We start from the raw sequence: 72,089 nt of genomic DNA on the forward strand, positions 1-72,089 counted from the left end.
TTATTTCGAGTTCGAGCAATCACTCACTCGACCATTAAGCCTACGGGCTACTTTGACTATTACGCCTACGGGCTACATTGCATCGAGTTCGAATCATTCACTCGATTGCCAAGCCTACGAGCTACCTTTATTTCGAGTTCGAGGAATCACTCACGCGACCATTAAGCCTACGGGCTACTTTGACTATTACGCCTACGGGCTACATTGCATCGAGTTCGAATCATTCACTCGATTGCCAAGCCTACGGGCTACCTTTATTTCGAGTTCGAGCAATCACTCACTCGACCATTAAGCCTACGGGCTACTTTGACTATTACGCCTACGGGCTACATTGCATCGAGTTCGAATCATTCACTCGATTGCCAAGCCTACGAGCTACCTTTATTTCGAGTTCGAGCAACCACTCACTCGACCATTAAGCCTACGGGCTACTTTGACTATTACGCCTACGGGCTACATTGCATCGAGTTCGAATTATTCACTCGATTGCCAAGCCTACGGGATGCCTTTATTTTTAGTTCGAGCAATCACTCACTCGACCATTAAGCCTACGGGCTACTTTGACTATTACGCCTACGGGCTACATTGCATCGAGTTCGAATCATTCACTCGATTGCCAAGCCTACGGGATGCCTTTATTTTTAGTTCGAGCAATCACTCACTCGACCATTAAGCCTACGGGCTACTTGACTATTACGCCTACGGGCTACATTGCATCGAGTTCGAATCATTCACTCGATTGCCAAGCCTACGGGCTACCTTTATTTCGAGTTCGAGCAATCACTCACTCGACCATTAAGCCTACGAGCTACTTTAACTATTACGCCTACGGGCTACATTGCATCGAGTTTGAATCATTTGCTCGATTGCCAAGCCTACGGGCCACCTTTATTTCGAGTTCGAGTAATCACTCACTCGACCATTAAGCCTACGGGTTACTTTAACTATTACGCCTACGGGCCACATTGCATCGAGTTCCAATCATTCGCTCGACTGCCAAGCCTATGGGCTACCTTTATTTCGAGTTCGAGCAATCACTCACTCGATCATTAAGCCTACGGGCTACTTTGACTATTACGCCTACGGGCTACATTGCATCGAGTTCGAATCATTCGCTTGACTGCCAAGCCTACGGGCTACCTTTATTTCGAGTTCGAGCAATGCCTCACTCGACCATTAAGCCTACGAGCTACTTTGACAGTTACTCCTACGTGCTACATTGCATCAAGTTCGAATCATTCACTCGACTGCTAAGCCTACGGGCTACCTTTATTTTGAGTTCGAGCCATCACTCGCTCGACTATTACGCCTACGGACTATATTATTTCGAGCAAAACTACTCATTTCTTCGAATTAAAACAAACACTTGACTATTTAAGCTGAAGGACGCTCGAGCTCGATAAAGCAAAGGGGACTACCCACGAGGCCCGAAGGCAACAGAGATTTAAATTCAAACTGTCTATTTAGTTTGAAAGGCCATTTCTCTTCAAAAAAAAAAAGAAAAAGAAAGATTTGTATTTACAAATTTTTTGTACAGAAGCGGCGAAAACGCCATCAGAAGTTATCCGATTCAAAGCATGTTGGGCCTCATTAAAAAGATAGGAAGCCCCTCCGCATTCATCACTGATTGATCTTCTCCGGTCACCAAAGACCGAAGGTAACTGGCAATTCCCACTGGGGAAGAAAAAATTCGGGTATCCTCGATAAAGTCGGGGACTATAAAGACGCATAAGATGATCGAGCATTACATACGTCATGGTCGGGATCGATAAAATCATCAGTGTATATCTGATCGAGCTGCTGGGAAATCATCAGATAAAAACATCAGTGTATATCTGATCGAGCTACTGGGAAATCATATCGTTTCTCGCCACATCCTTTTCCGAGAAACGAGGGGACTATCTGTATATGGTCGAAATAGATTTCGACCTTCCTACATTCGATCGAGTTCGAGTGTTAAGAAGTCGGAATGAGATTTTGGGAGTGAGCTGTGAGGTCGGTACTAACGAACCTCGAGCCCGAAGGTCGCTCGAGGAGGCGGCTCGATAATCCTATCGAGCCCGTGACCGAATCGATCCGCAAGGCACTGCTTCGAGGTCGGATATGCGCGACGCCCATCTCGAAGGTCGAACTTGATCCAAGACCGAAGGGCCCGACCCAGTAACGAGTTCGAGCTAGTATCGAGCTCACAGACAAGAGCCGTTGCAACCACACCAAGAAAGAGAATCTTGGCGGGAATCAAGGAAGAGACAAGTCATCATGGGTCTTTCACTATATGTTTTATTTTATTATTTTTGGTAATGACCCACTTCTATAAAAGGAAAATCCTTGTAAGCTAGAGAGGCTGAACATAAAAAGATCACTTCTTATATTGATAGTAATCCCCTTGTGCTTGTTTTACTTATTCTTTCTTTTTACTTATTATTTTCGTTCTTACAGTCAACAATACACATATTTCCATTTCTCTACGCGATTTATATCAAATTGTATCGCATATCCTTAGAACCATCCATAAATCTAACGTTATCCGATTTTTCGGTAAATAGGATTTAACTTCAAACTCCACTAAACAAATGAACTAAAAATATTCAAATTATAACTCCTGCAATCTAAGAATTAATTCTAAGCCTTTCCCCTAAACAGTTCCACGAATATTACACACTTACAAATTAACTTTTGACTTAAAAATATAAAAGTTTCACAAACTTAAACAATTGTACTTCTCAACAGAAAAATTACAATTCAATAAACCTAGTACACTTGAACTACGACTGGACGCAAGTTACACATATAATTGTAAAGGACCAACTTTTCCAGCCTTATTCTTCATATACTCTCAGACGAACAAAAGTTGAACTTTTTAAGAAACGAATTGCTTGCATTGCCATTTGTTGAATGCACGATCTTTCTTTGTGTTTTCTGCAAGAGATAAGAAAATAATATACACTCCTTCGTCCGTAACCCAACAAGTTTAGTAACTAAATATTTCGGAGTCCTAAATTAGGAAGGACTGCTAAGCCGTATGAACTTTTTCCCAATAATTACTGCACTGTCAGCTCACTGACGATCTTATCAAAATCAAAAGAAAAGATATGCCGATTATTTTTCATAAAATAACTCGCACCGAAATCTTTATCTTTTTACCATAATAAGTTATTGCACATTAGTTCAAAGGAGTCAGTCACTCAAACTTGAGTACCTGATTCTTTGCAGACATATGTTACTCAGTTTATACTTAACAAATTCTCCCTTTTGAATGATAACAAACAATGTGCTTATAAAATAGGTTATATCATGATTTTTTTGATTGTTTCATGTACATACGAACACAAGATACACAACTTTAAGTAGACTAGAACAGAACCTTATACATCATAAGCACCCCTCATCATCTTCCCCTTTTAGCATCGTCGAAAAGCTATACAACTTAGAGGCATAATTAAATAGCACAAGTAATGCGAAACTCATGGCTACATTATAATCACAATGAAAACATAATATTCATCAAATGTTGATCTAAGAATATTATCCATCTCAGAAGCATAGTGATTTAAAAAAAAAGAGCAACTATTTTAAGGCAATGCCAATTAAGCCAGAAAGACCGAAATCAAACAAAACAGCATTATACCATAAAATTATTTCAATCACACTGTAGCCAACCAACTAACAATAAAGAGAAAAGCAACAAGATCTAATACTAAAGACCAGCACCTACACTGAAACTTAAGAATAAGACATGCACAACCATGAGGACCAAGTTCAAAGATGAGAGGTGAAAGGGCTGAAGGCTGCAATCTTAGTGTGTTGGATTCACTATCCCTCATCAACTCCTCTCTGAGAGACTCATTCTCTTCTCTCAGCTTCTGATTCTCTTTAGTCAGTACCTCTACGTACCCTCTTTATTGCATCAACAACTTTACTACTTGTTGGTTTTGTAACAGCCTCCGAACCTCCTCTAGATTACAATTTAGTTTATCCCTACTGCTTGAGCCAGCACATCATTGTGATCGTCACACCTAAGGTCGGGGAAGGCCACATTGAACTTGTTGAGAAAACATGTTAGCATGAATCCATCATGTTTTGCCTTGTTAGTGTCGAAAACCCTTGCCATCACAAGTCCAGGTAGGTTGATGTGCTTTTCAACATCCAACAGCTCCACCTAATAAGCTAAGGGGGTGCCTCATATCTTTTTTCTAACATTTGCAGTATATAATTAAGTATTGGCAAGCTGGTATATCGTAACAACCTATGATAGGGAGTCATGTCTACTTTGATAACCTTCTGTAGAGCATCTAGTTCGAATATATCAGCGGTAGTTGTCACTCCATCATCAATGGACGAACACGTCTTCTTCACATAGTGATCAAACCCTTTGGCAGACACATCGGCAGCATCCCCAGTTCATTATCATCAAATTCCAACTCAAACCCATCTATTGGCTTTTCACAACCTTTCCGTCAAATTGACTCACAGATAGGAGGAAAGGGCTTAAGGAACAAGTGCCTCCAACCATATTTCTCTATCTTCTCAACTAAGTAAGCTATACCCTTCTCATTGGTGTTGGCCAAAACTTTAATTTGCCATTCAATATCTTCATAGCTCCAAACTCCTTGGATCTATCAGATCAACTTCCTCCCTCCACGCAATTTTTATTCTTTATTTTTCTTTTCTTTGTCGGTGCCTTCAACAACAACATTCTTTCTCACTTTGATGAAAATTTTCTTTTTTGTGGGCTTCTTCCTTTTCTTAGGTGTATCAGATTAGCATCCTCCTCATTCATAGCAATTTCTTTACCCTTTCTGCTCCTTTTAGCAGCATGTGCCAACTTCTCCTCTTCTTCCTTTCTCTTTCTCCTTGTAAAGAGAATTGAATAGAAAGAATTTAGGAAATTTTCTGTGTATATTCTCATTCATTGTACAATCTATTTATATATGTATGTGAGCTGAAATGATAATGTAAAAGGAATAAAGGGAATAAAATTTGTCTACCTCCTATTGGCTAAAACCTAACAATAAATAACAACCTGTACAGCTCACTAAATTCCATACATACTAGGAAATTCTAGAAGGTGTATTTACATAGATGGATTTCTTCTTAATCAGATGGTCATCATTTAATCTATCATCATAAAGATTAATAGTGAAATTTTTTCACGTGTCTTATTTAAAACTTGGACAAAAGAGGAGTCATGTGTATTCTAACCAAACTTGGGTCTTTCAATTTTAACCTCGAACATATCTCCTTTCTCTCTGTTTTCTTTCATACTTTGTACGCCATTATCAAGCTTCAAACTTTTACTGCCAATACCCTTGGAGGGGAGGAAAGTGACCCCCAACTTGCCGAGAATCGACCAGTGAGAAGGTCCGGAGAGAGGTTTTGTAAATAAATCGGCTAATTGAGATGAAGAAGGTACAAATGAGAGAGAAATTATCCCAGAAAAAAATTATTGTCACACAAAGTGGCAATCTAACTCAACGTGTTTCGTTCGCTCGTGAAAGACATGATTTTTAGTTATATGGATTGCTGCCTAATTGTCAGAGTGAACTGGAATAGGGAGTGTTGGTGGTGCTGACAGATATGATAAAACTCGAGTCAACCAAGTGAGTTCTGCAACCACCCTTCTCATAGACCGGTATTCCGCTTCAGCAGAAGATAGGGAGACTGAAGCTTGTTTCTTAGATTTTCAAGAAATGGGCGATCCTCCAAGAATTATAAAAAATCCACTGACGAACCAACGAGTGTCTATACAAGACCCCCAATCGGCATCGCAAAATGCAAGAAGAGTGAGTGAAGGATCAGATCGGAAGAAAAGTCCTTGACTTGGGTCCGATCGAAGATAACGAAGCACACGAAGTGCATCATTATAATGTGGAACTCGCGAAAGATGCATATATTGACTTAGAAGTTGAACGACATAGGAAAGATCTGGCCCCGTGTGTGTGTTAAGTAGTTAAGCTTACCAATGAGCCTCCTATATAAAGTTGGATCTGATAAAGGTTCCCCAGATTCTATACTGAGCTTGCAAGAAGGGTCTAAAGGCAAATGTACTGAAGGTAGATGGTCGCAATTGAACTCAGCAAGGAGTTCCAAGGTAAACTTTCGTTGATTAATGATGATACCATGCTGTTCTCGTAGAATCTCTAGGCCTAAAAAATAATGAAGCTCTCCAAGATCTTTGATTTTAAACTCTATGTGAAGAAACAATTTCAATTCCTCTAATTCTGTAGCATTGTTACCTGTAAGTAATATGTCATCCACGTAAACTGCCACAATAGAGACTGAATTCCCTGTTTTCTTAAAGAAAAATAAATAATCATTCAGAGATGAAGAGAATCCCTTAAAATTCAAGGCAGCCGTGAGCCTACCATACCACTGCCTTAATGCTTATCGTAGCCCATATAGAGATTTTTTAAGCTTGCAAACATGATTAGGACTTGGAGGATTCATTCCCGCAGGAAACTTCATAAATACCTCTTCTTGTAGATCCCCATGAAGAAACGCGTTATTAACATCCAATTATGAGATCTTCCAACCTTTCTTTACTGCCACAACTAGAATACATCTGATTGTAGTTATTTTGACCACAGATAAAAAAGTCTCATTAAAGTCTATACCTTCCCTTTGTGTGTCCCCACGAATGACTAATCTAGCCTTCAACCTCTCAATACTACCGTCTAAATTGTGCTTTATTTTGTATACCCACTTGCAAGGTAGAGCCTTCTTTCCTTGTGGCAACTCAACAACTTCCCAAGTCTGATTTTCAACCAATGCCTCAAATTCATACTCCATTGCCTTTTGCCAACCAGGGTATTGTGCAACTTGAGAGAAACTGATGGGTTTTGGGATGGTAGAAATAGAGTTGATAAGATATTTGTTGGAAGCAAAAAGGGTTGCAAAAGGATAGGTTGTTGCAGTAACAAGTTGAGCAAAACAAGCTGAGGTTAGATCTGTAAGATAAATAGTATTACACACATAATCATTTAGGTATACTGGTGTCTTATGTGTTCTTTCTGATTTCCTCAAAGGCAATTGAGCAAGATTAGGGAAAGGAATAGGAGAATGTTGAGTAAGAAGAGGTGAGAAAACTGGACTAGGACTTAGAACAAAAGATGGTGAACTGGAGTAAGTGGGAGAACCAGAAGGAGAAAAATGAGGATAAGGTGAAGTAGAAGAGGTAATAGGTGCAGAACACTCAGCTTGAGGTGAAGAATGTGAAAAAATAGGTAAAGTGGAGGAAGAGGATGAAATAGAGTGAAAAGTATAAATGAACTCATGAAACTTAACATTCACAGAAACAAAGGTTTTCTTAGTGTACAAATCCAGTAGTTTATATCCTTTCTGCCCGTAGGGATACCCCAAGTGAATACATGGTGTAGCTCTAGGTTCAAATTTTCCCCTGTTGTTAGAAAGTGTAGAAACATAACATAGACACCCAAATGATCTAAGCAAATCATAAGTAGGTTTCTTACCAAACAAAAGCTCATAAGGAGTTTTATGTTTAATTGTTCTAGAAGGAAATCTGTTAATTAAGAATGTAGCAGTAAACATACATTCCCCCCAATATGAAATAGGAACCTTAGATTGATGTAAAAAAGCCCTAGAAGTTTCCAAAAGATGCCTATGCTTTCGTTCCACAACTCCATTTTGTTGTGGGGTTGCTACACATGAGGTTTGATGAATAATGCCATGAGAGGCAAAAAATTCAGAGATCAGACTACCTCCTCCCAGCTCTAGGGAAACCTTCACTTGATGAAAGAGTTGAACAAGCTGAGAAATCTGCTCCTGAGATAGTTGTTAAGTTGATGTCTCCCCCTTAACTGTAGTGGTAGGATTGACTGTTGCATCCTCAGCTGAAAATGCTGCATTAGCTTTCACATTTCCCTGAAACCTTTTAGACTTGGTAAATTTAAAGTCAAAAGGAAAACCAATTATCCTATAGCATCTATCAACTGAGTGTCCAGGTTTCCTGTAATGATATCAAAATAAGTTGCTCTTATTTCCCTTAAACTACATGCTCCAGGTTTTTGATTTCCAGAGTTCTGACTTCCAACCAAGAAATAAGAAGAATCCCCTGGAAACTGGGGGTTAACATACACCTCTTTTTGTTTTTCATCCTGCATTAACAAAGAGTAAGCATGGTTCACACTAGGCAAAGGGGCAATCATTAGAATGTTGCTTCTAACAGCAGAATATGTCTCATTCAGTCCCATAAGGAATTGAATGAGCCTCTCATCCTAAAGAGATTTGAACACTTAACCTTACCCCCACAATTACAAGCACAAGAACAATTAAGAAAATCATTTAAAGCATCAAGCTCATCTCCTAATTTCATGATTTTTGTGTAATATCCTGCTACATCATTAGATCCCTGGACTAAATCACTTAGTTCTTTTTGCAGGTGATAGAGTTTGGCTCCATTTGGCTGCCCAAACCTATCCTCAAGGTCTATCCAAAGATCCTTAGCAGTTTTGGAGTAAATTACACTATCAGCAATTTCCTTCAAAAGAGAGTTAACTAACCACGATATGACTATATCATTGCAACAATTCCAAAGTTTGAAATCAGATGAAGTAGAGGCAGGTGACTCACAAATCCCATCAATGAACCCCACTTTATTTTTAGCCGAAAGAGCTATCAAGATGGACCTCCTTCATCCTCCATAGCCACATCCATCAAAGGGAGAGTTGACAAGATTCATTCCAGGTGAATCTGAGGGGTGAAGAAAATAAGGGAAACTGGAATCTTTCGAACCAGTACCCTTAGAAGGTGCATATGTGACATTAGAAGTAGAAACCATTGTGAGGAAGAAAGGAAAAAATGATGAAAACGGGCAAGGAAGATGAAGATCTTACTCTTGTTCTGATACCATAAAGAGAATTAAATAGAAAGAATTTAGGAAATTTTCTGTGTATATTCTCATTCACTGTACAATCTATTTATATATGTATGTGAGCTGAAATGATAATGTAAAAGGAATAAAGGGAATAAAATTTGTCTACCTCCTATTGGCTAAAACCTAACAATAAATAACAACATGTACAACTCACTAGATTCCATACGTACTAGAAAATTCAAGAAGGTGTATTTACATAGATGGATTTCTTCTTAATCAGATGGTCACCATTTAATCTATCATCATAAAGATTGATAGTGGAATTTCTTCCTCGTGTCTTATTTAAAACTTGGACAAAAGAGTAGTCATGCGTATTTTGACCAAACTTGGGTCTTTCAATTTTAGCCTCGAACATTTCTCCTTTCTCTCTATTTTCTTTCATACTTTGTACGCCATTATCAAGCTTCAAACTTTTTGTAAGGCCCCATAAAATGTTTCAAAGGAAAAAAAAATATATTTCATGGTGCCGGACTAGGCTTATATGTTTGAGGATTGTAGAAATTCTTCGCGGCGATCTTGCTCGCCGCGGCTCGGACTTTTTGGGTTGAATAATGCACTGGAAAGTAAAAGAAAAGTTTTGGCAGTGAAATGCATTTCTGCGGTCTATTATGCGACCACAGAATTACTCTGCGGGCCGCAGAAGTGAGGCGGGAGAGGGTCATTTGGATGCCATTCTTCGGTCGACTATGCGACCGCAGAATATGTCTGTGGGCTGCATAGTGACTGCAGACGCAGTCAGATTTTTAGCCGGTTTTGGAACCAATTATGTGACCGATTTGCGGTCCGCATATCGATTATGCTATCATAGACCTTGTTCCGGAGCTCTATTTTTGGGTTTTTAAAATCCGACCCTACTTCGTTAAATGCGCGCTTTGGGTCATTTTTTAGCTAAAATCTGACATTTTAGAGTGAGAGAGAGTGTCCTAGAGTGAGAAGGTGTTCCTCAATAACTGTTCTTCAATTCTTGCTCAAATTTTGAAAGATTCAGAAGGGAAACTCACTAGGTCTTCCTCCTAGAGGTAAGATTCTACAGTGTGTCCCTTAAATATGAATTTTGTCTAGAAATGGCTAATTAGCAAGATAATGTTTGGGTATGAGAGTTGTTTATTTTACATGCATGTATTATCAAAGGGTCTAGGAAGATTGTTGAGCTAAAAATGGTAAAGATTGGGTTGTGGGATGATGCAATCCTCTATAAAAGGACCTTAAAACCTTTATGCACACCTAGTGTTTGATAAAATGCTCAAATGAGCTAGAACCATGAGCATCTTCCTAATTTTGGTTCAATTTGTTACTACAATAGATTGAAGTTGCTAAGAATTCCGGAACATTTTAGAGTTTAAGGAAGCTCCATTGAGGTATGTTGGCTAAACTCTTCTCTTAGAATTGAATTCCACGACATTCATGTAAATTATGTAAGTCCTGAGGGGTTCATTATAAAATTGGCTATTCCGAGTAAGATTGGATTGAGAGTTATATGTTCAATAAGTATCCTAAATGCTTTATTCATGATGAGTTTGGGTAGAAGAAAATCTAATAGGCTTGTTTGACAGGGTTCACTCGGTTGAGCGCCGATTGCGCTCCTTAGTTTTGGGGCATGACAAACTTGGTATTAGAGCCTAAGGTTTTAAAGTGTCCTAGGATGTCTCGGAGCCGTGTCTAGTAGAGTCCTTCTTATCGGTGTGTTGTCGACACATCTATAATTAGGATGCTTCACGGGCATTTAGGAATAATACCCTTCTTTCATGATCTCGATCGTGCAATAAGGATAATGGTAAGATTGTTCCTCCTTTAACTCGTGCTTTACTTTAACTTTCAGTACATGGCACCTAAGAAGAAGGCAAGAACTGGCCAAAGAGCCAATGTCACCCCAGGAGTGACAATTGACCCTATAATTGATGATGCGGGTGAGCACATGAGGAGTGAGAATATTCCTCTAGTTACTACACTGCCTGACTCTACTACAACTGATCAGATCGCACCTGTCCCAAAACCTACTGAGGGTGCAACGATCCCTCTAATTGATATACAAGTTCCACCTCCAATTCCAGCTTCTGATTCTGGTGTTTTTGATGTTGATCTTAGGGGAGCCATACAGATGTTGGCTCAGATAGTGGCATCCCAGGCCCAGAGATCAAATGTTGCACCCACTTCTTCCAGTGAGCCAGGGGATTCTACTAGTTCCAGGGTGAACAGGTTCCTCCAGTTGGATCCTCCAGTGTTCACGTGTACTAACCCAGAGGAGGATCCCCAGGACTTTATTGATGAGATGCACAAGACTCTCCGAGTTATGCGTGCTACTGAGACAGAGGCAGTGGAATTGGCCTCCTACCACCTGAAAGAGGTGGCATATTCTTGGTTCGAACTATGGGAGGAGTCCCGTGAAGAAGGGAGCCCTCCGGCGAGGTGGGGTGAGTTTGTCGATGCCTTCATTGATCATTTCTTTCCTGCAGAGACTTAGGCAGCCTATGCTGCTGAGTTTGAGAACCTGAGGCAATGTAGCCTGAGTGTGTGGGATTACCACATGAGATTCGCGTACCTGTCCAAGTATGATATTTACATGTTGCCTACTATGGAGGCTAGAGTGCGCCGATTTGTACATGGCCTTAGTCCCTTGGTAATTAATGAGGCCGCTACAACAGCCTTGAATTCGGATATGAATTATGGAAAAATGGCGGCATTCGCTCAAGCAACAGAGACTCATAAATTGAGGAACAGAATGGAGCTAGAGGGTAGTAATAAGGCCCGGTCTGTGGGAAACTTTGGTGGTTCTTCTGGTGGCAGTAGGTCAGCCTTCAGAGGAGGGTCGTTAGGGTCATCACAGTCCTTTGCTCAGTCTTCGGCTAGTGCACCAGTGGAGCCATTTCAACAGCAACAGTGGAGCCGTTTCAGGTCCAATTAGGGCAATATGGGATCCTATCAGCAGGGTCATCATGGTGGTAGATTCCAGCAGTAGAGGAGGCCCCCATACCCTAGGTGTGGAAAGATGCACCTAGGAATATGCTACATGGACTTACCCATATGCTACGGATGCGGATTGAGAGGTCACATCCAGAGGGATTGTCATTCATCCCGCCAGGGTTCGGGAAGAGGCATGGCATAGCCAGCCAGTTCTGCAGCTACTACATCCGCAACACCTCCTCCATCTTGAGGCACTCCAACACCCACAGGGCGTGGTGCATCTAGGGGTGGAGCACAGAGTTCGGGAGGATCCGACCGTTTCTATGCTATGAGGGGTCGCCAGAATTTAGAGGCTTCTCCAGATGTTGTCACAAGTATATTGACTGTCCCATCTCATGATGTGTATGATCTTATTGATCCAGGTTCTACTTTGTCATATGTCACACCTTATGTTGCCATGGAATTTAGGATAGAATCGAAATAACTTCATAAGCCGTTCTCTCTATCTACTCCGGTTGGTGAATCTATTTTGGCCACGTGGGTCTATAGGGATTGTATTGTCACGTTGCATTGTCGGGACACCGCGGCCAATCTTATTGAATTGAGAATGATCGATTTTGATGTGATAATGGGGATGGACTGGCTTTATTCTTGTTTTGCCAAGCTTGATTGCCAAACCAGGACTGTTAGGTTCGAATTTCCAAGCGAGCCAGTTATTAAGTGGAAGGGTGATGATGTAGTGCCGAAGTGTAGGTTTATTTCTTAACTTAAGGCCACGAAAATGATCAACAAGGGGTGTATTTACCATTTGGTCTGAGTTACGGACACTGATGCTGAGGCACCAACACTTGAGTCTGTGCCTGTTGTGAATGAATTTTCGGGAGTCTTTCCGGAAGATCTCCCTGGGATCCCACCAGACATGGAGATTTATTTTGGGATTGATGTGATGCCAGACACGCATCCTATATCTATTCCGCCCTATAGAATGGCACCGACAGAATTGAAGGAACTAAAGGAGCAGCTGAAGGACTTGTTAGAAAAGGGTTTCATCCGGTCGAGTGTGTCGCCTTGGGGCGCACCGGTCCTTTTTGTAAGGAAGAAAGATGGGTCACTGAGAATGTGTATTGACTATCGGCAGCTTAAAAAGGTCACAATCAAGAATAAGTACCCACTGCCAAGGATAGATGAATTGTTTGAACAATTGCAAGGTGCTAGGTACTACTCTAAAATTGATTTACGATTCGGGTATCACCAATTGAAGATCAGGGAGCAGGATATTCCGAAAACAGCTTTTAGGACCCGGTATGGGCATTTTGAGTTTCTAGTGATGTCTTTTGGGCTAACAAATGCCCCGACTGCCTTCATGGATCTTATGAATCGAGTTTTTAAGCCATTCCTCGACTCTTTTGTGATAGTGTTTATCGACGATATTCTTGTATATTCACGAAGTCGAGAAGACCATGTCGATCATCTTAGGGTAGTTCTGTAAACCCTACATCAGCACCAGTTATATACAAAGTTTTCAAAGTGTGAATTTTGGCTTGAATCGGTCATATTCTTGGGTCATGTAGTCTCTAGTGAGGGAATTAAGGTTGATCCTCAGAAAATTTCGGCTGTGAAGAATTGGCCAAGACCTACAACTCCAATAGAGATTTATAGTTTCTTAGGCTTAGCTGGATATTACAGAAAGTTTGTGGAGGGGTTTTCTACTCTTACCTCTCCATTGACTAAATTGACGCAGAAGGCAATTAAGTTCCAATAGTCATATATTTGTGAAAAGAGTTTCCAGGAGTTGAAAGCAAGATTGACTACGACATCGGTGTTGACTCTACCAGAGGGTATAGATGGATTTTTGGTATATTGTGATGCTTCAAGAATCGGGCTTGGATGTGTATTAATGCAACATGACAAGGTTATAGCTTATGCTTCTAGGCAACTCAAGAATCATGAAAAGAACTATCCAACACATGATTTAGAACTTGCGGCAATGGTATTTGCATTGAAAATTTGGCATCATTGTTTATATGGGGTCCGTGTGGATATATTCACGGACCATAAGAGCCTTTAATATATTTTTAAGCAGTAGGAATTGAATCTGAGGCAGAGAAGATGGCATGAGTTACTCAAGGACTACGACATTGATATTCTATATCATCCGGGAAAGGCCAATGTTGTGGCAGATGCTCTTAGCCGGAAATCCATGGGTAGTTTGGCTCACTTGGAGGCATATCAAAGGCCATTGGCCAAAGAAGTTCATCGATTGGCTAGTTTGGGAGTTCGTCTTACGGACTCTAGTGAAGAAGGGATAATTGTGTAAAATATGGATGAATCATCGCTTGTTGTGGAAGTCAAAAAGAAGCAATACAATGATCCATTGTTGGTGCAATTGAAAGAGGAGATTCATAAACATAAAACCATGGCCTTTTCTCTTGGCATGGATGATGGTACACTAATGTACCGAGGGCGAATATGTGTTCCAAACGTGGATGGTCTCCGTGAAATAATTATGACTGGAGCTCACACTTCTAGGTATTCCGTGTACCCAGGTTCTACAAAAATGTATCATGATCTTAAGGAAGTCTATTGGTGGAATGATATGAAGAGGAATGTAGCGGAATTTGTGGCGAAGTGTACAAATTGTCAGCAAGTGAAGGCTGAACACCAACGGCCCGGTGGGTTGGCACAGAACATGGAAATTCCAATATGGAAGTGGGAAATGATTAACATGGACTTTGTGGTAGGATTACCTCGTACTCCTCGTAGGTTTGATTCGATTTGGGTGATTGTGGATCGACTCATGAAATTCGCACACTTCTTGCCAGTAAAGGCTATCGATACAACAGAACAATATGCTCAGTTGTATATCAAAGAAATAGTTAGGTTGCATGGCACCCCAGTTTCCATCATTTTCTGATCGGGGAGCACAATTCACTGCTAATTTTTGGAAAACATTTCATGTAACGACCTGGCCGGTCGTTTTGAGTATTATAACCCCGTTCCCCCATTTACTGCTCAATTTATGCTTTATAGTTATTTTATGACTTACCAGGTTAGCTGGTTCGGTCGGGTCCGGAAATAATTCGGAGTGAAATAAGACACTTAGTCTCATAATTGAAAATTTAAGTTTGAAAAGTTGACCGGATATGGACCTATGTGTAAACGACCTCGGATGCAAATTTTGATAATTCCAATAGCTCCGTATGTTAATTTTGGACTTAGGAGCGTGTCCGGAAAAGTTTTGGAGGTCCGTAGTGGAATTAGGCTTGAAATGCCGAAAGTTGAATTTTTGGGAAGTTTGACCGGGGGGTTGACTTTTTGACATTGGGGTCGGAATATGATTCTGAAAATTGGAATACCTCCGTTATGTCATTTATGACTTGTGTGCAAAATTTGAGGTCAATCGGACGTGATTTGACAGGTTTCGGAGTCATTTGTAGAAATTAGAAATTTCAAAGTTTATTATGTTTGAATTGGGGTGTAATTCATGGTTTTAGCACTGTTTGAGGTAATTTGAGGATTCGACTAAGTTCGTATGATATTTTAGGACCTTTTGATATATTAAGTTGAGGTCCCGAGGGCCTCGGGTGAGTTTCGAATGGTTAACAGATCAAAAATAAATTGAACTACAACAGCTGCTGCAATTTCCTTATGTTGGAAGTTCCTTCTGCCAGAATCGAGCACAGAATCAAGCCACGATCGAGCCTAGGGTCGAGGGCCACGATCGAAGGTAGGGTCTAGGATCAGGATCGAAGCCACGATCGACCCCAAGATTGAGGGCCACGATCGAAGGCAGTGTCGAGGACTAGGATCGAAGCCATGATCGAAGTCCAGGGTTGAGGGCCATGATCGAGGGCCAGGATCGAGGGTCAGAATCGAGGCACAAGATTGAGGCCTAGGATTGAGGCCCAGGAACGAGACCCAGGATCGAGGACCACGATCGAAGGCCAAGATCGAGGCAGAACCAAGGCTGTCTAGGCAGAATTATAAAGTAGGGACTTCGTCCCATTCGCCGTTTTTGACAAATTGGAGCTTGAGGAGAGGCGATATTTGATAGATTTTCAAGGAAAACTTGAGGTAAGTCCCTTGTGATCATTTATACTCCATAATATTGAATTATCACCGAATAATTCGACTAGATTACATGATTTTGAGGTGTAAATCGGAGATTAGAACTTAGAAATTTGGAAATAAGATTTGTAGATTTGAGGGTCGAGTTGAGGTCGAATTTTGGTAAAATTAGTATGGGTAGACTCGTGGTTGAATGGACTTTCGGATTTTATAACTTTTGTCGGGTTCCGAGACGTGGGCCGCACGGGCGATTTTTAAGCTAAAGTTTGGATTTTTATGAAAAATTATATTCTCATATGGAATTAATTCCAATAAATTTTATTGACTGAGATGAATTATTTGTGACTAGATTCGAGGCATTCGGAGGCCGATTTGCGAGGCAAAGGCATAGCAGAGTAAAGAATTTCACACTCTGAGGTAAGTAACAGTTTTAAATCTGGTCCTGAGGGTATGAAACCCCGGAATTTTGTATCATGTGATTATTTTGGAGGTGACACACATGCTAGGTGACGGGCGTGTAGGTGTGCACCGAGGGGATTATGACTTGATCCGTTCCGGGGAAACTGTAAAGCTGAATAACTTATTGATAGTTATGTGCTCTCTATGTGTTGTGGAAACTTGACTATAAGTCATGCTAGAAACCATGTTTAGGCTATATGTTGGTATTGTTGGGACCCACAGAGGTCGTGTACATGTGAATTATCTGCTTAAATTTTTGTTTTGTACTCAGTCACAACTACTTGATTATTTTATCTAAGTCTCTATTGTTTATTATTGATGTATCATATCATTGTTGTTTGGGCTGATTTTATGATTGTCGAGAGCCCTGGAGACTGGAGAGCTTTATGACTGAGTGAGGCCGAGGGCCTGATTGTGAGATATTATACCATAGCATGTGAGTTGTCCGTGCAACATGTGAGTTGGCCGTGTAATACGTGAGTTGTCCGTGCAGATCTTTATATTATACTATAGCACGTGAGTTGGCCGTGCAGCACGTGAGTTGGCCGTACAGATCCTTATATTATACTATAGCACGTGAGTTGGCCGTGCAACACGTGAGTTGGCCGTGCGGATCCAGATATTTATATTATGGCACGTGAGTTGTCCGCACATCACGTGAGTTATCAGTGCAGATTATAACACTTGGGCTGTAGGAGCCCCTCCGGAGTCTGTACACCCCAAGTGAGCGCGGGTACCAAATGAGTGTGAGTGCTGAGGGCTGAGAGCAGAGTGGATGAGTTATTGTGACGAGTGGAGTGATTGTTGGCCTGAGAGGCTGTACTTGCTTTTCATTTGTTGTTGCACTTAGTTACTATCTGTCATTGTTGTGAAATTCTCTGAAAGATTTTATATCCGGATTACATGAACTCGAACAGTATAAAATTAATTTGACTTAAACTACCGTATTTGAAAGCATGTCTATTATTTGCTGGAATTACTGAAAATGAACTGTAACTATGTAGCTCGTCATAATCTTCAGTTCCTTATTTATTATTGTTACTTGTTGAGTTGGTTGTACTCATACTACACCCTGCACTTCGTGTGCAGACCTAGGTGTTCCTGGACATAGCGGGTGTTGATTCTTCTGCACAGCTGATTTTCTAGAGATTCAGAGATAGCTGCCGTATTTTCATAGACCTTGTCTCTCCTTTCCTATCTTCTTATTTACTGTATTTGGTCTTAGACTATTATAGACCTTTTTCTTTTGACTTTTATCCATATTAGACGATCATGTACTCAGTGACACCAGGTTTTGGGGAGTGTTCGTATCAGTATTTGTGGGATTATGTACTGTATTTAAATATTATATTTTCAGACTTAAAAGAATTTGTGGTTCATTGAGATTTTTGGCTTACCTAATATTGAGATAGGCGCCATCACGACATATGAGATTTTGGGTCATGACAAGTTGGTATCAGAGCACTAGGTTACATAGGTCTCATGAGTCATGAGCAGGTTTAGTAGAGTCTTGCGGATCGGTACGGAGACGTCTGTACTTATCTTCGAGAAGTTGCAGAACCCTTAGGAAAACTTCACTTTCTTGTATTCCGTCGTGCGAATTTGTTGATTTTGGAAACTAAATTTCTGTTATTCTATTCTCTAACAGATGGTGAGGACACGTACTACCGGATCGGACGATCAACCACCAGTGCCACCAGTTAGGACCGCGAGAGGCCGGGGCCGTGGTAGAGGCCGGGGCCGAGGTAGAGGTCGAGGTGTAGCTCGTACTATAGTTGGACCAGCACCTGTGGTACCACCAGTCGCTCCAGCTCAGGAGCAGATTCCAGATATAGTTGAGCTGATAGGATCAGCTCAGGCACCAGCTGTGCCCATTGAAATTCCAGGCCTTCAGGAAACTTTGGCCCAAATATTGGCAGCTTGTACTGGTCTGGCTCTGGTGGTTTCGGCTCAGGCCGTAACTGCCACTTCTCAGGACGGGGGAGGTACTCATACCCCTATTGCTCGTACTCCAGACCAGGTAGTACAACGACTTCAGATACCAGGGGTACTACCAGCCCAGCCGGTTGTAGCTGTTCAGGCCCCGGTAGTTCCTGTTATGGTAGATGATGAGCAGAGGAGACTTGAGAGATTTGAGAGGCTTCGACCTCCACCATTTAGCGGTACTGAGTCAGAGGATGCTCAGGGTTTTCTGGATAGGTGCCAATGGATGCTTCGGACAACGGGTATTCTGGAGACCAGTGGGGTCTCATTTACTACTTTTCAGTTTTCTAGGGCTGCACTCAGATGGTGGGAGACTTACAAGAGGCATAGGACTGTTGGCGCAACACCCCTTACTTGGAAGCAGCTCTCCATGGTCTTTTTGGAGAAGTTTGTGCCTCAGTCCCGCAGAGAGGAGCTACACAGACAGTTTGAGAAGCTTCTCCAGGGTGATATGTCCGTGATGCAGTACGAGATGAGATTTTCTGAGTTGGCTCGTCACGCAGTATAATTGGTTCCCACTGATAGGGAGAGGATTAGGAGGTTCATTGATGGCCTCACATATCAGCTGCGGTTACTTATGACTAGGGAGAGGGTATCTGATGCTACTTTTGATAAGGTAGTGGACATTGCTCGGCAGATAGAGATGGTTCATAGCTAGGAACGTGGAGAGAGAGAGAGAGAGAGGCTAAGAGGCCTCATGGTCCCTATGATTACAATGGTGTTCCTTCAGGGGGTCAGTTTTACCGCGGTAGGGGTCGTTCTCACAGACACGCTCAGACAGGTCATCCAGTTCATCGTGGTGCATCATCTAGCCATAGTTATTATAGTGCTCACTCAGGCCAGTTTTCATTCAGTGCACTACCAGCACAGAGTTCTCATCATGCCTCATCCCCTCAGGCTTCTGCAGATAATTTCTCAGGTTATCAGTAGCAACAGTTCCGTCAGAGGAGGGGTTGTTTTGGAGTGCGGAGAATTTTTTCATTTCGAGAGAGAGTGTCTTAGGCTATTGAGTGGGGCTCCACAGCAGAGTCCTCGACTGACGACACCAGCATCAGCAGTTCCACCACCCACACAACCAGCTTGGGGGGTCAGGCAGCTAGGGGTCGCCTAAGAGGGGGAGGCCGATCAGGTGGCGGGCAGGCTCGATTCTATGCTTTTCCTGCCAGGCCAGATGCTGTTGCCTCAGATGCAGTGATCACATGTATTGTTTCAGTGTGCCACATGGAGGCTTCTATATTATTTGACCCTGATTCCACTTATTCATATATATCATCGTATTTTGCTCATTATCTAGATATGCCCTATGAGTCCTTAGTTTCACCTGTTTCTATATCTACACCAGTGTGCGATATTATTACTGTAGATCGTGTTTATCGGTCGTGTGTGGTAACTATTGGGGGACTGGAAACTAAAGTTGATCTCTTATTACTCGGTATGGTTGATTTTGATGTAATCCTTGGTATGGATTGGTTGTCTCTATGTCATGCTATTCTAGACTATCACGCTAAAACCGTGACGTTGACAATGCTGGGGTTGCGAAAGGTTGAATGGAGGGGTTCTCTAGAGTTTGTTCCTAGCAGGGTAATTTCTTATTTGAAGGCCCAACGTATGGTTGGAAAAGGATGTTTGTCATATTTGGACTTTGTGAGAGATGTTGATGCAGATACTCCTATTATTGATTCAGTACCGGTCGTACGAGACTTTACGGATGTATTTCCTGTAGACTTGCCGGGTATGCCACCCGACAGGGATATTGATTTCGGTATTGAATTGGTGCAGGGCACTCAACCCATTTCTATTCCTCCGTATTGTATGGCACCGGCTGAGTTAAAAGAATTGAAAGAGCAACTTCAGGAACTCCTTGAAAAGGGGTTTATTAGGCCTAGTGTGTGTCGCTCCCCAACCTCGGGGAGCGCGACCGGCGCTCAACCGAGTGAACCCGGTCGAGCAAGCCTAGTAAACCTTTCCTACCCAACTCATTCATGATCCAAAAAGGGAATGCGTCACCATTTGTAAAACAGGGGAGAGATCAGTTATATAAATATATAAACGTTGCTAGTTCATTTTTCATTATATGCATTATGCCATAGTTAAGTTTCCAAAATACAACTCGATCCAACGACTGCCCCAACATACATACATGACCCACAAAATGTCTACGGAGCCTCTAAGGATACAAAAGAGCAACATGACAATGCCAGCAACAAGGCCCCGGCTATACCTCAAAATGTGAAAACTTATACAAATAAGGATTACATGACCCCTGGGAGAAATGTGGCTCACCAAAACTGCTGTGAGGAGAGAAAGAGAGCACCATTATCTGCCATCGGCACTATCTGCGATGGAACCACCTACATCCATTCAAAGATATAGCGCCCCCAGCAAAAGGAATGTTAGTACTGTCGAATAGTACTAGTATGTAAGGCAAACACTAATCTTAGTAGAATGAACAGTGAAATAAAAAGAAGGCAGTCATAATAATCGATAAGTACTTCATAGAAATACAAAAAAAACACCAAGGATCACGTAGTTTTCAATTCAATCTTTCCATCTTTTTAGATTAATAATCTTTAGTGCCAAGCCACAACACACAATGCCACCGTGTTTTTACACGAAATCCGGTCTCGGCACGACCGGCTAAGCCATCTCAAGCGAGACATATCCATATCCACAATGTAATTCAATAATTCCAATACAAATGCCACCATGTGTACAACATGACATCCGATCTCGGCCCGATCGGCTAAGCCATCTCACTTTAGACATAACCTCTTTCAACTGTCCACTCAATTCACATTTCTTTCCCATCTTCATTACATGGCACAAACAACCTCATTTATTAAGTAGTTCTTGGCACTTGGGCACATTTTACAATTCAAGTCTTTCTCTTTTTATTTGTCCAGATAACATCATCATTCATGTCGATAAGTACCATCACATAAGGCATTTCACACATAAGGGAAGGAGCTTGGAAAATCATAATTACGTTCTCAAATAGCATGATGACATGGTAACCATCTAAAACAATGAGGGAACATGAATCTTTCAATCAAACACACTAAGGCAAACAATTCTAGTATAATCAAGTTGGAACTTACACCAATTATTCGGACACCAGGAGTTCGATTCTAAGAAGAAGAGAGTTAGCCATACATACCTCAATTGCGCTTCTTTAGATTCTACAATTATCTGGAACCCTTAGCAACCTCAATCTAGTTTTGCAATATACAAATTGAACCCATAATTAGGAAAAATATTCATAGTTCTAGTTCACTTTTTATTTTTCCCACACTCTTTATCACATGCATGCAAGATGAATCACTCTCATACCCATGAAGTATTACCCTAGTACCCCATTATAGCTATGTTTGAAATTAAGAGCTGGGGTGATGAAATCTTACATTTTTGGATGAAGAAATTGGGTGCTCTACTTGAGTATTTCCAAGCTTTGGGTGATGGTTGAAGATTTATTGATGAAAATTAGGCCCTTCCTCTTGAACCCTCTCTCTCTCACTCTAGAAGTATCAGAAAATGAGCTCAAAATAGACCTGAGGGTTGTTTTAACAGAATGGGGGTTGGGTTTTAAATTAAGAAAAATGGTGCCCCGACACAGGTCTGCGGTTGCATATGCGACCGCATAATGGTTATGGCCCTCAGGGGCCTAATCTTTTGGCTCAAGTATGCGACCAGTATGCGGTCCGCATACTTGTTCTGCAGTCGCATAATGCACCAAAGAACTCCCTCCACAGAAACCCAAGAGGAATTATGCGACCGATATGCGGTCGCATAATCAACCACAAAACTGACCTCAAATTGGCCAAACTTATTGCTTCACTCTGCGGCCATTATGCGGTCCGCAGAGTGATTATGCAGCTGCATAATGGGCCGCAGAAACGTGTTCTTCTACGAAATATTTTCCTCTCAGTCTGTAGGGTACTGTTCAATCCAAAAAGTCCAAACCGCTATAATAACACAGGAATCTAACTTGGCACCACCAAATCCCGAGTTTTTGGTTAAAATTTTTATGGGTCCTTACAGTGTGTCACCTTGGGGTACACCGATTCTGTTTGTGAAAAAGAAAGATGGTACTATGTGGATGTGCATTGATTATAGGCAGTTGAACAAAGTTACAATCAAGAATAAATATCCAGTGCCACATATTGATGACTTATTTGACCAGCTTCAGGGAGCGAGGGCGTTCTCCAAAATTGATTTGAGGTCTGGGTATCACCAGTTGAAAATTAGGGATTCGGATATTCTAAAGACGACATTCAAGACTCGTTATGGCCACTATGAATTTCTTGTGATGTCTTTTGAGCTAACCAATGCCCTAGCAATATTTATGCATTTGATGAATAGTGTGTTCTAGCCGTATCTTTATTTATTTGTCATGGTATTTATTGATGATATTCTGGTTTACTCACGTAGCGAGGAGGAGCATGCACAACACTTGGGGTATTGTATTACAAAGGCTGAGAGAGGAGAGACTTTATGCCAACTTCTCTAAGTGCGAGTTCTGGCTTAGTTCGATGGCATTCTTGGGACATATAGTGTCTAGTGAAGGAATTAAGGTGGATCCAAAGAAAATAGAGGTAGTTCAGAGTTGTCCCAGGCCATCTTTAGCTATTGAGATTCAGAGTTTTCTTGGCTTGGCCAGTTATTATCGTCATTTCGTGGAGGGATTCTCGTCTATTGCATCGCCTATAACTAAATTAACCCAGAAAGGTGCTCCGTTCAGGTGTTCGGATGAGTGTGAAGAGAGCTTTCGGAAGATCAAGACAGCTTTGACTACAACTCCAGTATTGGTGTTTCCTACAGGTTTAGAGTCTTATACTGTGTATTGTGATACGTCGCGTATTGGTCTCGGCACAGTGCTTATGCAAGACGGTAGGGTGATTGCCTATGCATCCAGAGAGTTAAAGGTACATGAGAAGAATTATCTAGTCCACGATCTTGAGTTAGCAGCTATTGTTCATGCCTTAAAAATCTGGCAGCATTACTTGTACGGTGTCCAGTGTGAGGTATATACCGATCATCGGAGTCTACAACATTTATTTAAACAGAAGGATCCTAATTTGCAGCAGCGGAGGTGGTTAGAGTTGCTTAAGGATTATGACATTACCGTTCTCTATTATCTCGAAAAGGCCAATGTGGTGGCTGATGCCTTAAGTCGTAAGGCGGAGCGTTTGGGAAGCTTAGCATACTTACCGGTAGCAGAGAGGCCTTTAGCATTGGATGTTCAGGCCTTGGCAAACTAGTTTCTTAAATTGGATGTTTCCGAGCCGAATCGAGTTTTGGCTTGTGTGGTTTCTCGGTCTTCTTTATATGATCGCATCAGAGAGCACCAGTATGATGATCCACATATGCTTGTCCTTAAGGACACGGTTCAGCACGGTGATGCCAAGGAAGTCACTATTGGAGATGACGGTGTACAGGCTATGTGTGCCTAATGTAGATGGTTTGCGTGAGTTGATTCTCTAGGAAGCTCACAGTTCGCGGTACTCCATTCATCCAGTTGCCGCGAAGATGTATCAGGATTTGAGGCAGCACTATTGGTAGAGGCGGATGAATAAAGATATAGTTGGGTTTGTAGCTCGGTGTCTAAATTGTCAACAGATTAAGTACGAACATCAGAGGCCGGGAGGATTGCTTCAGAGACTTAAAATTCCGGAGTGGAAATGGGAGCATATTACCATGGATTTGTAGTTGGGATTCCACGTACTTTGAGAAAGATTGATGCTGTTTGGGTGATAGTAGATCGGTTGACCAAATTTGCGCATTTTATTCCAGTTGGTACTAATTATTCTTTGGAGCGGTTGGCTGGGATTTATATTCGCGAGATTGTTCGCCTACACGGTGTGCTAGTGTCCATCATTTAATCGGGGCACGCAGTTTACATCACAATGTTGGAGAGCAGTGCAGCGAGAATTAGGCACACAGGTTCAGTTGAGTACAACATTTCACCCTCAGACGGACGGACAGTCCGAGCGCACTATTCAGATATTGGAGGATATGCTACGCGCTTGTGTCATTGATTTTGGGGGTTCTTGGGATCAATTTCTGCCACTCGCGGAGTTTGCTTACAATAACAGCTACCAGTCAAGTATTCAGATGGCTCCGTATGAAGCTTTATATGGGAGACGGTGTCAGTCTCTTGTGTGGTTTGAGTCAGGTGAGGTTAGAATATTGGGTACTGACTTGGTTCAGGATGCTTTAGAAAAGGTCAAAGTGATTCGGGAATAGCTTCGCACGGCACAGTCTAGACAAAAGAGTTATGCCGACAGGAAGGTCCGTGCTGTTACTTATATGGTTGGGGAGAAGGTTCTACTCAAGATCTCACCCATGAAGGGTGTGTTGAGGATCGGGAAGAAAGGCAAGTTGAGCCCTCGGTATATTGGGCCTTTTGAGATACTTAAGAAAATTGGAGAGGTGGCTTATGAACTTGCTTTGGCACCTAGTCTATCAGGTGTTCATCCAGTGTTCCATGTATCCATGCTCCGAAAGTATGTCGGAGATCCGTCTCATATTCTGGATTTCAGTACAGAACAGTTGGACGGTAATTTGACTTATGACGTGGAGCCGGTGGCTATTTTAGACCGGCAAGTTAGAAAGCTGAGGTCAAAGAGCATAGCATCAGTGAAGGTGCAGTGGAGAGGCCAGTCAGCCGGAAAAGCTACTTGGGAGATTGAGCAGGAGATGCAGAGCAAATACTAACACTTATTTGAGACTCCAGGTATTATTCTAAACCCGTTCGAGGAAGAACGTTTACTTAAGAGGGGGAGAATGTAACGACCTTTCCGGTCGTTTTGAGTATTATAACCCCATTCCCCCATTTACTACTCACTTTATGCTTTATATTTGTTTTATGACTTACCGGGTTAGTTGATTCGGGTCCGAAAATAATTCGGAGTGAAATGAGACACTTAGTCTCATAATTGAAAATTTAAGTTTAAAAAGATGACCGGATATGGACCTATGTCCCCAAATTCGAATTCTAATAATTCCAATAGCTCCGTATTGTGATTTTGGACTTAGGAGCGTGTCCGGAAAAGGTTTTGGAGGTCCGTAGTGGAATTAGGCTTGAAATGCCGAAAGTTGAATTTTTGGGAAGTCTGACCGGGGGTTGACTTTTTGATATCGGGGTCGGAATCCGATTATGAAAATTGAAATACCTCCGTTAAGTCATTTATGACTTGTGTGCAAAATTTGAGGTCAATCGTACGTGATTTGACAGGATCCAGAGTCATTTGTAGAAATTAGAAATTTCAAAGTTTATTAGGCTTGAATTGGGTGTAATTCATGGTTTTAGCATTGTTTGAGGTGATTTGAGGATTCGACTAAGTTCGTATGATGTTTTAGGACTTGTTGGTATATTTGGTTGAGGTCTCGAGGGCCTCGGGTGAGTTTTGGATGGTTAACGGATCAAAAACAAAAATTGAACTACAACAGCTGCTACAATTTCCTTCTGCTGGAAGTTCCTTCTGCCAGGAATCAAGCCCAGAAACGAGCCTAGAATCAAGCCATGATCAAGCCCAAGGTCGAGGGCCACGATCTAAGGCAGGGTCTAGGATCAGGATCGAAGCCACGATCGAGCCCAGGGTTGAGGGCCACGATCGAAGGCAGGGTCGAGGACCAGGATCGAAGCCATGATCGAGGGCCAGGATCGGGGGTCATGATCGAAGGCCAGGATCGAGGCACAGGATCAAGGCCCAGGATCGAGACCCAGGATCGAGGAACATGATCAAAGGCCAAGATCGAGACAGAACCGAGGTTGTCTGGGAAGAATTATAAAGCAGGGACTTTGTCCTATTCGCCATTTTTGACAAATTGGAGCTTGAGGAGAGGTGATTTTTGATAGATTTTCAAGGAAAACTTGAGGTAAGTCCCTTGTGATCATTTCTACTCCATAATATTGAATTATCATTGAATAATCTGACCAGATTACATGATTTTGAGGTATCAATCAGAGATTAGAACTTAGAAATTTGGAAATAAGATTTGTAGATTTGAGGGTCGAGTTGAGGTCGAATTTTGGTAAAATTAGTATGGGTAGACTCGTGGTTGAATGGGCTTTCGGATTTTGTAACTTTTGTCGGGTTCCGAGACGTGGGCCCCACAGGCAATTTTTGAGCTAAAATTCGAATTTTTATGGAATATTATATTTTCATATGTAATTAATTCCAATAAATTTTATTGACTGAAATGAATTATTTGTGACTAGATTCGAGGCATTCGAAGGCCGATTTGCGAGGCAAAGGCATAGCAGAGTAAAGAATTTCACGCTCTGAGGTAAGTAATAGTTTTAAATCTGGTCCTAAGGGTATGAAACCCCTGAATTTTGTATCATGTGATTATTTTGGAGGTGACACACATACCATAGCAGGTGAGTTGGCCGTGCAGTACGTGAGTTATATGTGCAGATCTTTATATTATACTATAGCACGTGAGTTGGCTGTGCAACACGTGAGTTGTCCGTGCGGATCTTTATATTATACTATAGCACATGAGTTGGCCGTGCAGATCCATATACTTATATTATGGCATGTGAGTTGTCTGTGCAGCACGTGAGTTGTCCGTGCAGATTATAGCGCTTGGGCTGTAGGATCCCCTCCGGAGTCTATACACCCCCAGTGAGCGCGGGTACCCATTGAGTGTGAGTGTTCAGGGCTGAGAGCCGAGTGGATGAGTTGTTGTGACGAGTGGAGTAATTATTGGCCTGAGAGGCTGTACTTGCTTTTCATTTGTTGTTGCACTTAGTTGATATCTGTCATTGTTGTGAAATTCTCTGAAAGATTTTATATCCGGATTACATGAACTTGAACAATATAAAATTGATTTGACTTAAACTTCCGGATTTGAAAGCATGTCTATTATTTGCTAGAATTACTGAAAATGAACTGTAATTGTGTAGCTCGTCATTATCTTCAGTTCCTTATTTATTATTTTTACTTGTTGAGTTGGTTGTACTCATACTACACCCTACACTTCGTGTGTAGACCCTGGTATTCCTGAACATAGCGAGTGTTGATTCTTCCGCACAACTGATTTTCTGGAGATTCAGAGGTAGCTGCCATATTTTAGCAGACCTTGTCTCTTCTTCCCTATCTCCTTGTTTACTGTATTTGGTCTTAGACTATTATATACCTTTTTATTTTGAATTGTATCCATATTAGATGCTCATATACCCAGTGACACCAGGTTTTGGGGAGTGTTCGTATCAGTATTTATGGGATTATGTATTGTATTTAAATATTATATTTTCAGACTTAAAAGAATTCATGGTTCATTGAGATTTTCGGCTTGCCTAATATTGAGATAGGCGCCATCACGACAAATGAGATTTTGGGTCGTGACATTTCAGCAAGGTTTGGACACTCAGGTGAATCTTAGTACAACCTTTCACCCGCAGACTGATGGGCAGGCAGAACGGACTATTCAGACTTCAAAGATAGCTGGCATGATCATTTACCACTCATAGAATTTGCATACAACAATAGCTATCATGCTAGCATTCGAATGGCACCGTTCGAGGTTTTATATGGTAGGAGATGTAAATCTCCCATTGGGTGGTTCAAAATTGGGGAAGCAGAGTTGATATGGCCAGACCTCGTGCATCAGGCTATGGAAAAAGTTAAAATCATTAAGGAGCGATTGAAGACTGCTCAGAGTCATCAAAAAATCCTATTCGGATGTTCGTTGTAGGGATTTAGAGTTCAAAGAAGGTGATTGGGTATTCGTGAAAGTTTCCCCCATGAAAGGCGTAACGTGATTCGGTAAGAAAGGGAAATTGAGTCTGAGGTATGTCGGACCGTACACAATCATTCATAGGATCGGTAAGGTGGCGTACAATCTTGAGCTACCACCTGAAATGTCATTAGTGCACCCGGTGTTTCATGTGTCTATGTTAAAGAAAGTAGTTGGAGACCCGACAATAATTGTTCCGGTTGAGTTTATTGAGGTTAATGAAAAATTGACTTATGAAGAGATTCCATTTTCTATTATTGATCGGAAAGTCCGAAAGTTGAGAAACAAAGAAATTGCATCTGTGAAAGTGCTATGGCGAAACCAACAGGTTGAAGAGGCTACTTGGGAAGTTGAGGAAGAAATGAAGAAAACATATCCTTATTTGTTTGAATAACCATGTATTTATGAGTTGTGCCTTATGAAAATGCTAAGAGATACTTTCTATGAATTATGTATGATTTGTACATTTGATGTTAAGGGTGTTCCATTCTGGTAATATAATTGCTTGTGAGGCCACAGTTGGTGTTGTTTTGTGTTATGTTAAGTTGTTGGATTATGTATATGTTTTAAGGATGTATTTTTGGGGCTCTCTGATAGGTGGATAGGCCTAGTTACAAGGGAAACTCTAGCGAAACTTTTGGAAATTTAGGGAGTTAGTCAAATTTGGGGCTGCTGGTGTGTGGTATGAAAACTGAGTTGCATAAGATGCTAATAACAGATTTTGACCCTCATTCGAGGACGAATGATCCTAAGTGGGGGGAGAATATAAGGCCCCGTAAGATTTCGCAAAGGAAAAATAATGTTTCGTGGTGCCGAACTGGGCTTACGTGTTTGAGGATTTTATGCATTACGCAGGCAGGATGGTTCTCCACGGCTCAGACTTTTTGAGTTGAAAAATGCACTAGAAAATAAAGGAAAGGTTTTGGCAGCGAAATGTATTTCTGCGGTCCATTATGCGATCACAGAATCACTCTGCGGGCCGCATAATGGCCGTAGAAGTGAGGCAGGAGAGGGTTATTTGGATGCCATTCTGCGGTTCATCATGCGACCGCAGAACAGGTATGCGGGCCGCATAGTGACCGCATACACAGTCAGATTTTTGGCCATTTTTGGGCACCAATTATGCGACCGATATGCGATCCGCATATCGATTATACGATCGCAGACCTTGTTCCGGATCTCCATTTTTGAATTTTTAAAACCCGACCCCACTTCGTTAAATACACGCTTTGGGCCATTTTTGAGCTGAAATCTGACACTTTAGAGTGAGAGAGAGTGCCCTAGAGTGAGAAGGTGTTCCTCAATAATTGTTCTTTGATTCTTGCTCAAATTTTGAAAGATTTAGAAGGCAAACTCACTAGGTCTTCATCCTAGAGATAAGATTCTACACCTTAACCCTCAATTTCGAATTTTATCTAGAAATGGGTAATTAGCAAGATAAGTTTTAGGCATGAGAGTTGTTTATTTTATATGCATGTGTTATCAAAGGGTGTAGGAAGATTGTTGATCTAAAAATGGTAAAGATTAGGTCGTGGGATGATGCAATCCTCCATAAAAGGACCTTGAAACCTTTATGCACACCTAGTATTTGATAAAATACTCAAATGAGCTAGAACCATGAGCATCTTCCTAATTTTGGTTCAATTTGTTATATTTCTACAATAGATTGAAGTTCCTAAGAATTTCGGAGTATTTTAGAGTTTAAGGAAGCTCCATTGAGGTATGTTGGCTAAACTATTCTCTTAGAATTGAATCCCACGACATGCATATAAATTATGTAAGTCCCGAGTGGTTCATTATAAAATTTGCTATTCCGAGTAAGATTGGGTTGAGAGTTATATGTTCAATAAGTATCCTAAATGCTTTATTCATGAATGAGTTTGGGTAGAAGAAAATCTAATAGGCTTGCTCGGTTGGGTTCACTCGGTTGAGCGCCGGTAGCGCTCCTTGGTTTTGCGGCGTGACACTTTTACTGCCAATACCTTGTTACATGAGTTCTTACTCAAGGAGAAACATGTTTGATGACAAGATGTTTCTAAGAAGTGCTCTTAGTAGATTTCACTTTTCCCGTTTTATTCTTTCCTTATATTTTGTATAACAGATTTCTCTCTTCTTTTCCTTCCCACTTCAGATAAAGTTAAGTGATCTTCATCACTCTCCAACTCCTCATTGTCAGGGAAAAGAATGATTTGATAACCTAGTTCTTTGATAACTTCCTCCTCCGACTATGTCACCTTCCCTGATTCAACATTCTCAAACGGGGCTATGGCGTCATCTCTTTGGTCAATAGAGCATCCAGACCCCTCTTCTTTCTCATCATTTTCTACTCAATCCTCCCCCTTATTATCCTCCTTTCAACTTCTTCTCCTCCCTTATCCTTACTTTCGAGCCAACTGAAAACAAATTCGCTAGTTTACCACCTTCTACATTCATATTAGTCGGATTTTTATCACCCTGAGTGTCTTCTTCCATCCCTATTCTTGTTCATCAGTATTTAATATTAGGTATATTTGTGTATATCTTAATGTTACTTACTCGTATTTTTATCATTTTTTAGCTGTATTTTATATTGAATATGCCCAACTTAATGACTAGAAAGTTTTAGATATTATTGACAGAGGAACATGAAGATCTTTTGTTGAACACATCCCTTATAAGATCTCGATAGAGTATATCTTTTGCTTTAGTATTCTTCTGAATCATCTTGAGGGTCTTAGCATTGTAATCTTTTTCTCATTTAGCACTTTATGTGTGTCGCGTCCCGTTTTCTCGCGAAAGCGGGTTTCGGCATGTGACAACACTTTTTAAATGGTATTAAAAGAGAAGAGTCGCCACCTAACGATTTTGGAGTGCGTTAGGGCACCTATTTTCAAAGAACTCTATTTTAACCAGTTTGTATCGCCAAAGATTGGGTAATGGCTCAAATTACCTCAAACAGAAGGGGTTAGGCACTCTTCGATGTCAACAACTTTGATTCCCGGTCGAATTTTAAGCTATATCGAATTATGGATAATTATTCTAAGTGAGTATGCAAGATAAGGGTATAAGGAATCTAAATAATTGATTAGCTGGTCGGGGTAAAGCAATTAATCAATGAAGTCATTCATAAGTAATTTAAAGGAGACAGTTGAGAAGAAGCGTAATTCATCCATTAATAAGCTAGTTGGTACAACTCTTTGAAGGTTACAAGACATAGCTTAGTCAAAGAAAGTATACAAGGAATAATTATACATGGGGGAGGGGGAGGAAGGGGGTCCTAAATTTTTTAGCCTAAAGGATCACCCCGTGCAACATAAATAATACTTCGCAACCCTTTAAAGTACAAGGGTTGCTCGTATTATTCAGTGAGTATAGACTATCATCTCTTACTACCCGATTACTATCTTTAAGTTGTTTACCTAAAGCGCACTAGTTCAATTCTAAGTCGCGTCCTATGTGTTCCTACCCGTCCCATGCCTATGGTCCAGTTGGCTTTGGACCACTATATAGGTGGTTCTAAACTCAATCTAGGTTGCTAAAACATGAGAAAACTAGACGTCACATAATTTAAACAAGTAGGATCATATAAGATGCAAGTAGCACAAAGGGGTCTCATGTTTACCTCCACACACAAGATCATATGCACGTAATTTTCCAAGTAGCAGAATGATCATATAAGATGTGCCCTAATCAACATTAGGGCGAGCAGTTGCTTTGCGAGTTGATTTAGCATAAGGCGTGGTTACTAAGTGAATAGGTGGACGATTAATTAAAAGTAAGCAGACCTAGAATGGGCAGTTAATAGACCTACTCCATGGTTTAAGTTCTATAGGCATGATTTCTAGATGATTAAACTTAGACGATTTAAAAAGAAACAGTTGAGTAATGCTAATTCTCATTGTATTTAATCCTACAATCATGATTTCTAGTAGATAACACAGTTAATGTAGGCATCATCGTAAACAGTTTCGAACATTCAATATGGTGCCCTATAGACATGATTTCTAAATGGTCAAACTTAGACAATTTTAGACGTGAATTTGTTGACAAGCACAAATTTGTTTCATTGATCCTATAGCCATAATTTCTAGACGAACTATACAGTTGAAAGATATATCAATGTAAACAGTCCCAATTACTCAAGCGAAATCCTATATGCATGCTGTCTATAGAAGTAAAACAGGCTAAGCAAGTAGCAAACAAATTTTTATTTGAATCTTATAGGTATATTTTCTAAACAAAGTACAAATTTCGTTCACTACAAGAAATCTGTCTTTTAGTTGCAATATTTAGTGAAAAATTTATTTATTGCTACAAATATCATATTTATTGTGGCGACTCTAAAAGTCGCTACAGAAGATAAATTTTTAGTAGCGACTTTCTTAGGCTGCAATAAATGTTTAGTAGCGACTTTCTTAGGCTGCCTCTAATATGTGCCACTAAATCCTGAATTTTTAGTTTCCGCTATTAACAAAAATTTGGCTCCAATGTTTTAGGAGCGACTTAAAAAATATTGCCCTTATAGGTCTTTTGGCGCGACTAGGTCACTACTATAATTTTTTAAAAATAATTCACTTAAAATTAATAAATAAAAAGAAGCAAGAAAGCAAATAAAAGACTAGTTTACAGAGAAGAAGCATACATACTTCTGCAACTTCATCCTCTCTCTCTCTCTCTCTCTCTCAACAAAAGGGGTTTTCTCCTACTCTTATTAAAAATTATCCATCCAATTCCCTCAAATCTCTTGAATCTATCCTTAAATCGCAAATGTAAATCGATACCCAAAGCCCTAATAAGAAATTATATTCGGAACCCGGAATTTTCGTAAATATTTGCCCAATAATATTTTGTGTAGTGCGAGTGAAAGTTATTTGAGCTTGTGTTGATATAGTAATCGATAAGAGTCTTCATTGCGTTCATTGCAATTGAATTTATTTTTCGTTTTGTTTTTGTTTTTGTTTTTGAGGTTTGTACTATCATATTAAATTGCTTACTTCTAGGATGATAAGGTGAAGTTGCAGCTAAAATTAACAAAACTGAAGGATAGAACATGGGTGGTCTTTGGACTTATTTTTTTTCCTTTGGCTATTGTTTTGAGAAAAACTCATATGATGAAAGCATGAACTATATCGAGTTTCGCAGTGGTGCCAACTCGATATTTATAATCTTGAAGCTCTTATTTACAAAAGTCAGGTAGTAAGATACTTTTGCTAAACTTATTTTCATGGTCCAGACTTTCAGGTGATTTTAAATTTCTGCTCACAGTAAACTATAACGTCTCCTCCCATTTTTCTTTTCTTTTCTTTAACTTTAGAGATTAGAGGAAATTATTCTTTTAGATGTGTTTGACTCTCTCTTAGTCGTGTGATATTTGGGGAATTTATTCGTGCTTGTAAGTTATAAGAATTTGCTCACAGATTGTTATAAAGATAAATAACATAAAAAGGAATAGAAATTACATAACTAGGGTCATGACCCAAACTCCCTCCGTATAACGTCATGACGGCACCTAGTCTCTACGACTAGGTAAGCCTAATAAATTTCGGAGAATAACAAAACGAAAACAAAACATATCAACTAACTGCAATAGATACTGAATAACCGATAACAATGCCGCTCCGCATGTACAATAACCAAAACGCTAGACGCACATAAATTTTCCCCAAAACCCAGAACATAATAAGTCACAAGCTACAGAAGAAAATTAGTATCTCTATACACCAAAGTCTAACAAAGCAAGTACTGAAGATAAATGACATAGGAGAGACTAGAAGGGGACTCCGAGGTCTGCGGATGCGGCATATGTACCTTGAAGTCTCTGTACAACAACAAGCACTCTCAGCTAGTAGCGAGGCTGATAAGAAGCGCTTGGATCTGCACACAAAAATATGTACAGAAGAGTAGCATGAGTACACCACAACGGTACAAGTAAGTGCCAAGCCTAATCTCGGTAGAGTAGTGACGAGGTCAGGTCAGGCCCACTGGTATATAATAAATAAAAGAAAAAAATATAACAGTATAATAAGAGACTGGAATTTAACAAAAGAAAACACAATGATATAACCATGCAACACAAAGGAATAAACAGCAGGGGATCTTCCGAGATACCGTCTCGTAGTCCTAAAATAAACATGCAGGGAGAACTCGTGAGGTACCTCCTCGTAGTCTCAAAAGCAAATATACAGGGAGAAATCCCGAGGTATCGCCTCGTAGTCTCAAAAGTAAATGTGCAAGGAGAACTCTCGAGGTACTGCCTCGTAGTCTCAAAAGTAAATATACAGGAAGGACTCCCGAGGAACCACCTCGTAGTCTCAAAAGTAAATATGCAGGGAGAACTTCCGAGGAAACGCCTCGTAGTCTCAAAAGTAAATAAACAACTCGACCGATAAATACCATAGTTAACAACAAGAATTCTACAGTTAAGACTGATAAAAAGCAAGGAAAAATAGGAAATCAACTAGGCATGCTTCACAGAGTTCAAATAAGTAGTTAAAGCACGTAGACATGTGATATTAGACTAAACAGGATAACTACGCATGTTGGGATAGCTCAATTAAGAATGAAAACAGACTAATACTCATTTAAACAGTATAACTCAAATTAAAGGAAAAACAGGTTGCTACTCAGTAAAATAAATCGGGTTTTTCAACAAAATAGCCCGTGTACGTACTTGTCACCTTACGTACACGACGCTCACATATCACGACAGTACCAAATCCTAAGGAAATTTCTCCCACACAAGGTTAGGCAAACCACTTACCTCGAACCAAGCTCAATCAATCGGTAACAATGCCTTTTCCATAAATATCCAACTCCAAATGGTCCATATCTAGCCAAAAATAATTACATATCATGAATACAACTATAATATACTAATCTAATTAATCAAATCAAGACTTTAACAAAAATTTCGAAATCCATCCTAAAAAGTCAACCAGGGCCCACGTCTCGGAATCGAAAAAAATCACAAAATTCGAAAGCCCATTCACTCATGAATCCGACCATACCAAATTTATCAAAATTCGATCTATAATGACCACTCAAAACCCAAAATCAAACTCTTCAAATCCCTAGCCTCAAACTCCCAAATTCCACCTTAAATACACACTAATTAGGTAAAAAAATAAATGAGAAAGCAAGATTATTAATCAAAAATAAGCACAAGAAACTTATCTAAAGAAATCCCTCGAAAATGCTCTCAAGAAATAGCCAAGCTCGAGCTCAAAATGCCAAAAATGAGCAAAAATCGCGAACCCTTGCATTTAAGTATTCTGTCCAGAAATTTCGCACCTGCGGACCTCTAGTCGCACCTGCGGCAAAACCATCGCAGGTGCGGATTCCACTTATGGCCAAGGTTTCTGCTTCTACAGACCAGGGATCGCACCTGCGATCTCGCTTCTGTGGAGACCCTTCCGCTCCTGCGATCCCAAACCTCCCAGGCCTCTCCGCTTCTGCGTTCAAGCTTCCGCAGAAGAGACTCCGCTCCTGCGGCCTACATGTCGCACCTGCGACCCAGGACAAATACTTCCAGGCCGCATTTGCGATCCTCCTCTCGCACGTGCGAGTCTGCACCTGCGGTCACCCCACCGCAGGTGCGAAAACACCAGAAACCAGCAACTTCAACAATTTGCATAAGTCCAAAAATGATCCGTTAACCACCCGAAATCAACCTGAGGTCCCCCCGGGACCTCGACCAAACATACCTACCAGTCCTAAAATACCATACGAACTTAGTCGAGCCCTCAAAACACGTCAAACAATAACAAAAACATGAATCACCCTCCAATCTAGCTGTGTCGGCAAATTCTTTTGCTATTTCTTGGTGTATTGCTAATAATTACAGGAATATTATTTTGGAGTTGGATTCTCAATTAGTGGTCAGTATGATCCAAGGACATAATAGCATTCCGTGGAAACTCTATCATCAAATCAAAGACATGCAAGGCATGATTCAATCCCTCCAAGTTACAGTACAACACTGCTATAGAGAAGCTAACTCTGTAGCAGATGCTCTAGCTAAGTTTGGTAGCAAACTTCAACAACATAATGAGGCGATCTTCTCAAGCTTATCAGAACTTCCTAGGGAAGCCAGAGGATGTTTCATGATGGATCAAATGGAGGTGCCTAGCTTCAAAATTAGGCAGGCTAAGAGAAGAAACTCAAATGTCAGATGACTCTTTATTTATGATGATTAGCATAATCTTTCTGCAGTTCTTTATGACACATGAGGTTCCAAGAATTTTTGTAATGCAAAGGGATCTTTTGATAAGTTTTAACATCTTCCGTAAAGGACTCTTACTACCATTTACTCCTTCCCTTAGTCTAGCACTAGGAAAGCAATTATGTGTTGGTAGGAACAAACTTCTAATTAGAATCTCTATGTTGTGGAAGTTACTCTTTTCTACCATGCTGATTATATTCAGCACAAATGTAATTTTTGAGGAGGTAAGGTTACCTATGTCCCCTCCCCCCTACATGTATGCTTTTTTAGTCCCTTAATAAATAAGGTAGGGGTCAATGCCTAACCCTCCATCACCATGGGAGGTGAAAGCCTGGGTGAATGAGGTTTAATTTTAAAAAAATAAACCCTCAAATCCAAACTTAATGAACTTGAAACTTAAGTTTGGATTGGAGGTTTTTATTTTATTTTATTTTTATTTTTATTTTTTATAAATTAAACTCCATTCACCCAGGATTTCACCTCCCATGGTGATGGGGGTTAGGCATTGACCCCTACCTTGTTTATTAAGGGACTAAAAAAGCGTACATGTAGGAGGGGGACATAGGTAACCTTACCTCCTCAAATATTACATTTGTGCTGAATATAATCGGCATTGTAGAAAAGAGTAACTTCCAAAACATAGAGATTCTAATTAGAAGTTTGTTCCTATAAAAAAAAATCCTCCAATCCAAACTTAATGAACTTGAAACTAATCCCAAATTGTAAACCCTAGTTTATACAATTGAAGGGCGACAGATTATGGGGGACTAGCGCAGCCATGACTGCCACCATCTCTCCCCAGCTTAATGTTGTGGTAGAGACAATAAAAAACAATAATCCATCAACCTCATATGCAGCGCAACTGGAATCCAACAAATCAGAACAAAATTCGGCAAGAATCGAACTAAAAAGAGTGGAGTTTGTCCATGGGGAAGCCACAATTAAATTTACAATGGAGGAAGTAACTCAATTTGTTAAGGATGAAGGACTACATCAAGCCCTGGTAATCAAATTTTCGCAAGAGCAATATGATATGCAAGAACTCAGAAAATTGTTGCATATACAATTTGGAACGCAAGGTCGCTGCCTCATTGGATGGCTCGCAAGAAGACATATCTTGGTAAGGTTTGATAGACATGACAATTATGTTATTGCTGCTGCAAAATCTTTTAATTATTTAACAATCAAAGCATAAGAATTACAGTTTAGAATTTTTTCATGGACCATTGGTTTTAAAGCTAAAGAGGAGATGAGCAAAGCTTTTGTGTGGATATCGTTTCCTAGCCTGCCTCCTATGTTATTTGCAAAGCAGTCATTGTTGTCCATTGCTTCAGCGGCGGGTAAACCAATTGCAATTGATAAAGCAACCCAAGAGAAGTTCAGACCCGGCACAACAAGGGTTAAGGTAGAACTTGATCTGCTAGGTAATCTGCCGCAACAATTGCGGATAAAATTGTTGAATGAAAAACAGGGCAGGTGTTTGAACATGTTCAAAAGTTTGTTTATGATAACTTGCCTCATTTTTGCACTTTTTGTAAGCATCAAGGGCATGGTGAGGATGACTGTCGTTTACTACTGAGAAAACATGCAACACATTCACAAGAAGATGCAGAGATTATGTGCACTGATATTGAAAAATATTAGGGTGATGCGAGGGAGATTTTGAATGCCAAATTGGCTAAACAAAATGGAATTGCTAATGAAGGTAATGCTGAACATTTAGCAGCTGTTACTGGTGCTGTAACAGTTCCAGCCGTAGCAGATATTTCTAGGATTGCTAAGGAATTGAAGGTTGATTCAACTGCAGTTTTTGATCGAGTTTCGAACGCTGTTACTAAGGGTCCAGTTAGTGGCCAAAAAACTGATGAAGCAGGGCACGGACATGGACAAACTAGCTTACAGAAATTAAAAGATGGAAAAGAGAAAGGAATAGAGAAGATGATTGCTAGAGGAACGTGCTTGGAATCAATAACAAATAATGGTTCAATTTTTCCAAATGCTGGAGTTCTAGTGGAACAAGTGATGTTTCAAGTGATAGCTAGTACAAATCAACAAATGGATACAGTGTAAGACTGTGGAAAAGGGGAGTTGGATGTCGCAGTTGCTGGAAAAATGATTGAGCAGAATTCTAAATTTGACGAGATACCAGTTGATCGAGCTTTGGCTACGGTGGCGCAAGGAATAAAAATCAACAGAATTGGGCAAGAATTAAAATGTGATAAACAACGAAATGTGGAATGTGCTGTGACTTCGAATGCAAATGTGGATCCATCAACTAGTTCAATATTGCCTAGGTTGTGCGACGCTGTGGTTGATCAATGCTCATCTGGAGTTCTTAAAGGTTCAACTATTGAAACTGGGCAGCTTCAGTAGCTGTTGGACAGTAGTGCAGTTATTGTATCTGACCAAGTACATAATCCTAAGAATCATGCACAAACTAATTCACCTGGAAAGAGTGTAAAAGATGTTAAATTTTAGGTTTCTAATTTTTAGCCTGAAGGTGTTGTTCGTTTGAGGGCAACAACTAATGTTGATCATGTAGATGTTATGGAATTAGAATATGCAGCATCTACAATTCCTAACGCATTGAGTAGTGAGGCGGTTATTTCAAAGCTGGGGGATACTGCTGCAGCGGAACCACCTAGTGTTCGAGATATCACTGGGGTTATTAAACCTGCTGCTACATTGGATGTTGAGGCATTACAATATGCAACTTCCACAGAGTCTAAAGGGGTCAATATAGAGGCTATACAACTTCAAGAATCTGCTGGAAAGGATCATGCAGCAGCTGGGGTTTTCAAACCTACTGCTTACATGGAAAATAATGAGGATCAGACTACGACAATTCATTCAAAAGCTAAAAACACTGGGCAGGTACATCATACTCCAAGACAATCGGCTACAGCTCCAAGAAAATTAGATACAAGGAGTAAGAAATGGACAAGGGGAAATAGATCACCTACCAAGAAGTAAACTCCAGCCCTTAACAATCAGTTTGTCTCATCGACAGTGTTGTGTGATGTCGAGCATTCTATGAATGAGATTGAGCAGGTTGTGCATAAGGAAGATACACAAGCAGTTGTTGAACCTAAAGGTGACAAGGAGGATCGTGATATTGGTTTGCAAGCTAAAAATTTCAGCAGTAACGGGGAAACTGCTGGACATATTACTGGATCAAAGGATGTTAAGTCTAAGGACGATGGAATAGCAAGGAAATCAACTGGGGAAGATTGGAAAATGGTGGTTCGATCTTCTGCTAATCAAAATACATCTCCAAATCTACAAAAACAGCAGCAAACAGTAATTGTTCCAAGTGGTCGAATTACTATCCCAAAAGAATTTTGCTCGAATTCCTTTGATGCGCTTTTGAAATCTGCTACAAATGAACATGTAGCTGTTCCAATAATGCATATATCCAATCCGGAGGTGACTAGAATAATAAAAGAATCTCAGCTTGCTATGATGAATCCTATGATCAAACAACCATTTATCATTTTGAATACCTTGGCACAAGACGTTCCTTTCCCAATATTTCGAGTCGTTTGGTGAGCATAGTGATGGTTTTGGGCAGCCTCTACTATCTAGAGGAAATAATTATGAAGTAATTAGGGAGATAAGTCAAGTCTTTAGGGAGGTGACCACTGAAAAAACAAGTCGACAAGAGAATCAAATTGTAGATCAAATTTTGCCAAGGCTTAAAACTTGGGCTGACCAATTTGAAGAAGATGAAGATGACGATTTCAGTGATTTCAATGGTACTGAAGATGAAGATTGTCATGAGGAATCATTGCATTCAGTTGGTTCACCAAATATACCAATCACTAGAATATCTCCAACATCAAATGCATTAACAGAGAAGAAGAAGAAATTGCAGCAGGTGCACCATGCTGAAACAGTGAAGCTGAACGATTAGCAGGCTCCTAAGTCCTCTAATGTTGCCATGGTTGTAAAGAGGCATGAACCGTTAGATATGGTTGCAAAGAAATGTGCTATTCAACAACTAGAGAACAACTTACGTGTTGAAATTTGGGAAGAAGGTGAGGAAGAAGATTTGCTTGATTATTGCCGAGCTGAGGCGGCAAGATGTGGAGATTTATCTCCTATGCATAGTGAAAAAAAGAATAAGACACACACAATGGAGAATAGTTGGGATGGTAAAGTGAATAAAGGAGTAACACTTAGGATACTCCTAATGAGAGATGAAAAGCGAAAGGGGGCAGCCCCGACCACATCTACAAAGTCCAATTGATCGAAGAAGAAATGAGAAATTATGAAGATTTATTGAAGATTGCTGAAGAGTATTTTAAGGAGCTACAATTTGAAGAACTCACAAGTATCATGAATGAGGGGCAAGAATCCAATTTCCACCTTGTTTTATTTTATTATTTTTCTAAGCATTATCATATGTAATATCATCATAGAGTGTGTTACAAACTCTATGATGATCATAGAGTATTTACTACTTTCGAATTCTTATTTTTTACATGCTTGCTAAAAGATGAGGTTGTTCATGCCCCAATAGGAATTGTAAGGTAAGGTCTAGCTCAGTATATATTTGCTATTAGAGGCAACACTAATGTAGCTTTTGCCCCCTTACTTGTACTCTTCCTTTGTGGTTTTGCTTTTACTATTAATAAATTAGCTACTGGGCAGACCGCCTAGTAGTATAATTTGCTCTAAAAACAAATGAACTTGAAACTTTAAATTTCTACAATCGATGCCGAAACTTATCAAACCACGTCCGATTGACCTCAAATTTTGTACACAAGTCAAATTCAACATTACGGACCTACTCCAACTTCCGAAATCAGAATCCGACCATGATATCAAAAGTCCACTACCGGTCAAAATCTCCAAAAATTTGACTTTCGCAATCTCAAGCCTAAATAAGCTAATGACCTCAAATTCATAGTCCGGATACGCTTCTATGTCCAAAATCACCCAACGGAGCTAACAGAATCGATAAATCTTCATTCCGGAGTTGTCTTCATACTGTTCCGACTACGGTCAAAATCCTAAGGCTTAAACTTCCGTTTAGGGACTAAGTATCCCAAAATACTCTGAAACCAAAAACAAAACCTCCCGACAAGTCACATAAGCAGAAAAAGATACAGGGAAAGCAGTTAATAGGGGATCGAGGTTATTACTCTCAAAATGACCGGCCGGGTCGTTAAAACTAGTCTGCTGCATTATTTGAATGGATGAGAATTTGTATTAACATCTGGGAGAATACCCTTTATGTACTGAGCATTATCTTAGTGCTTGGTATTTTGTAATTTATAAAACTTTAGTTTCTCATTTTAAAAGTATGTGGTACAAAAATGGCTTAATTTTATTAATAGATGTCTACATTGATTGGATTCTATGGAATTGGGATATTTTATGAAAAAGTAACCATGTTGGACAATAAGCATTTCCCTCTTTTACTAGTATAGTATTACTGTATTTTCGTTGGATGCACTGTTTCTATTGAGATCCTATTTTTAATAGGAAAAAGTTGTTGTTGCAATGCTAATTTTTTTATGGGTGATTTGATTTGATCATCTTTTCAAGTTATGTTCTTATTGATATGTTGTTGTTGTTGTACTTCACTTTTAGTTAATTAATTGATTGCTTTTTATCCTAGAAAATAGGAATGGATAAAAGTGGGTTAAATCTTAGGAATATAGGAGACCAAAGATACAGAGATGGAGTAGACGACTTTCTTAGTTGGGCATTCAACCAACCAAGGGTGAGCACTATGATTCGCTGTCCTTGTAAATGGTGTATGAACACTGTGTTCAAGTTAAGGACCGATGTAAGAGGAGTCTTATTGAAGAAGGGTTTTTGGAATTCTTATAAAGTGTGGGACTTGCATAGAAAAGTATTAGTTAGAGTTGAAAATTCTAATGTAGCATGCAATGATAAAGTAGGAGATGATAGCATTGCAGAGGATAATATTACGGAAATGATTCACGATGCTTATGGATACTCTAATGTGGCGGATATTAATAGTTTTTCAGAAGACAATGAAGAGCCAAATATACATGCAATAAAGTTCTACAAATTATTAGAAGATGCTCAAATAGAACTTTATCCTGGTTGTAGTAAAGTCTCAAAGTTGTCTTTTGTTGTTAAACTACTTTACTTGAAGTGCCTTAACCATTGGAGCAACAAATCGATGGATGAATTGTTGAGCTTTTTGAAAGAAGTTGTCCGGAGGGGTCATTTGTACCAAATTTCTTCTATGAAGCGAAGAAAGTTCTTCGTGACCTAGGCTTGGGGTACAACAAAATAGATGCATGTCTGAATGATTATATTTTATATTGGCATGATTATGCCAATGCTCAATCATGTCCTAAGTGTGATAAGTCTAGATGGAAGTCAGACAAACAAAAAGGGAAGAAAGTAGCTTGTAAAGTATTGCGACATTTTCCAATCAAACTAAGGCTTCAGAGATTGTACATGGCAAAAGAGACAGCAAAAATGATGAGGTGGCACAAGAAGAAAAATATTGATGATGGTGTCTTGCGACATCCGTCTGACTCCATTTCCTGAAAATCCTTTGATGAGCGACATCCCACCTTTTCAGCTGAATTAAGAAATGTTCGATTAGGTTTAGCAAGTGACAGGTTTCAACCTTTTGGTAACATGAGTGCCAAATATAGTATTTGGCTAGTCATACTAACTACATATAATTTGCTACTATGGGATTGCATAAAGGATTCATATTTTACGACGACACTTCTTATTCCAAGACCCAAGTGTCCAGGTAATGATATAGATGTATACTTACAACCAATGATTGAAGAGTTAAAAAAATTATGGGATGGAGTGGAAACTTATGATACATACTCAAAATCTAATTTTAAGATGCGTGCAGCTATCATGTGGACGATTAATGACTTTCCTGCGTATGGAAACCTTTCAGGATGGTCAAGAAAGGCAAGCTTGCATGCCGTTGTTTCCACAAAGACACAAAATTAGTTTCTTTACATAATAAGTTATGTTATATGAGCCATCGTCGCTTTCTTCCAATAGATCATCCATGGCGCTGAAATAGGAGAAAATTTGATGGGAATGTAGAAAATGTGGTTGCACCTAATCCTTTAACAGGCGATGAAGCACTTATACAATTACAAGGCTTGGGAAATATTAGTTATGGAAAGAAAAAAATATGTGAACGTAATTTTCCAAAAAGTGCTTACAATTGGAGGAAAAAAAGTATTTTTTTTCAATTGCCTTATTGGAGTACTCTTTTGTTACGGTATATCCTTGATATAATGCACATAGAGAGAAATGTGTCTGATAATATTATATCAACCGTGATGAATATAGTTGGAAAGACAAAGGACACACTAAAAAGTAGACCTTGGTATTAGGCAAGAGTTGCATCCGATTGAGGATGGGGATAATGTATTATTACATGCAGCATGTTATGCATTGTCCTCAGAAGAGAAGTTGAAGTTATGCAATTTCTTGGCTAATTTGAAGGTTCCTGATGCCTTTTCATCAAACATTTCAAGGTGTGTCAACGTACTTGAAAAATAATTTATGGATTAAAAAGTCATGATCACCATGTATTATTGCAAGACATTCTCTCAGTTGCAATACGTGGTTTGTTGCCTAAGGCAGTGTGTGAACCAATTATAGATCTAGGCAAATGTTTCAAAAATGTATGCTCTAAGTCCTTGACAATTGAAGGTCTTGATATCCTGGAGGCTGAATGTGCATGCACATTATGCAAACTTGAAATTGTTTTTCCTTCGCCGTTCTTTGATGTCATGGTTCATTTACCAATTCACTTGGCAAGAGAGGCAAAGCTTGGTGGACCAACTCAATTTTGATGGATGTATCCTTTTGAGAGGTAATGTGTTGTATAATAAAAATGCCATATTTTTAAATGATATATTTTATTAATGAATCATTTGGATATAGGTATTTGCGAACATAAAAGTCATATGTCCGCAACAATGCTCGTCCTGAAGGTTCGATTGCAGAAGGTTATTGGGTAACAGAAAGAATCATATTTTGCTCACGATACTTAAAGAATATCTCAACCAAATTCAATAAACCAGCTAGAAATGATGATGGTTCCGTGTCAAATGGTGAGATGTCTATCTTTAAGAAAAGTGGGCAAAAAATGATGGTTTAGAAGGTAACTTAATAATAGTATTTGGTTCACTATTCTTTGAATAATGATTTCATAATCTGTTGACTTAGTGCAGGTTGATAAAATACCTTCTTTTATGAGGCACATAATGTATTTAATAAAATACCTGGGAGAGATCTTGGTTTATATTCTAATACAACTATAAAAATGCTAGCCTATTTTATGATATTGTTGGGCAGAAGTGTCTATTTTATGAGAAATTTTGGTTTGTTTCTGATATTATTCTGCAGAAGTGTATATTCTGATACAACTATAAGAATGCTAGCTTATATTATGGGTTTGTTTCGAATGTTTTTATGAGAAATTTGGGTTTGTTTCGAATGATAGCCTATTTTATGATATTACTGTCAAGCCTACTGAATTTCATAAGTTTGGGTGCCGACAATAAGAAGGAAAAATGCCATAAACTGCTTTTTATAGCTTCTCATGTTCTTGCCAGGATTAGTCTCTGGAGGAGTTTTTGTTTTTTGAATTAAATGGACGATCTGAAGTTCATATTTTAGCTATGTTTTGTAGCTGAAATTTTCTGTATTTTAGATATTTATTGTCATCGTTAGTTGAAGATTTTGATCAAGGAATCAAAATTTGCAAAGCTGGTTTTGCTTCATTTTTTTTTCTGTGGGGAGTGAGTGTGGATGTGTAGGCGAGTAATCGTTCTTGTTGTTTCTGAAAATGGAAATACAAGGAGCAGTACCTTGAAAGACATATATAGCAAAATCCAATTTTGATTCTAGACTTTTAAGAGAGGAGCTGAGCTGGGCAATAAAAATTGGAGATCTGTATAATATATTTGTTTTATAAGCCCTTTTGGATCTGAACATAGTGACTTTTTTTTGGATAAGTAAAAGATAAATTGACTTTTATTTTTATAGTAAGAGGTATTTATTTAAGTACTTAGTGGTTTTTAATCATACTAAGAATTGTTATATTGGCAGAAAGATGATCTTTATAATTTTTATGTAGTACTCTCTTGTAAATATTTAGTTATTGCTGGTATTACTTTCTACACCAAAGTAGTTGCATATAGCTTTTGCAGTTTGATTGGATTTTAGCTTTTGTATTTCTTTTGCATATAGCTTTTGTACCCTTATGAAAATGTTTAGTTATTGGATTGGTGGCATTTCTGTGGGTTAATCTCTCAGTCTTGGTGTCATGCTGCTGTGAATCTGGTTTATGATGAAGTAAAATGAAGCTTGGTTGTTGTCTTAAAAATAAATTATCAATGCTTTGCGCAAGGATTTTCTGTTTATTATGAGACTCTCGAGCTTAACTCGCTTCTTCGGCCTAATGTTCTTATTTGTATCGTTTTTCAACTTGATGTTATCTTCAAGCTCTAACAATGTGATCTTGTATTTTTTCTTAAATAATAGGGACAAGGTTCTTAAACAGTGATGACAATGAAGGAGGAGCTTGAAGCTAAGGCACTCAATGTTTTACTTTTTTGGTTATATGTAAATGCGTATAATGACAATGAAGTATTACGTAGTATATATGCGGAGGAGCTTGAAGCTAATGCACTCAATATTTTACTTTTTGGTTATATATATATATGCGTACAATGACAATGAAGTATTACGTAGTATATATGCGGAGGAGCTTGAAGCTAAGGCGATCAATATTTTACTTTTTGGTTATATGTATATGCGTACAATGACAATGAAGTATTACCTAGTATATATGCGGAGGAGCTTGAAGCTAAGACACTCAATATTTTACTTTTTGGTTATATGTACATGCGTACAATGACAATGAAGTATTACGTAGTATATATGTAACTGAATTTTTAGTAATGGAAGTGTTTAGTATTTGGTTTAGGAAATTCTTTTGATATTTATTAAATACTATTGGATGATCTTAAACTTATATATTTAATATTAATATATAAGTTTTAGTTGCAAGAGTAATATTAATATTAGTACTAGAGTAAACTCTAGTGGCGAGTTTCAGTTGCTACTAAATAACTTTCTTCAGTAGCAATATTAGAGTTGCCATTGATGCCGTTTATTGTGGCGGAGGAGTCGCCACTAAAAATCACTATTCAGTAGCGTTATTAGAATTGCCACTGATTGCTAATCATTTTTGTGGCAATTAAGTGGCCACTAAATGTGAATCTTCAGTAGTGGTGTTAGAGTTCCCACGGATAGCTAATCATTTTTGTGGCAACTAAGTCGCCACTAAATGTCACTCTACAGTAGCGCTATTAGAGTTGCCACTGATGATAATTGTTTTTGTGGCGACTAAGTTGCCACTAAATGTTACTCTTTAGTAGCGACTTAAATAAAATCAGTTTGTTGGAACTCTTTCTTGTGGCGAGTACCTCATGTTGTCGCCACTAGTAACATTCAGTAATGGAAGTACTTGCAGCAGTTCCATAGTCGCTACTGTAATCATTTAGTGGCGACAATCTATGATTTTGTGGTGACTTCGGTCGCCACTAAAAGACAGATTTCTTATAGTGGTTGACATGATCAATAATAGAATTAGTTAAGGCCCTAAATCATATTCTCTAGGTGAATATGCGAGGTTGATGGCCTATAAGCATGTTGTTTATACACAAATAGTTCACAGGAATAGAGCATGGCAAACAAGATATCAAATAAAATATTTAGACCCTATGGGCATGTTTTCTACCCATTCATGCAAGAATTAAAGTACCACAAACCTCTCTTTCACTAATTTTCCCATCATTTGTTATTACATATCCAAATAACATTAATACAAGCTCAAATAATATGATCGCAAGCCCAACTAGGACAATTACTAGCCCAACACAAATACAAAATAACCCAGGGATGCTTCTGGGCCTTCAACTAAACTTGGAGCCTTATATGAATGAGTAGGCCCACACTCCAGATGGCTGTTGATATGCTTCAGTTCTCAGTACCAAACTGACTCAGCAGTCACGCCCAAAAAAATAACCAACTGCATTGCTTACCTATTCGAATACCAAACTAGCCGTAACAATACAAGCGACAAACTACGTACTAAGCCATCCAATCAACTTTAAAACTTAGGCATTGTAGATCTTAATACTATAGCTAACAAAGAGCAGGTATTTCCAAACAAAGGCACATAAATAGGGTTGCACAAAATCTCTTAGAGACACATATGGCATATATAGAAATAGGTTCACAACGACATGTTTGACTATCACCAGATAGCAGAAGATGCACTAAGCAGAAATTCAAAACAAACATGATCCAAAACTAATTTTAGTGAGACTTTAGACATATGAGCCTTAGCATGTGAATCTAGGAGAGTCATGATCATACATTAGCAAGTAGCAGATTTTACACGAATACCTTCAACATGGAAATCTATAGAAGACATCGTCATAACTAATCTTGTAGCCAAACAAGCAAGCTGATGGGCATAATTCAAATAGCCTATAGGCATTCACTTAATTTGAGATGAAAGACTTAGCAATTTGAGATTCTGGGCAAACATTAATCATCATAAAGAGGTCTTGGTGAAAAATTCAAGGCATGACAATGAACTCACAACAGGTAGCAATGTAGGATTTAGGTTTTGATATAAGCTAGTCAAACTGAAGATAGTCAAGGATCAATCCAGCCAATGATACATAATGAATAATATAAAAATCTAGACTTAGGCAAGTTTTTTATTAGAGAACATTAGAATAGCAGTAAGATGAATAGGATGACATACAAAGGCAACACAATATCACAATCAAGCTGATTCACAGAAGTTCGAACATATTATGATACTGAACATGAACACAAGTAGAAAAGAGAGTAGAATTGCAAGAGTCAGAGATACTAACCAGTTGCAAAATTAACGAGCAAAATAATGAAGAGACTGGGTTTCAACAGCAAATTGATTAGCAGTAGTCAAGAGAGGACGATGAGAACTCCCAATTCAGTGCTTCAGAGTTCACAAGAGCTTCGAATAAGCAGTGTTTGCACCAGAGAAAATCAATGAGTCAACCACAATGACCTTAGCTTTCAACCGACCAAGAATCCAATAATTTCAAAAAATATTTGAGTGTAACAGAGTGAGCGAGTGAAAGAGAGAGCAGTGATTAAAGTTCCACTAAAGGGAAAATCGGGGAGCGGTTATATAGTGCTCAATCAGGCGAGTAAACAAACAAAGAAATCAAGCAAACATAAACAAGGAAAAGAAAAATATCATATGCAATCAGTAGAGTAACCGACAAAGGAAACAAATTGAATTTCAAACCCTAATCAGGGTTCCTTGGTTGCAAGTCAGCAGGTAAAGGCAAGAATCACCCTTTCTCTCATGTATATGTACGCAATATCGTCTAAATCCCCATAGATCAAAGTCGATCTAGTCCGATCTCAGAAGGTCATACTTGCCAAAATCGAGCAAGTACTGAAGTAATTCCACAGACGCGTACATAATAGCGAGGTACTATGAATAAGGTAAGTGAATCATGGAATAATTCTAATTCCTAGTCGCAATCGGAGGGAGATTGGTGAGGCGGCTACTAGGGTTTTACAGAGAGAAGAGGAAAGGTTGAGAGCATGTTGGGACGATGGAGACGGGGGGAATGCGATTAGGGTTCGGGGTTTGGGTAATTAAAATAGAGGGGTGGTATATGGGCCGTTGATTATCCGAGATCAACGGCCAGGATTCAAAGAGAAGCGGGGCTTGTTGAAATTCGGGTTCCGACCGGGTTTAGAAAAGAGGGGTCATTTGACTTGGGTTCAAGGTTGTTGGGCAAGTGATTTGTGCCTATTTTGGTCCGGTTTTGGTTCAATTTCAGCCTAGTTTTGGGTTGGAATTTAAATATACAAAAGTTAATAAAATAATTTAATAATGGTTATAAGATAATATAAAAAGTTATTTTAAAATTAATACTTGCAAAATAATAGACTATAATCGAGAAAAATTATGTAAAAGATTTATCTTGACCTAAATATCATAATGAAAATAATTATATGAAAAATAGTGGCTATTATTGCAAATAACATAAAAATACAAATTTAATTATATAAAATAAAGTAAAATATTATAAAATATGAATGTGGGTATAAATAATAATTTGGACAATTAATCATCCAAAATTAATTTTGAAGATGTAATTAATAATTATATATTAATTAAAATGTCAAAAATCAATTTAAAAGCTTAAAAAGGATATAAATTATTTGCATGAACTCTTGTAATATAAATTTGATAAAAGTACAAAAATAATATTTTGAAAAATATATAAAATATTTTATAAACATATGAGTGCAAAATTGAATATCAACAATGTATCATCACTATCTAGCTTTAAATCATTAGATCTTGGCTTGTGATCAACCATAAGTTATAATCTGTTGCTTGTAGGAATACTTATATACCGATTTTTCATTCGATAAATATTGCCCATGCTTTCTTATCCTTCCTTACCTAAGAATTTTTATAAGGGAAAGCCTCAAAAGGCATACGAGTGGGCCTTTCGTAGATGAATATGATCATGACCAATACTTAGGAACATATGCTCCAAGTAAGGCTCGTTAGTATTTTACAAAAAGTTGAACCGAGTTTTTCCCTGTTTTAAAACTTTTCTAATATTTTTATGTCTCACAAAGAAAGTAACAATACAATAATATCAAATAAAACAACTTATAACTCCACCAACCTTCATTAGCAACATAACATATATTCGGCTCCGAAATACGATAATAAAGTATAATTGTGATGACCCAAAAAGTTATCTTATGTTTTAGAACTCGATTCTGCACTCTTATGCCTTAAAAATCTCATTTTTACCTTTCTCGATTTGCATGCACAGTCCGGACATATTTTCGAAAAGTTTTTATGTTGAAAATTGATGAAAATAAAAATTTATGCCTTAAAAGTTAATTTTAGTTGACTTTGGTCAATATTTTTGGTAAACGGGCCCGAATCCGTATTTTGACAGTTCCGGTGGGTCCGTATCGAATTATGGGACCTGGGCGTATGCCCGGAGTCAAATTCGGAGGTCCCTAGCTCGAGTTATGGATTTTGATAAAAATTAAAAGTCCAAAAATTATTTATTTTTAAGAATTGAATGATGTTTGGCATTATTAGTACCGGGTCCGTATTTTGGTTCCGGATCCCGGTATAGATTCATTATGATATTTAAGACTTGTCTGTGAAATTTGGTGAGAAACGAAGTTGATTTGACGTGATTCGGACGTCCAATTGAGAAGATAGGAATTTTAAAGTGTTCTTGAGAATTTCATTTGATTTGGTGCTAAATTCGTAGCTCTAGGTGTTATTTTGGCGATTTGATCTCACGAGCAAGTTCGTATGATTTTTTAGACTTGTGTGCATATTTGGTTTGGAGCCCCGAGGGCTCAGGTGAGTTTCGGATAGGCCACGAGATGTTTTGGGATTTTGGAAAATCTGGTTTCTGCAGATTTTGGTGTTTTAGCATGTCCTTCTTCGCGTTCGCGAAGGTCCTCTCGTGAACGCGAAGTGAAGTGGGATTTACCCTTCACGAACGTGACCGGCTCATCGCGAACGCGAAGCACTTGGGGACCTGGGGGAGGGTTGATCGTTCCATCATCGCGAACACGAGCAATGTCTCGCGAACGTGAAGGCCAGGGGGGTAGCCTACGCGAACACGGTCTCGCGAACGCGAAGGCTTGGCAGCCAATGCTCTTCTCGAATGCGACAGTGGCCTCTCGAACGCGATGCACACTGTCGCCCAGCACTTAAAAACAGAATCAAAACTGGGGTTAAGCCATTTCTTCAACATTTTCAAGAACCAAACGGTTAGAGGCGATTTTCAAGAGTTATTTTATTCCCCAAAGTGTTGGTAAGTGAGTCTAAACTATTTTCTTTCAATTACCCTTTACATTTTATGAATTATCAACCTAAAATCTAGAGTTTTCATGATAGAATTAGGGGTTAGGCTAGAAACTAGAGATTTCGAAAATTTGGGGATTTAGACCTCAATTTGAGGTCGGATTCCAAAATTATTTATATATTCGGGCTCGAGGGTGAATGGGTAAATGGATTTTGGTCCGAACCTCGAGTTTTGACCAAGTGGGGCCGGGGTCGTTTTTTGACTTTTTGGAGGAAAATTTGAGAAATTTAATTTATGCAATATAATTGATTCCTTTAGCAATATTTGATATTATTGAGTCATTTTTAAATAGATACCAGTGGTTTGGAGGTGAATTCTAGAGGAAAAGCTGTGATTGAGAATTAAGTGGCCTTCAGAGCGAGGTAAGTGTTGTGTCTAACCCTGACTTGAGAAAATTAGGAACCTCAGATTATTTGCTATGTGAAATTCATGTGAATGGCGTATATGTGAGGTGACGAGTACTTATGTGCCACCAATTTACTTGTTTTTCCTATTTTCTCCCGTTTTTCTTATATTGTCTCTTTCCTATGCCTAATTGTTACGTGTTTAGACTAGTGTTGTTAAATTGATCGTTCTTATCATGTTTATGGATTTCTGGTGATAATTGAGTATTTATTTAAAAGTTGAGATTTATATTGTGGAACTAAATGTTAAAGTAAGGCTTGTACATGTTGTTCTATCTCCCCGTTGTTAATTGTTCATTCCATTATGGTAAGGGAGAATGTTAATGTACGAAGGGTGATGCCGTACCATATTGTGAGTGCTAATGCGCGAAGAGTGATGACGTGTCATATTGTGAGTGTTAATGCACGAAGGGTGATGTCGTGCCATATTGTGAGTGTTAATGCACGAAGGGTGATGTCGTGCCATGATATGAGAGTAAAAGCATGAAGGGTGATGCCGTGCCGTTTCTATTGATTTTATGGTGAGGTTGAGAGTAAAAGCACGAAGGGTGATGCCTTGCATTTTTCCTTTACCGTATTCGTGCTACTGTTGATTTATTCTAGTTCTAATTCTGCTGTAGCTCTTTACTTTGTATTTTCCCCCAGCATATATCCCATCCCGATAATTCTTGTCTAGTTCTTCATTACTGTTATTTGTATATACACTTTTAAATTGTACAGGTTGATTTGTAGGTGCCTTGCCTTAGCCTCGTCACTAATTCGTCGAGGTTAGACTCGACACTTACCAGTACATGGGGTCGGTTGTACTGATACTACACTCTGCACTTTCTGTGCAGATTTTGGTACCGGCTCGGGTTGGTCGATATTTTAGCTGTTGGACCCGCTATTCGGATACTTAAGGTAGATCTATCGGCGTTCATGGACCTTGAAGTCCCCGTCTATCTTTTCAGTTTTACTGTTTATTTTATCCAAACATTTGTATTTCTTTTAGACTATTACTTGTAATGAATTTTAGAATGCTCGTGAATTGTGACTCCAGATCCGGGTAGTAGTAATTATTGCAGTCTTTATATTATTCCGCACTCATTATATTTCACATTAACTAAATTGCTGTTATTTATTGAATGGGATAAGAATTAGTTTGATGATTTTCTAACGTTGGCTTACCTAGCAAGTGAAATATTAGGTGCCATCACGGTCCGGATGGTGGAAATCCGAGTCATGGCAAGTTGGTATCAGAGTACTAGGTTGCCTAGGTCTCACGATTCACGAGCAATCTTAGTAGAGTCTGGAGGATCGGTACGGAGACGTCTGTGCTTATCTTCCAGAGGCTATGAAGTTTAGGAATAAATTTCACTTCTATTCTCCTCTGCCGTGCGATGTTGTTTTCTCAACACTGATTGAACTCTTCTACTCTTATTCTCTCGCAGATGGCGAGAACACGTATTGCTTCCTCGGCTGAGCAGCAGCCAGTGCCTTCAGTGGAAGCTCCTATGAGGGGCAGAGGTCGAGGCTGAGGCCGTGCCAGAGGCCGAAGCAGGGGCGGGGCTCAGCCCAGAGCCCGAGCAGCAGCCCCAGCAGTGGAGCCTCAGATAGATCTTGATGAGGAGATTCCAGCCCAGACTATTCCTGCCGGACCAGCTCAAGTTCCGGAGGGGTTCATTGCCACTCCAGTACTTCAGGATGCTTTGGTTCGTTTGGTGGGTCTTATGGAGAGTGTGGCCCAGACTGGCATATTTCCCATGGCATCAACAGTCTCTCAGGCTGGAGGAGGAGCCCAGACTCCCACTACTCCCGCTCCGGAGCAGATAGCTCCCCAGTATCAGGCTCCAGCAGCTCAGCCAGTCGGAGTAGTTCAGCCGGTTGTTGCGGTACAGACCGGTGATGGGTCAGTTATGTCTTCTGAGGCTTTGTGGAGATTGGACAGGTTTACCAATCTCTTTCCTATTCACTTCGGTGGTGCTACTTCAGAGGATCCCCAGGAGTATCTTAACAGCTGTCACGAGGTTCTGCGGAAGATGGGTATAGTGGAGACCAATGGGGTCGACTTTGCTGCATTTCAGATGACTGGTTCCGCCAAGAAATGATGGAGAGATTATTTGTTGACCAGACCAGCTGGGTCGCCTGCTCTTACTTGGGACAAGTTCTCTCAGCTCTTCATAGAGAAGTTTCTCCCTGTCACATTGAGAGTGGAGCGCCGCCGTCAGTTTGAGCGTCTCTAGTAGGGCAGTATGACTGTTATTCAGTATGAGACACATTTTGTGGATTTGGCCCGTCATGCTATTCTTCTGCTTCCCACCGAGATAGAGAGGGTGAGGAGATTTATTAAAGGACTTCCTCAGCCTATCAGATTGTAGATGGCTAAGGAGACTGGGAGTGAGATTTCTTTCCAGGCGGCTGCTAATGTCGCCAGACGAGTCGAGATGGTTCTTACTTAGGGAGGTCAGGGGTCTGACAAGAGACCTCGTTATTCCGGTGAGTTTAGCGGTGCTTCATCTAGAGGAAGGGGTACTTTTGGTAGAGGCCATCCTCCCAGGCCGTTTCATTCAGCACTCTAGGCATCCTACGGTGCCTCAGGTGGTCGTGTCCCTCAGATACATTATTCCGACCAGCTAGCCTACAGTACACCACCAACTCCTATTAGTGCACCTCCACTCCAGAGATATCAGGGTGGTTACTCAGGTTGACAGGGTCAGTTTCAGGGTCAGCAGTCACAACAACCGAGGTTATGTTATACTTGTGAAGATCCGAGGCACATTGATAGATTTTTCTCTCGCGCAATGGGCAGCTCACATCATCAGAGTTCTCGTGCTATGGTTCCGGCACCATTTGCTGCACCACCTGCTCAGCCAGCCAGAGGCAGGGGTCAGGCAGCAAGAGGTAGAGGTCAGACTGTTAGAGGTGAAGGTCAGGCAGTTAGAGGTCGTCCCAGGGATATAGTTCAGAGTGGCGGGGCCCGACCCCGATGTTATGCTTTCCCAGCCAGGCCTGAGGCTGCGTCTTCTGACGCTGTTATCACAGGTATTGTTTCTGTTTGCAGTAGAGATGCTTCAGTTCTATTTGATCCGGGGTCTATTTACTCCTATGTGTCATCCTATTTTGCTCCCTATTTGGTTGTGCCCCTTGATTCTTTGAGTGCTACTATGTATGTGTCCACACCAGTGGGAGATGCTATTGTTGTAGATCGTGTTTATCATTTGTGTGTGGTCACCATTGGGAGTCTTGAGACTCGTGTAGATCTTCTACTTCTCTATATGGTTTATTTTGATGTCATACTGGGTATGGATTGGCTGTCACCTTATCATGCTATATTAGATTGTCATGACAACATGATGACCTTAACCTTGTAGGGGTTGCCTCGATTAGAGTGGAAAGGGACTCTTGGCCATTCTACCAGCAGGGTTATCTCTTATATGAAGGCTTGGCATATGGTCGAGAAGGGGTGTCTAACTTATTTGGCTTATGTTCGCGATTCTAGTGCTTAGGTTCCTCCCATGGATTCAGTGCCAGTTGTTCGTGAGTTTCCAGAGGTATTTCCTGCAGACCTTTCGGGGATGCCACCCGACAAGGATATTGATTTTTGCATTAACTTGGCTCCGGGCACTCAGCCCATTTCCATTCCGCCATACCACATGGCCCCGCCAGAGTTGAAAGAATTGAAGGAACATTTGCAAGATTTGCTTGATAATGGCTTCATTAGACCTAGTGTCTCGCCCTGGGGTGCACCTATGTTGTTTGTAAAGAAGAAAGATGGATCGATGAGGATGTGTATAGATTATCGACAGTTGAACAAAGTCACCATCAAGAACAAGTATCCATTGCCGAGGATTGATGATTTATTTGATTAGCTTCAGGGTGCAAAGGTGTTTTCGAAAATTGATTTGAGATCTGGCTACCATCAGTTGAGGATTAGGGCATCCGATATTCCTAAGATATCTTTTCGGACTCGGTATGGGCATTATGAGTTTCTAGTGATGTCATTTGGGCTGACCAATGCCCCAGCAGCATTCATGGATTTGATGAACCGGGTGTTCAGGCCCTACTTGAATTCCTTTGTGATTGTGTTTATTGATGATATCTTGGTTTACTCCCACAGCCAAGAGGAGCATGAGAAGCACCTTCGGATCGTTCTTCAGACTCTGAGAGACAGCCGGTTATATGATAAGTTCTCAAAATACGAGTTTTGGTTGAGTTCAGTTGCTTTCTTAGGTCACGTTGTATCAGTAGAGGGTATTCAGGTGGATCCTAGAAAGATTAAGGTAGTTCAGAACTGGCCTAGACCCACATCAGCTACAAAGATCCGTAGTTTCTTGGGATTGACGGGTTATTACCGTCGCTTTGTGGAGGGGTTCTCATCTATAGCAGCCCCATTGACCAGGTTAACCCAGAAGAGTGCCCCGTTCAGGTGGTCAGACGAGTGTGAGGCGAGCTTTTAGAAGCTCAAGAAAGCTTTGACTACGGCACCGATATTGGTGTTACCCAAAGGTTCAGGATCTTATATAGTATATTGTGATGCATCTCGTATAGGTCTGGGTGCGGTATTGATATAGGGTAGCAAGGTTATTGCATATGCTTCGCGGCAACTAAAGGTTCACGAGAAGAATTACCCTGTTCATGATCTAGAGCTGGCAGCCATTGTTCACACGCTGAATATTTGGAGGTACTATCTTTACGGCGTGCCATGTAAGGTATTCACGGATCATCGGAGCTTGCAGTATTTTTTCAAGCAGAAGGAACTCAATTTGAGGTAGAGGAGGTGGTTGGAGCTATTGAAAGACTATGATATCACCATATTGTATCATCCCGGGAAGGCCAATGTGGTGGCCGGTGCTTTGAGTAGAAAGTCAGCTAGTATGAGTAGCCTAGCTTATATTCTAGTTGGAGAGAGACCGCTTGCATTGGATGTTCAGGCCCTGGCCAACCAGTTCGTGAGGTTGGATATTTCTGAGCCCAGCCGTGTTCTAGCTTGTACAGTTGCTCGGTCTTCTTTGTTTGAGCGCATCAGAGATCGGCAGGATGATGATCCTCATTTACTTGTCCTTAGAGACACAGTGCGGCACGGTGGTGCCAAGCAGGTTACTATTGGAGATGACAGAGTTTTGAGGATGCAGGGTCGAATTTGTGTGCCTAATGTAGACAGACTTCGTGAGTTGATTCTTGAAGAGGCCCACAGTTCCCGGTATTCTATTTATCTGGGCACCGCCAATATGTATCAGGACTTGCGACAGCATTATTGGTGGAGGAGGATGAAGAAAGACATAGTTGCATATGTAGCTCGGTGCCTAAATTGCCAGCAGGTAAAGTGTGAGCATCATAGACCTTGTGGTTTACTTCAAAGGTTAGAGATTCCTGAGTGGAAGTGGGAGCGCATCACTATGGATTTTGTTGTTGGACTCCCACAGACTCAGAGGAAGTTCGATGCAGTTTGGGTCATTGTGGATAGGCTGACCAAGTCAACGCACTTCATTCCTGTGGCAGTTACCTATTCTTCGGAGCGGTTGTTAGAGATTTACATTCGTGAGATCATCCGTCTTCACGGTGTGCCCATGTCTATCATTTCTAATTGAGGTACAGAGTTCACCTCGCACTTCTGGAGGGCAGTACAGCGTGAGTTGGGTACGCGTGTTGAGTTGAGCACATAATTTCATCCTCAGACGAACGTGCAGTCCGAGCGCACTATTCAGATCTTGGAAGATATGCTCCGCGAATCTGTTATAGACTTCAGAGGATCGTGGGATCAGTTCTTACCCCTTACAGAGTTCGCCTACAACAATAACTACCAGTCGAGCATTCAGATGGCTCCCTATGAGGCATTATATGGTAGGCGGCGCCAGTCGCCAGTTGGGTGGTTCGAGCCGGTAGAGGCTCGGTTGTTGGGCACAGACTTAGTGCAGGATGCCTTGGATAAGGTCAAGATTATTCAGGATCGACTTCGCACAACTCAGTCAAGGCAAAAGAGTTATGCCGACCGTAGAGTTCGTGATGTTGCATTCATGGTCGGAGAGAGAGTGTTGCTTCGGGTATCACCCATGAAGGGGGTAATGAGGTTCAGAAAGAAGGGCAAGTTGAGCGCTTGGTATATCGGGCCTTTTGAGATTCTAGAGAGGGTAGGAGAGGTGGCTTACAGTCTTGTGTTGCCACCTAGTTTAGCAGCTGTTCATCCGGTATTCCATGTGTCCATGCTTTGAAAGTATCACGGCGTTCCGTCCCATGTGTTAGATTTCAACTCTCTCCAGTTGGACAAGTATTTGACTTACGAGGAGGAGCCCGTGGCTATTCTAGCCCGGCAAGTTCGCCAGTTGAGATCAAAGAGTTACCCTTCAGTTCGAGTGCAGTAGAGAGGTCAGCCTGTTGAGGTAACCACTTGGGAGTCCGAGTCTGATATGCGGAGTAGATATCCACACCTTTTCACCAGCTCAGGTACTTTTCTATGTCCCTTCGAGGACGAATGATTGTTTTAGAGGTGGATAATGTGATGACCCAAAAGATTATCTTATATTTTATAACTCGATTCTGCACTCTTAAGCTTTAAAAATATCATATTTACCCTCCTCGATTTGTGTGCGCAGTCCGGGCATGTTTCCAAAAAGCTTTTATATTGAAAATTGATGAAAATAAGAATTTATGCCTTAAATTTGATTTTAGTTGCCTTCGGTCAACATTTTTGGTAAACGGGCCTAGATCCGTATTTTGACTGTCCCGGTGGGTCCGTATCAAATTATGGGACCTGGGCGTATGCCCGGAATCGAATTCGGAGGTCCCTAGCTCGAGTTATGGATTTTGATAAAAATTAAAAGTCCAAAAATTATTTATTTTTAAGAATTGAATGATGTTTGGCATTGTTAGTACCGAGTCTGTATTTTGGTTCCGGAGCCCGGTATAGGTTCATTATTGATATTTATGACTTGTCTGTGAAATTTGGTGAGAAACGGAGTTGATTTGACGTGATTCGGACGTCCCGTTGAGAAGATAGGAATTTTAAAGTGTTCTTGAGAATTTCATTTGATTTGGTGCTAAATTCGTAATTCTGGTGATAATTGAATATTTGTTTAAAAGTTGAGATTTATATTGTGGAACCAAATGTTAAAGTAAGGCTTGTACATGTTGTTAATTGTTTATTTGATTATGGCAAGGGAGAATGTTAATGCACGAAAGGTGATCTCGTGCCATATTGTGAGTGTTAATGCGCGAAGGGTGATGACGTGCCATATTGTGAGTGTTAGTGCACGAAGGGTGATGCCATGCCACATTGTGAGTGTTAATGCACGAAGGGTGATGTCGTGCCATGAAATGAGAGTAAAAGCACGAAGGGTGATGCCGTGCCGTTTCTATTGATTTTATGGTGAGGTTGAGAGTAAAAGCACGAAGGGTGATGCCGTGCATTTTTCCTTTACCATATTCGTGCTACTGTTGATTCATATTATATTGGTTATTCCAGTTCTCATTCTGCTGTAGCTCTTTACTTTGTATTTTTCCCCAGCATGTATCCCCTCCCGATAATTCTTGTCTAGTTCTTCATTACTGTTATTTGTATATACACTTTTAAATTGTACAGGTTGATTTGTAGGTGCCTTGCCTTAGCCTCGTCACTACTTCGTCGAGATTAGACTCGACACTTACCAGTACATGGGGTCGGTTATACTGATACTACACTCTGCACTTTCTGTGCAGATTTTGGTACCGGCTCGGGTTGGTCGTTATTTTAGCTGTTGGACCCGCTATCCGGAGACTTAAGGTAGATCTGTCGGCGTTCACGGACCTTGAAGTCCCCGTCTATCTTTTCAGTTTTACTGTTTCTTTCATCCAAACAGCTGTATTTCTTTCAGACTATTACTTGTAATGAATTTTAGAATGCTCGTAAATTATGACTCCAGATCCGGGTAGTAGTAATTATTGCAGTCTTAATATTATTCCACACTCATTATATTTCACATTAACTAAATTGCTGTTATTTACTGAATGCGATAAGAATTTGTTTAATAATTTTCTAACGTTGGCTTGCCTAGCAAGTGAAATGTTAGGCGCCATCACGGTCCCGATAGTGGGAATTCCAAGTCGTGACAATAATAGAGATTACTAGTTCATAATAATAAAAGAATACCTATAACACCAATGAAATGACTATGGAGTGATGCTAAGAGTTTCAAAGAAAAAATATATAACAGTAAATAAACTCTCCGCCCACATAAACAAGTACGAGGCTCACCAGGAACTGTCAACTTGTGTGCTCTACAAAATCCTTACTTGCGTCAATTGTTGTTTCTGGAAAAAAAATAACGGAGAGAGAGTCGCTAGCTCAGTGAGTGTTGATACCCAATTATGCCCTCATAATTTTTTAAAATAGTAAAAATACTTTCAAAATATCATTTTGCATCATCTCTTAATTTAGAAGAGCTATACAAGTATTTTCTATAGTTTTTATAATTTTGTTTTTTTAAAAAAGCTTTAAAATTAATTTTCTTGCATTTAAATTACTTGAATATTTATTAATTACCTCTTAAATTATTTTGTGATGACTTAATTGTCCAAAGTTATTATTTACATCAACATATATGTTTCAGAATATTTTACTTTATTTTATATAAATATATTTGTATTTTTAAGCTATTTATGCAATTTTGCAATAATAGCCTATATGTTGTGCATAAACATTTTTATTACATTATTTGTACCCAAATAGCATTTTATATTCTTACAATGTTAAATTATTATTTTCAAGCATCTTACTACATAAATAATATTTTTATTGTTTGTTAATTACTTTTATAAATAGTTTTTATAATTTTTCGTGTATTTAATTTGTAGCCCAAATTTGGGGCTAATTTCGGACCAAACAGACCCAAATTACTGGCCCATAGATCCCCAATCCTTAGCCCAACCTCCTTTGGCCCAAACCAAATGACCCATCTCCCAAACCCGGTCGGGACCCGTTAAAACGACCCGATCCATTTTCTTCTAATCCTAGCTGTTGATCTCTCAAGATCAATGACCTACAATCACCCCTCTGCTCTAAACTAACCAAACCCACCCGAAACCCTACCATTTCTCTAAGACCGTTGCCCCTAAATCCTCTCCTCTCCTCTCCTCACCTCTCAAACCCTAGCAGCCGCCTCCCTTATTCTGTCCAACTCCGAACTCAACATGGAATCACTCCATGATTCCCTTTCCATTTATGATCTGTCTCGTTGTTTATTACATGATTTTGGTATCACATCATATTCACCTATTTTTGGCAAGTGCCAGGCTCCGAATCGAGGGAATCAAGCTCTATTTTGTTTAAATCCAGACGATATTTCGTCTGTATACACTCATTACCAAGCTGTATGGGTCCGATTTAGTGAGATCTCTGACTATTTGTGTTCTCCTTCTTAAACTAGGGTTTACCCAATTTTTCTCCTAAATTGATTTTGCATGCTTTTCTTTCCTTATTTTTGAGTTTGATTAATCATGTTTCCTTGTTTGTTCGTTCAATTTTACTACTAAATAAACCCCTCCCCTAATCCTCTTTAACAGACTTTAATCACTGCTATTCTCTCATACTCTCACTCATTCGATACTATTATGAATCTATTATTCTTGGCCGACTGAAAGCCAAGGCCATCGGAACCCTCTCTAACGACCTCCCTAGTGCGAGCACTGCTCGGGGCTCATTTGAGGCTCTTATGAACTCTGACATACTAGGACTTGGGTCTTTTGGTTGGTCTCTTTGCTGGTGATATTCGAGTTATTTCTGACACTTAGCCTTCTCTTCTATTTTGTTTGTTGAATATGCAAACTAGTGAGTGTATTGACTTTTGCAATTCTATCCTCTTTTGCTTGTTTCCAATGCTTCGCATATCCATGTTGTTCGGACCAATATGACTCCAATATTGTGTTGTAATCATTGGCAATTTTACTTATATTGTAGCTTTCTACAATTCTGAATCTCCTAGTGTCACAACCTGCCTAATTCTTTAAACTCCTATGTGTTCAGCTTGAATGACTTTGTATCTTTAAGTTTGCTTTGTTGTTCTGTTGTTTATTATGAGTTTTTCTCATGCCTTGTTTTGGATTCTCGCACTGAAATTCCTAGGGAATCATATCTTACCCAGAATTTACCTTAATGAACTTCTATTGATAATTCCTTTATGTGAGCTCTGTTTTTACCAGCTTACACAAACCATATTTGTTGTCGCAATATTTTAACCAAACTTGTTGCTTTGTTCTGGTTCTTGGTCAATCTTGCATTCTTTGGTATTACTTATGCTTCTAGTTGAATCCCAATACATTTAGGTTCCATGATCATGCATAGTCGACTGGCTTAGGTTCTGAGTCTGTCTGTTCTATTTAACTTTAAGATAATATGTCCTCTTGCCATGACACCTTTGGACTTTGAGATCTTTGTGTTATACTCAGCATGATTAGGCTTCTCATAGAATTGTTTGCTTGCATGTTTGTCGTGTGTAGTTGTCATTTCCTGACAATGACTCTGTCTGATCATTCATGTCTTAGAGTCCTAGGTTTTAAAATCCTTTTAGGCCAATGCTCTATTCTGAACTCATTTTGGAAAATTAGCATGTTCACCTCGTATGTTCCAAGTATGTTTACCCTGTTAATCTAAAATGGCATGTCTCATTAACTCTCCTAGTGTTATATCTATCTTTAGCATGCTGTCACCTGCTTAATGATGTAACCTATATTGTATTTACCATGTTGCAAATTGAGTCTACTGACTCTCCTAGTTTCGTGTTCTTTTTTAACAAATACTGTTACTCTTGCTTCTAAAATGCCAATGTGTTTACGAATCTTGCTAAATATCATACAACCCTGTCTCTATGAGGTGTTGCTTTAGAACTATTTGGTTGGTTTCCATGTATGGTCTATTAATTTATTTGGTAAATTGGTCAATATTGGGTTGGATATGGGTCCATGTGTGGCTTTGGGTTGTGCAAATGGGCATACTCTCTTATTTTTGGAAAGTGTTTGGATCTGGGCCTGCTATCCGGATGAAAGAGTCTACTGAAGGCCCAGGCAGTGCTGAGCTTAACTCTTCTTAAGGTTGCGCTATTTGTTGGGCATGTAATCATCTTGGTTTTGTAATATTTGAAGTCTGTAATAATTTGTAATAATTATCTTTGGTCATGTAATAATTTGTAAACCAACGATGGGGGAGATTAGTGAAAGGGGCTGGGGTATTTTAATGCTCGCAAAAAAGGGTAGAAAACATGCCTATAGGGTCTATGTATTCTATTTGCTATTTCGTTCAGCATGCCTTATATGCTATTTAGTTTAGTGTGTTGTACACTAATAGAAAGCATGCCTATAGGAATCACGCACACACTTCACTTAACTTGTCAAAACATGTTGGCTCAAGTAATTGCTATATTTGTTTCTATATTTACTACTAGGCGCTTGTAGATAACATGCCTATAGGATACTATAACACATGTTTTGCTAATGTCCACCTAGATACCATGTCTATAGGGTTTCAATTAATTAATCAATCAACTACTTCTATTGCTCTTAGCACGCTGCTCCTTTAGACATCATGACTATAGGATCTTAATCAATTAATCGACTACTTCCGTTACTTTCATTACACCGCCCCACCTAGATGACATGCCTAGAGGGATGAAGTATTATAAAATCAAGTTCAATTGTCAATCCTGCCTATGGGATATTATCACTCGTCTATAAAGCATATTTATAAAATAAAACGTCGTTAATTCTGAGCTTTCAACAGTTTTACTGTCCCCATTGCATAAACAATTTAGAGATCAAGCCTATATGAGCTCTTTAACACCTTTAATCTATGAATTCATTAGTCAGAAACAACAATGATGTTTGTGTGATGCTGGAGATCAGAATCGCCTAAAAATTATGCCTATAGGATTTGACAACTCTAATGCGTCTTAATTCCCTAAAATATGTACTGCCTAAACTGCCTACGTGCATTTGTTGTTTATGTGTGGAAGCTAATTTGAGCCTTTAATTGTCTTTACGTGAAGTCCTATCTGTTTTGAATGCCGCCTAGTTTTTATCATTTTGAGCAACCTAAGCTGAGTCTAGAACCACCTAATAGAGAGGTCCAAAGCCTCCTGGACCATAGGCATGGGACGGGTAGTGCATGCATAGGGTATGTCCTAGAATTGAATTAGAGCACCTTTAGGTAAACATCTTTAACATAGTAATCGGGTAGCAGGAGATGATAGTTTGTGCCCGCTGAATAATATGAGAAATCCCTACCTCAAGGGAGTTGTGAAGTATTATTTATGTTGCACAGGGTGACCCTTTAGTCTAAAAACTTAGGACCCCCCTTTTCTTTATGTATTTATTATTTACACTTAGTCATAGATCAATGTAGTTGTATCCTTGTAGTCATGAAGATTTGTGCCGATTCTCATGTGTCCTAATAAAACTCTTCGACTTCTAAATTTTCCTTTATTTATTTGATCACCTAGCCTAATTGCATAATCCACATAATTTAAAGTTCGGCTGGGACACACAGTGTGGACCTCGAAGAGTGCCTAACACCTTCTCTTTGAGGTAATTTGATCCCTTACCCGATCTTTGGTGACGTAGACTAATCAAATAAAATTATTTGCGAATAGGTGCCCTAACGTGCCTTAAAAATCGTTAGGTGGCGATTCTTCTATTTTAATACCCATTTAAAAGAGTTGTCACACATCGAAACCCGCTTTCGTGAGAAAATGGGGCGCGACAGCATGACGACTCTTCTAGGCATTTACAATGAGAATAAGTCAGAAAACATACAAGTCTAATTATCAGTAAATATCATAAAAATACCCTTTCAAAATGGTAATAGTAATCAGTTTCATGTGTTTCATGTAAATACAAATCAATTAACAACTCATTAATAAATTCTGTAACACTATGCCATATCAAATATTTCATGTTTGGGAGATTTCTAAGAACGAATCATGTAATTGGTATAACCGTGGACCTCTTCGGAAGAAGTCAAATACAATGGTGGTCACTACTCGAGCAAAATCAGTAACAGTATGCTAATTTTATTTATTCACTAGAAAGGGTTGTAACAGTAATCGGTAATCCAGAATTTACAAGGTACACCTGGTCTAACGAACCCCCGTTAGCTATGAGATCCTTCAAAATCTCCTCCTATTTTGTATTTATCTTTGTAAACAGTAAATACTCATATGAAAGCATTTTTAAAATGATACAAGGCATTTCATATCTTATCAAATCATGTAAATTTCATTCTGTTAATAGTAAAATATGTCCAATAACAATGAGAACATTATAATAAATATCTTAAATAAATATTTCAGTATCATATAAAGTAAAAGAGTCCCACATGCAAAAGTCAAAATAGTGGTTAACATATTCATATTAAAATTTATGTACAAATAATGCAAGTTATGAAAACAAAAATTACGGTAAGATAACTATTCACCTCTTGATGTCAACTAAGCAAAGCTTAACTTCTAGTCGCATCCAGATTATTCAGCTTGTTTACGAATCTATAAATCAACTTAAAGCTTAGTGTTACCATCCACTAGTTCCATAATTTATAAATTAAAGTGATAGCGGGTTGCCATTCTGATTATTCACATTTTGATTTCACTTAAATTATCAACTGTGTAACTACTCGGCCGGTTGTTTTAGGTATTGTAGCCCCGTTTCTCCATTTATTACTTATTCTATGTTTGTTTCTTATTATGTGACTTTCCATAATGGTTGGTTTGGTTCTAGGGATGTTTCGAAATGAATTGAGACACTTAGTCCCAAAGTTGGAACCCTAAGTTGAAAGAGTTGACCGGATATTGACTTATGGGTAAACGACTCCAAAATAGAGTTTTGATAATTCTGATAGTTTCGTATGGTGATTTTTGACTTAGGGGTATATCCGAATATTAATTTGGAGGTCCGTAGGTCGTTTCGGCTTGAATTGGCGAAAGTTGGAAAGTTGAAGGTTTGGAGAGTTGAGAAGTTTAATCGATAGTTGACTTTGTTGTTAGCGGGCTCGGATTTTAGTTCCGAAAGTTGAAATAGGTCCGTTGTGTTATTTATTACTTGTGTGCAAAATTTGAGGTCAATCGGAGTTGGTTTGGTATGTTTCGGCATTGGTTTTAGAAGATGGAAGTTCAATAGTTCATTAGGCTTGAATTGGGGTGCGATTCATGCTTTTGATGTTGTTTGATATGATTTGAGACTTCAACTAAGTTCATATGATGTTTTAGGATGTGTTGGTAAGTTTGGATGGGGTCCGGAGGGCGTCGAGTGAGATTCAGATTGAAATGAGATTGAATTTTGGACATGAATTTTCTGCTATGATTAGATCTGGTGCAACCGCACCTGCGAGAAATAGGCCACAGGTGCGGAGCTACAAAAGCGTCCAAAGGGTCGCAAAAGCGGTTCTAGGTGAGTTGGGGCGTTGCGCAGGTGTGAGGAAGGTTCCGCACCTGCGAGCTCGCAGATGCGGGAGGAAGGTCGCAGAAGCGATTATGCGAGGGGCAGAAGCTTTTCGCAAAAGTGAGGTCTTGGACGCAGGTGCGGTTCTAGTTGTACTTTGCAGGTGTGAGATGCCTGAACAGAAGATATCATCGAGGGTTTTGATGATTCTCTCATTTTTGTACTTTGCAAGATCGGCTAGTGGTGAATTTTGAGAGGGGTTTCACTAGATTTCAACAGGTAAGCAACTTTTGATCTTTTTTATTTAGTAATATTGAATACCCATTGATTTCTACACCTAGATTATGTATTTTAAGGTGAAATTTGGGGGATTTTAGACTAGGGATTGGAGAGCAAGATTTGAGGGTTTGAGGGTCGATTTGTGGTCGGAATTGGATGATTTTGATATAGTTAGACTCGTTATTGAATGGGTGTTCGGATTTTATAAATTTTGTCGGGTTCCAAGACGTGGGCCCGGGGTTGAATTTTTAAATTTAGTTAAAGAACTTAGCTTTATCGTATGGGATCGATACCTATAGCTTGTTTTGATTATATTAAATTATTTTTGACTAGATTCGAGTCGTTCACAGGCCGTTTCGCGAGGCAAGAGTTTGTTGGAGCATTGAAATATGCGCTTTCAGGTAAGTAACACTTCTGAACTTGGTACCGAGGGTATGAATCCTCGAATACGTATTATGTGGTTGGTGTTGAGGTGACGCACATGCTAGGTGACGGGTGTGTGGGCGTGCACTGCAATAATTGTGATTCGGTTGATTCTGTGGTATTATGTAGTTATCTTATCTTGTTTCTATCCATGAAATTCCTGTGTGTTAGAGTAATTGAGCTGTGATCCATGTTAGAAATCATGTTTAGGCTATATGTTTATTCTGTTGGGACCCACTGAGGTCTTTTATGTTGTTGAGTTATTTGCTTAAATTACAATTATGTACTCAGTCATATTCATTCATTTGCATATCATATCTCAGTCACTGTTACCATTTACTGTTACATCATGTTATTATTGTTTGGGCTCAGTGTTATGAGATATGTGAACCCGTAAGACTGGAGAGATTGATGACTGAGTTGGGACCCGTAAGCCTAATCGTGTTGTGATTGATATTGTGAATCGGGCTGCACGTCGCAGTAGGACATATTAGCATTATATGTATTATATATTATTATGGATCGGACTGCACGCCGCAGTAGGCCTTATATGCTTTATCTATTATTATGGGATCGGGATGCACGACGCAACATGCCATATTGGCTTTATATTAGTGCTTGGGCAGGATACGCCCCTCCGGAGTTTGACATACCAACAGTGAGCACATGTACCGTACAGTGCTGAGTGATGAGTGGGAGTTGAGACAGTCAGATTAAGTACTCTGAGAGCGTGAGTACCTGGGAGTATCACTGTGATGCATTACATGTGACATGCATATTTGACATGTAGTCATAGAAATGTTACATTCCTCATGTTAGTTGTACTTGGCATATTTGTTTTTATCAATGCCGAGCTTAAATTGTTGAACTCGAAAGTATGTCTATATTTCTATACTGTGTACGAACTCATTATGGAATTTCTCTGAGTTATTACTGTCATTTCCCTGTTATATTTGTACTGTCATTATCTAGATTCATACTGTATCTTTCTGAGCTCGTCATTGCTTTCAACCCAAGATTAGTTCTGTTACTTATTGAGTACATTAGGTCGATTGTACTCACACTATACTCTGCACTTCATGTGCAAATCCAGGTACATCTGGATACGGTGATTGCTAGATTTGGTACAGTATCTGCTCGGAGACTATTGAGGTAGCTGCTATAACACCCGTAGGCCTCGACTCTCCTTCCTTTCAGTTTATTCACTACTGTTCTATTTTCCAGATAGTTGTATTAGAGATTTAGACTGTGTTGATACTTAATAGCTCATGTACTCGGTGACACTAGGATTTTGGGATTTATTGTCATTGAGTTTCAGTTGTTTTTATCAGTTATTATGAGATTTGTTTCAGTGTTGAACTTGTTAAAATCATATTTTTAATTTAAACGCGTAGTTATTATGTGATTGTCGGCTTGCCTAGTAATGTGAAACGTGCCATCACGACAAGTTGGGATTTGGATTGTGACAAATTGTTAGTTTGCCTATTCCTTTAAAATAATTCTCTGTAATCCTCCATTCCCGACTTATATGTCCTTCAATGAACTACTCTATTTTATTATGAAACTCATACTTAGTGTTGCCTATTACAGTTAAACATTGAAACTAAATCTTATAATCTGAATTTGACTCAAGTCTAACCAAGATATATAACGAGACTAATTTAAATAAAAATGCATTGCTATCTCTCTTTTTTTCTTTCTTAAATCCCAGTTTGTCTCGCAACTCTTAATCAAATCACAATCTCGTATCTACTAAAGCTCATTATAAAATTTTGTAAAAAAAATAATACTACTTCAAATAGAAGGAGAACATACATGTAGTTATCTGGAATTCTACGGTTGAGGGTCAAGAATGTATACCTAATTTTTTAAGCCGAGCATGGTATTCGATGCAGCACCAAAAACCTTTCTGCTTTGATGCTACGATGACTGAAGGGTTATTTTTTCTTCCCCTTTCCCCTCTTTTCTAACTCATGCCACTTTGAACCAAAAGGGCTACGACCCACTTAATTACATTCCTTCATTCTATACATATTTTATTCTATTTTGTCTTGTATTATTTATTTATTTATTTTAAATTCTTTTGGCTAAATACTTATATGCCCTTATCAGTTTATGGGGTATTACAACCGATTCAATTCGCTCATGATGTGCAGGAGTCTCAGCCGATCAATGCCATATCAAAACACAGGAGATATATTAATTGAGATTTTTACTTTCCCAACTACAAGGGTGGAAACAAATCCGATGTTTATTTGATACCTCAGATTCTGACTCAATTATAGCAAACAATGACATGAGTCCATTGTCATTTTCTTCTTCCTCTTCTTCATTTTCACTATCTTCGTATGCTGCTAGGAAAACCTCTTCTTACATTGGGTGCTCCTAAGTTTGCCTAAAGAATGTGGTTCTTTAACTTATGTAATTTCAGTGCGACAAAATTAAAGTGCGAATAAATAAAGAACACAAAGACTTTTATATGAAAAATCAACACGCTCAAAAGGATTTAACTCCAAATTTCATCAAAACAAATGAGCCAAAAAATATTTCAGATTACAACTCTTGCAATCTAATACTTAAATCTAGACCTTTGTCCTAATAGTCCCACGGCTGTTACACTCTTATAAGTCAACTCTAATTTAAAAGAGAGGCGGCTCAACAACCCTTGGGGCCAAAAGCTAAAGTTTGATTGGAGGCCCTTAAATAAAAATTTTAATAGATATTTTTATTGAGAATCTATTTTTTAAATCTTTGAGATGCAAAGTTGTTAATTATTTTTTTGTACTTGATTTTTTCTAATAATTCTTTTTTAGAAAATGGTCAAATATATACTCCTGTATTATCGGAAAATGGCCAAATATATCATTCGTTATACTTGGGGTCTAAATATACCCTGTTATTATACTCTAGGTCTAAATATACCCCTATCGTTATACTTTAATATGAATATACCCTTCATTTTAATAGAGGGACATATATCATCATCTTATTGATGTATTTTAAGCTATCCCCTAATTAATTAAAATCTAACCTATAACCTGATATCAAATTCAAAGACCCATACCCGGCACTCAAAACTTACTCTCTTTATTGACATAAACATTCAACACAAAAAAAATTGGAGTAGAATTAAGCTGCCACCATAACAGTAAGTAATTGACATAAAAGTCAAATATTAGTTTATGACTTTGACTGATTTCCTTCTTTGCAGACTGAAATTTCTTTCATATGTTTATAACACACAAGTTCAGTTAAAAGCACAAATTTTAGCGATTTTGATGGTTTCCGTTTACTACAACCAAAAAGATTCAAAATCAAACTAATGCTTCTTTGTTTGCTATTACGAAGTATTCTTTAGACATGAAAGAAGAGGAGGGAAAAAAAGAGAGGAAGGAGCGAAGTTGCCCGGAGGAATGAAAATGGGAGTCTACGAAGAAGAAGAAGAAGGGAGTAAAACTTGCATTTTAATTGGGTACAAGGGTATGGGTCTTATAATTGGATATCGGTTTTTTTTTTTTTAATTGGATATATATATGAGTATGGATCTTTTAATTGGATATCGGGTTATGAGTTGGATTTTAATAAGTCAAGGATAGTTAAAAATAAACTAATAGGATGATGACACGTGTCCCTCCGTTAAAATGAGGGGTATATTTAGGTTAAAGTATAACGACAAGGTATATTTGGACCCAAAATATAACGAGAGATATATTTGGTCATTTGCTAATAGTACAGGAATATATTTGGCTCTTACATATATATATATATATATATATATATATATATATATATATATACACACACGATAATTGTGTCCAAGAAAAAGAAGAAAACTAAAATACTTTAGCCCCTCTCTCTCTCTCTCTCTCTCTCTCTCTCTCTATATATATATATATATATATATGTGTGTGTGTGTGTGTGTGTGTGTCACACCTTTTTTTTCCTATACCCGTAAGGGGTATAAGGGAGTTTTTTCCAATTTAAGTGATAATCGAAACGACAGAAATAAAAGCTGACACGATGTAAACTAACAATTCTCATAAATATCTCGATAACTGAAACACAACTACAATGCTCCCAAAACTTGGTGAGACTGAGTCATAAACTTCTACATAATGTTCCAAAACACCTACTACAATACTGTCTAATAAGGAAACAACAATACTATAAGGATAACATAAGGTGACTCCGAGGCCTGCGGACGCCGAGCAGGTATACCTTGAAGTCTCCGGCAAACAACTACAATCAAACACTAATGTCCAGCACGAGCAGACGTGCCTGGATCTACACAAAAAGATGTGCAGAAGCGTAGTATGAGTACACTACAGCGGTACCCAGTAAGTATCAAGTCTAATCTCGGTAGAGTAGTGACGAGGCCAGGTCAAGACACCTACTAGGACATAATAAACAGAATGAAAACATAATAACGAGAAGTAATGGAAGGCGGAGAAATAACTGATACGAAACAAGTTAATAACATAGACTAATGCCAGAATTGTAAGCATAGAGATAATATAAAGGAAGCAATTAAAGAAAATCACCATAGTCAAATACGGATCCAAACTGATAAGACAAGGAACAATAAAAGCAACAAGAAGTGTTTCACTAATAACTCTTTACAACATGAGATAAACAACAAGAATCACGAACGAGATACCGCCTCGTACCCAACAAGACTCACAACCGAGGAACCGCCCTGTATATAATAAGAATCACAATCAAGGTATCGCCTCGTATTCACATTTCTCAATTTAAATCACAATCTTTCTTTATACCGCCGCTTGAGCCTTACATTTAAATAGTTTTGAAAATAATTTTTCCGAAATAGTTACACGCAGTTTAGTCCACCTTATGACGCTGCGTGGCTTCAAGTAATTTCCTTACAAGAAACATGCATATAAGTCCCACCTTATGCCGCTACATGCACATTAACCTCTATCCTTATACCGGCGCATGCGCATCGATATTACATCATAATAATAACTCGCACCACAAGTGCCCATATGCCACAACTTGCCAATAATAAATAATGTCAATATTTCCACAACAATAGCTCATGGCTCAACCACAATGTGTACAGGAATATCAACAATAACAATACATGTAAATTTCTCAACAAGAAGGATATCTCAACAATTAATAACTTCGCCTCAATGTGATAACGACTTTCACAACTTCAACACCAATAACTCAACAATGAGAGAGATAATGTGTAACGACGATATTAAATAAGAATAACTCACAATGGAACAGGTAACATGTAACGATGACTTCAAATAAGAATAATTAACAATGGAAGAGATAACATGTAATAATAACTTCAAATAAGGATAAGTCAACAATGGAAGAAATAACATGTAACAATGACTTTAAAAAATAATAAA

General features: G+C 39.3%; 1 long non-coding RNA gene across 1 annotated transcript; it reads left to right on the forward strand.

The window, feature by feature from the left end:
• Positions 1–36,824: 36,824 nt before the first annotated feature.
• Positions 36,825–41,046, forward strand: LOC142166906 (uncharacterized). The gene is made up of 2 exons (XR_012697408.1): positions 36,825–37,368; positions 37,487–41,046. It is a non-coding gene; the product is annotated as an uncharacterized LOC142166906 (long non-coding RNA).
• Positions 41,047–72,089: the final 31,043 nt, after the last annotated feature.

Source organism: Nicotiana tabacum, chromosome 12 (assembly GCF_000715075.1).
Source record: "Nicotiana tabacum cultivar K326 chromosome 12, ASM71507v2, whole genome shotgun sequence".
NCBI lineage: Eukaryota > Viridiplantae > Streptophyta > Magnoliopsida > Solanales > Solanaceae > Nicotiana > Nicotiana tabacum.